General features: G+C 40.8%; 1 non-coding gene across 1 annotated transcript; it reads left to right on the top strand.

The window, feature by feature from the left end:
- Nucleotides 1–47,264: 47,264 nt before the first annotated feature.
- On the top strand, nucleotides 47,265–47,358 carry trnai-uau (transfer RNA isoleucine (anticodon UAU)). Its single transcript has 2 exons — nucleotides 47,265–47,302; nucleotides 47,323–47,358. It is a non-coding gene; the product is annotated as a tRNA-Ile (tRNA).
- Nucleotides 47,359–72,089: the final 24,731 nt, after the last annotated feature.

The following is a 72,089-nucleotide window of genomic DNA, read 5'->3' as shown; positions in this document are numbered from 1 at the left end:
AATAAATTCGGACCTGGAAAGTGCAATATATATTGACCTGGAGAGTACAATAAATACTGACCTGGAGAGTACAATAAAGACTGACCTGGAGAGCACAAAAAATACTGACCTTGGGAGTACAATAAATACTGATCTGGAGAGGGTAATAAATACTGACCTGGAGAGCACAATAAATACTGACCTGGAGAGTACAATAAATACTGACCTGGAGAGGGTAATAAATACTGACCTGGAGAGTACAATAAATACTGACCTGGAGCGTACAATAAATAGTGACCTGGAGAGTACAATAAATAATGTTTTGGAGAGTTCAATAAATACTGACCTGGAGAGGGTAATAAATACTGACCTGCAGAGTGCAATAAATACTGACCTGGAGAGTACAATAAATTCTGACCTGGAGTGTAGAATAAATAATGACATGGAGAGTACAAAAAATACTAATCTGTAAAGTACAATAAATACTGACCTGGAGAGGGCAATACATACTGACCTGGAGAGTATAATAAATACTGACCAGGAGAGTATAATAAATTCGGACCTGGAAAGTGCTATATATACTGACCTGGAGAGTACAATAAATACTGACCTGCAGAGTACAATAAATACTGACCCGGAGAGCACAATAAATGCTGACCTGGAGAGTACAATAAATACTGACCTGGAGAGGGTAATAAATACTGACCTGGAGAGTACAATAAATACTGACCTGGAGAGTACAATAAATACTGACCTAGAGAATACAATATATACTGACCTGGAGAGCACAATAAATACTGACCTAGAGAGTACAATATATACTGACCTGGAGAGCACAATAAATACTGACCTAGAGAGTACAATAAATACTGACCTAGAGAGGGTAATAAATACTGACCTGGAGAGTGCAATAAATACTGGCCTGGAGAGTACAATAAATACTGACCTGGAGAGGGTAATAAATACTGACCTGGAGAGTACAATAAATACTGACCTGGAGAGTGCAATAAATACTGAACTGGAGAGTGCAATAAATGCTGACCCGGAGACTGCAATAAATACTGACCTGGAGAGTACAATAAATACTGAGCTGACGAGTACAATAAATACTGACATGGAGAGAACAATAAAATGTGACCTGGAGAGGGTAATGAATACTTATCTGGAGAGGGCAATACATACTGACCTGGAAAGTACAATAAAGTCTGACCTGGAGAGTACAATAAATACTGACCTGGAGAGTACAATAAATACTGACCTGGAGACCACAATAAATACTGACCTGGAGTGTACAATAAATACTGACCTGGAGAGTACAAAAAATACTGACCTGGAGAGACAATAAATACTGACCTGACAGTACAATAAATACTGACCTGGAGAGGGTAATAAATATTGACCTGGAGAGGGTAATAAATACAGACATGGAGAGTACAATAAATACTGACCTGGAGAGGACAATAAATACTGACATGGACAGTACAATAAACACTGAGCTGGAGAGTATAATAAATACTGACCTGGAGAGTACAATAAATAATGACGTGGAGAGTACAATAAATACTGACCTGGAGTGTACAATAAATAATGACCTGGAGAGTACAATAAATACTAACCTGGAGAGTACAATAAATACTGACCTGTCGAGTAAAATAAATACAGACGTGGAGAGGGCAATAAATACTGACCTGGAGAGTAAAATATATAGGGACCTGGAGAGTACAATAAATACTGACCTCGAGAGTACAATAAATACTCACCTGGAGAGGGCAATAAATACTGACCTGGTGTGTACAATCAATACTGATCTGAAGAGTACAATAAATACTGACCTGGAGTGTAAAACAAATATTGACCTGGAGAGTACAATAAATACTGACCTGGAGAGGACAATAAATACAGACCTGGACAGTACAATAAATACTGACCTGGAGAGGATAATAAATACTGATCTGGAGAGGGTAATAAATACAGACCTGGAGAGTACAATTAATAATGACCTGGAGAGGACAAAAAATATGACCTGGACAGTACAATAAACACTGAGTTGGAGAGTATAATAAATACTGACCTGGAGAGTACAATAAATACTGACCTGGAGATTACAATAAATACTGACCTGGAGTGTACAATAAATAATGACCTTGAGAGTACAATAAATGCTAACCTGGAGAGTGCAATAAATACTGACCTGTAGAGTACAATAAATACAGACCTGGAGAGGGCAATAAATACTGACCTGGAGAGTTCAAAAAATACTGACCTGGAGAGTACAATAAATAATAACCTGGAGAGCATAATAAATAATGACCTGGAAAGTACAATAAATACTGACCTGGAGAGGGTAATACATACTGATCTGGAGAGTACAAAAAATACTGACCTGGAGTCTACAATAAATAGTGACCTCGAGAGTACAATAAATACTGACCGAGAGAGGGTAATAAATACTGACTTGGAGAGTACTATACATACTGATCTGGATAGTACAATAAATACTGCCCTGGAGAGTGCAATAAATGCTGACCTGGAGACTGCAATAAATACTGACCTGGAGAGTGCAATAAATAATGAACTGGAGAGGGTAATAAATACTGACCTGCAGAGAACAATAAATAGTGACCTGGACAGTATAATAAATACTTAACTAGAGAGGGCAATATATACTGACCTGGAAAGTACAATAAACTGTGACCTGGAGAGTATAATAAATACTGACCTGGAGATTACAATAAATACTAACATGGAGAGAGCAATAAATATTGACCTTGAGAGTGCGATATATACTGACCTGGAGAGTACAATAAAAACTGACCTGGAGAGGGTAATAAATACTGAACTGGAGAGGGTAATAAATACAGACCTGGAGAGTACAATAAATACTGACATGGAGAGGACAATAAATACTGACCTGAACTGTACAATAAACACTGAGCTGGAGAGTATAATAAATACTGACCTGGAGAGTACAATAAATACTTACCTGTAGAGTACATTAAATACTGACCTGGAGAGGGCCATAAATACTGACCTGGAGGGTATAATAAATACTGACCAGGAGAGTAAAATAAATTCGGACCTGGAAAGTACAATATATACTGACCTGTAGAGTACAATAAATACTGACCTGGAGAGTACAATAAAGACTGACCTGGAGAGCACAAAAAATACTGACCTGGAGAGTACAATAAATACTGACCTGGAGAGGGTAATAAATACTGACCTGGAGAGTACAATAAATACTGACCTGGAGCGTACAATAAATAGTGACCTGGAGAGTACAATAAATAGTGATTTGGAGAGTACAATAAATACTGACCTGGAGAGGGTAATAAATACTGACCTGGAGAGTACAATAAATACTGACCTGGAGAGCACAATAAATACTGACCTGGAGAGTACAATAAATACTGACCTGGAGAGGGTAATAGATATTGACCTGGAGAGTACAATAAATACTGACCTGGAGAGTGCAATAAACACTGACCTGGAGATTACAATAAATACTGACCTGACGAGTACAATAAATACTGACATGGAGAGTACAATAAACACTGACCTGGAGAGGGTAATAAATACTGACCTGTAGAGTACAATACATACTGACCTGGATAGTACAATAAATACTGCCCTGGATACAGCAATAAATGCTGACCTGGAAACTGCAATAAATACTGACCTGGAGTGTACAATAAATAGTGACCTGCAGAGAACAATAAATAGTGACCTGGAGAGGGTAATAAATACTTAACTGGAGAGGGCATTAAATACTGACCTGGAAAGTACAATAAACTCTGACCTGGAGAGTACAATAAAAACTGACCTGGAGATTACAATAAATACTTACCTGGAGAGGGCAATAAATACTGACCTGGAGAGTACAATAAATACTGACATGGAGAGGACAATAAATACTGACCTGGACTGTACAATAAACACTGAGCTGGAGAGTATAATAAATACTGACCTGGAGAGTACAATAAATACTGAGCTGGAGAGTACAATAAATACTGACCTGGAGTGTAGAATAAATAATGACCTGGAGAGTACAAAAAATTCTAATCAGTAAAGTACAATAAATACTGACCTGGAGAGGGCAATAAATACTGACCTGGAGAGTATAATAAATACTGACCAGGAGAGTATAATAAATACGGACCTGGAATGTGCAATATATACTGACCTGGTGAGTACAATAAATACTGACCTGCAGAGTACAATAAATACTGACCTGGAGAGCACAATAAATGCTGACCTGGAGAGTACAATAAATACTGACCTGGAGAGCACAATAAATGCTGACCTGGAGAGTACAATAAATACTGACCTGGAGAGGGTAATAAATACTGACCTGGAGAGTACAATAAATACTGACCTGGAGAGTACAATAAATACTGACCTGGAGAGTACAATAAATACTGACCTCGAGAATACAATATATACTGACCTGGAGAGCACAATAAATACTGACCTAGAGAGTACAATAAGTACTGACCTGGAGAGGGTAATAAATACTGGCCTGGAGAGTACAATAAATACTGACCTGGAGAGCACAATAAATACTGAACTGGAGAGCACAATAAATACTGACCTGGAGAGGGTCATAAATACTGACCTGGAGAGTACAATAAATACTGACCTGGAGAGTGCAATAAATATTGAACTGGAGGGTGCAATAAATGCTGACCAGGAAACTGCAATAAATACTGTCCTGGAGAGTACAATAAATACTGAGCTGACGAGTACAATAAATACTGACATGGAGAGAACAATAAAATGTGACCTGGAGAGGGTAATGAATACTTATCTGGAGAGGGCAATAAATACTGACCTGGAAAGTACAATAAAGTCTGACCTGGAGAGTACAATCAATATTGACCTGGAGTGTACAATAAATACTGACCTGGAGAGTACAAAAAATATTGACCTGGAGAGGACAATAAATACTGACCTGACAGTACAATAAATACTGACCTGGAGAGGGTAATAAATACTGACCTGGAGAGGGTAATAAATACAGACATGGAGAGGACAATAAATACTGACCTGGAGAGGACAATAAATACTGACATGGACAGTACAATAAACACTGAGCTGGAGAGTATAATAAATACTGACCTGGAGAGTACAATAAATACTGACCTGGAGAGGGCAATAAATACTGACCTGGAGAGTATAATAAATACTGACCAGGAGAGTATAATAAATACGGACCTGGAATGTGCAATATATACTGACCTGGTGAGTACAATAAATACTGACCTGCAGAGTACAATAAATACTGACCTGGAGAGCACAATAAATGCTGACCTGGAGAGTACAATAAATACTGACCTGGAGAGGGTAATAAATACTGTCCTGGAGAGTACAATAAATACTGACCTGGAGAGTACAATAAATACTGACCTGGAGAGTACAATAAATACTGACCTCGAGAATACAATATATACTGACCTGGAGAGCACAATAAATACTGACCTAGAGAGTACAATAAGTACTGACCTGGAGAGGGTAATAAATACTGGCCTGGAGAGTACAATAAATACTGACCTGGAGAGCACAATAAATACTGAACTGGAGAGCACAATAAATACTGACCTGGAGAGGGTCATAAATACTGACCTGGAGAGTACAATAAATACTGACCTGGAGAGTGCAATAAATACTGAACTGGAGGGTGCAATAAATGCTGACCAGGAAACTGCAATAAATACTGTCCTGCTGAGTACAATAAATACTGAGCTAACGAGTACAATAAATACTGACATGGAGAGAACAATAAAATGTGACCTGGAGAGGGTAATGAATACTTATCTGGAGAGGGCAATAAATACTGACCTGGAAAGTACAATAAAGTCTGACCTGGAGAGTACAATCAATATTGACCTGGAGTGTACAATAAATACTGACCTGGAGAGTACAAAAAATATTGACCTGGAGAGGACAATAAATACTGACCTGACAGTACAATAAATACTGACCTGGAGAGGGTAATAAATACTGACCTGGAGAGGGTAATAAATACAGACATGGAGAGGACAATAAATACTGACCTGGAGAGGACAATAAATACTGACATGGACAGTACAATAAACACTGAGCTGGAGAGTATAATAAATACTGACCTGGAGAGTACAATAAATACTGACCTGGAGAGTACAATAAATACTGACCTGGAGTGTACAATAAATAATGACCTGGAGAGTACAATAAATACTAACCTGGAGAGTACAATAAATACTGACCTGTCGAGTAAAATAAATACAGACCTGGAGAGGGCAATAAATACTGACCTGGAGAGTAAAATATATACGGACCTGGAGAGTACAATTAATACTGACCTCGAGAGTACAATAAAGACGGACCTGGAGGGTGCAATAAATACTGACCTGGAGAGTACAATAAATACTGACCTGAAGAGTACAATATATACTGACATGGAGAGAACAATAAAAAGTGACATGGAGAGGGTAATGAATACTTACCTGGAGAGGGTACTAAATACTGACCTGGAGAGTGCAATAAATACTGACCTGGAGAGTACAATATATACTGACCTGACGAGTACAATAAATACTGACATGGAGAGTACAATAAACACTGACCTGGAGAGTACAATACATACTGACCTGGATAGTACAATAAATACTGCCCTGGATAGAGCAATAAATGCTGACCTGGAAACTGCAATAAATACTGACCTGGAGTGTACAATAAATAGTGACCTGCAGAGAACAATAAATAGTGACCTGGAGAGGGTAATAAATACTTAACTGGAGAGGGCATTAAATACTGACCTGGAAAGTACAATAAACTCTGACCTGCAGAGTACAATAAAAACTGACCTGGAGATTACAATAAATACTTACCTGGAGAGGGCCATAAATACTGACCTGGAGAGTACAATAAATACTGACCTGGAGAGTAAAATATATACTGACCTGGAGAGTACAAAAAATACTGAACTGGAGAGGGTAATAAATACTGACCTGGAGAGGGTAATAAATACTGACATGGAGAGGAGAATAAATACTGACCTGGAGAGAGCAATAAATGCTGACCTGGAGACTGCAATAAATAGTGAACTGAAGAGTACAATAAATAGTGACCTGTAGAGGGTAATTAATACTGACCTGCAGAGAACAATAAATAGTGACCTGGAGAGGGTAATAAATACTTAACTGGAGAGGGCAATAAATACTGACCAGGAAAGTACAATAAACTCTGACCTGGAGAGTACAATAAAAACTCATCTGGAGATTACAATAAATACTTACCTGGAGAATGCAATAAATACTGACCTGGAGAGTACAATAAATACTAACCTGGAGAGGGCAATAAATACTGACCTGGAGAGGGCAATAAATATTGACCTTGAGAGTGCGATATATACTGACCTGGAGAGTACAATAAATACTGACCTTGAGAGTAAAATATATACTGACCTGGAGAGTACAATAAATACTGACCTGGAGAGGGTAATAAATACTGACCTGGAGAAGGTAACAAATACAGACCAGGAGAGTTCAATAAATACTGACATGGAGAGGACAATAAATACTGACCTGGACTGTACAATAAACACTGAGCTCGAGAGTATAATAAATACTGACCTGGAGAGTACAATAAATACTGAGCTGGAGAGTACAATAAATACTGACCTGGAGTGTAGAATAAATAATGACCTGGAGAGTACAAAAAATACTAATCTGTAAAGTATGATAAATACTGACCAGGAGAGTATAATAAATACGGACCTGGAAAGTGCAATATATACTGACCTGGAGAGCACAATAAATACTGACCTAGAGAGTACAATAAATACTGACATGGAGAGGGTAATAAATACAGACCTGGAGAGGGCAATAAAAACTGACCTGGAGAGTAAAATATATACGAACCTGGAGAGTACAATAAATACTGACCTGGAGAGTACAATAAAGATGGACCTGGAGGGTGCAATAAATACAGACCTGGAGAGTACAATAAATACTGACCTGAAGAGTACAATATATACTGACATGGAGAGAACAATAAAAAGTGACCTGGAGAAGGTAATGAATACTTACCTGGAGAGGGTACTAAATACTGACCTGGAGAGTGCAATAAATACTGACCTGGAGAGTACAATAAATACTGACCTGACGAGTACAATAAATACTGACATGGAGAGTACAATAAACACTGACCTGGAGAGGTTAATAAATACTGACCTGTAGAGTACAATACATACTGACCTGGATAGTACAATAAATACTGCCCTGGAGAGAGTAATAAATGCTGACCTGGAGACTGCAATAAATACTGACCTGGAGAGTACAATAAATAGTGAACTGAAGAGTACAATAAATAGTGACCTGGGGAGGGTAATAAATACTGACCTGCAGAGAACAATAAATAGTGACCTGGAGAGGGTAATAAATACTTAACTGGAGAGGGCAATAAATACTGACCTGGAAAGTACAATAAACTATGTCCTGGAGATTACAATAAATACTTACCTGGAGAATGCAATAAATACTGACCTGGAGAGTGTAATAAATACTGACCTTGAGAGTACGTTATATACTGACTTGGAGAGTACAATAAATACTGACCTTGAGAGTAAAATATATACTGACCTGGAGAGTACAATAAATACTGACCTGGAGAGGGTAATAAACACTGAGCTGGAGAGTATAATAAATACTGACCTGGAGAGTACAATAAATACTGAGCTGGAGAGTACAATAAATACTGACCTGGAGTGTAGAATAAATAATGACCTGGAGAGTGCAAAAAATACTAATCTGTAAAGTACAATATATACTGACCTGGAGAGTACAATAAATACTGACCTGGAGAGTACAATAAATACTGACCTGGAGAGGGTAATAAATACTGACCTGGAGAGTACAATAAATACTGACCTGGAGAGTACAATAATACTGACCTGGAGAATACAATATATACTGACCTGGAGAGCACAATAAATACTGACCGAGAGAGTACAATAAATACTGACATGGAGAGGGTAATAAATACTGACCTGGAGAGTACAATAAATACTGACCTGGAGCGTACAATAAATAATGACCTGGAGAGTACAATAAGTAGTGATTTGGAGAGCACAATAAATACTGACCTGGAGAGTGCACTAAATACTGGCCTGGAGATTACAATAAATACTGACCTGGAGAGCACAATAAATACTGACCTGGAGAGTACAATAAATACTGACCTGGAGAGTGTAATAAATACTGACCTGGAAGTACAATAAATACTGACCTGGAGAGTGCAATAAATACTGAACTGGAGAGTGCAATAAATGCTGACCCGGAGAATGCAATAAATACTGACCTGGAGAGTACAATAAATACTGACCTGACGAGTACAATAAATACTGACATGGAGAGAAAATTAAAATGTGACCTGGAGAGGGTAAAGAATACTTATCTGGAGAGGGCAATAAATACTCTCCTGGAAAGTACAATAAAGTCTGACCTGGAGAGTACAATAAATACTGACCTGGAGAGTACAATAAATACTGACCTGGAGAGCACAATACATACTGACCTTGCGTGTACAATAAATACTGACCTGGAAAGTACAATAAACTATATCCTGGAGATTACAATAAATACTTACCTGGAGAATGCAATAAATACTGACCTGGAGAGTGTAATAAATGCTGACCTTGAGAGTACGTTATATACTGACTTGGAGAGTACAATAAATACTGACCTTGAGAGTAAAATATATACTGACCTGGAGAGTACAATAAATACTGACCTGGAGAGGGTAATAAACACTGAGCTGGAGAGTATATTAAATACTGACCTGGAGAGTACAATAAATACTGAGCTGGAGAGTACAATAAATACTGACCTGGAGCGTAGAATAAATAATGACCTGGAGAGTGCAAAAAATACTAATCTGTAAAGTACAATATATAGTGACCTGGAGAGGGCAATAAATACTGACCTGGAGAGTACAATAAATACTGACCTGGAGAGGGTAATAAATACTGACCTGGAGAGTACAATAAATACTGACCTGGAGAGGGTAATACATACTGATCTGGAGAGTGCAAAAAATACTGACCTGGAGTCTACAATAAATAGTGAGCCCGAGAGTACAATAAATACTGACCTAGAGAGGGTAATAAATACTGACCTGGAGAGTACTATACATACTGATCTGGATAGTACAATAAATACTGCCCTGGAGAGTGCAATAAATGCTGACCTGGAGACTGCAATAAATACTGACCTGGAGAGTGCAATAAATAATGAACTGGAGAGGGTAATAAATACTGACCTGCAGAGAACAATAAATAGTGACCTGGACAGGATAATAAATACTGCCCTAGAGAGGGCAATAAATACTGACCTGGAAAGTACAATAAACTGTGACCTGGAGAGTACAATAAATACTGACCAGGAGATTACAACAACTACTTACCTGGAGAATACAATAAATACTGACCTGGAGAGTACAATAAATACTAACATGGAGAGGGCAATAAATATTGACCTTGAGAGTGCGATATATACTGACCTGGAGAGTACAATATATACTGACCTGTAGTGTAAAATAAATACTGACCTGGAGAGTACAATAAATACTGACCTGGAGAGTACAATAAATACTGACCTGGAGTGTACAATAAATAATGACCTTGAGAGTACAATAAATACTAACCTGGAGAGTACAATAAATACTGACCTGTGGAGTACAATAAATACTGACCTAGAGAGCACAATAAATAATGACCTGGAAAGTACAATAAATACTGACCTGCAGAGAACAATAAATAGTGACCTGGAGAGGGTAATAAATACTTAACTGGAGAGGGCAATAAATACTGACCTGGAAAGTACAATAAACTATGTCCTGGAGATTACAATAAATACTTACCTGGAGAATGCAATAAATACTGACCTGGAGAGTGTAATAAATACTGACCTTGAGAGTACGTTATATACTGACTTGGAGAGTACAATAAATACTGACCTTGAGAGTAAAATATATACTGACCTGGAGAGTACAATAAATACTGACCTGGAGAGGGTAATAAACACTGAGCTGGAGAGTATAATAAATACTGACCTGGAGAGTACAATAAATACTGAGCTGGAGAGTACAATAAATACTGACCTGGAGTGTAGAATAAATAATGACCTGGAGAGTGCAAAAAATACTAATCTGTAAAGTACAATATATACTGACCTGGAGAGTACAATAAATACTGACCTGGAGAGTACAATAAATACTGACCTGGAGAGGGTAATAAATACTGACCTGGAGAGTACAATAAATACTGACCTGGAGAGTACAATAATACTGACCTGGAGAATACAATATATACTGACCTGGAGAGCACAATAAATACTGACCGAGAGAGTACAATAAATACTGACATGGAGAGGGTAATAAATACTGACCTGGAGAGTACAATAAATACTGACCTGGAGCGTACAATAAATAATGACCTGGAGAGTACAATAAGTAGTGATTTGGAGAGCACAATAAATACTGACCTGGAGAGTGCACTAAATACTGGCCTGGAGATTACAATAAATACTGACCTGGAGAGCACAATAAATACTGACCTGGAGAGTACAATAAATACTGACCTGGAGAGTGTAATAAATACTGACCTGGAAGTACAATAAATACTGACCTGGAGAGTGCAATAAATACTGAACTGGAGAGTGCAATAAATGCTGACCCGGAGAATGCAATAAATACTGACCTGGAGAGTACAATAAATACTGACCTGACGAGTACAATAAATACTGACATGGAGAGAAAATTAAAATGTGACCTGGAGAGGGTAAAGAATACTTATCTGGAGAGGGCAATAAATACTCTCCTGGAAAGTACAATAAAGTCTGACCTGGAGAGTACAATAAATACTGACCTGGAGAGTACAATAAATACTGACCTGGAGAGCACAATACATACTGACCTTGCGTGTACAATAAATACTGACCTGGAAAGTACAATAAACTATATCCTGGAGATTACAATAAATACTTACCTGGAGAATGCAATAAATACTGACCTGGAGAGTGTAATAAATGCTGACCTTGAGAGTACGTTATATACTGACTTGGAGAGTACAATAAATACTGACCTTGAGAGTAAAATATATACTGACCTGGAGAGTACAATAAATACTGACCTGGAGAGGGTAATAAACACTGAGCTGGAGAGTATAATAAATACTGACCTGGAGAGTACAATAAATACTGAGCTGGAGAGTACAATAAATACTGACCTGGAGCGTAGAATAAATAATGACCTGGAGAGTGCAAAAAATACTAATCTGTAAAGTACAATATATAGTGACCTGGAGAGGGCAATAAATACTGACCTGGAGAGTACAATAAATACTGACCTGGAGAGGGTAATAAATACTGACCTGGAGAGTACAATAAATACTGACCTGGAGAGGGTAATACATGCTGATCTGGAGAGTGCAAAAAATACTGACCTGGAGTCTACAATAAATAGTGAGCCCGAGAGTACAATAAATACTGACCTAGAGAGGGTAATAAATACTGACCTGGAGAGTACTATACATACTGATCTGGATAGTACAATAAATACTGCCCTGGAGAGTGCAATAAATGCTGACCTGGAGACTGCAATAAATACTGACCTGGAGAGTGCAATAAATAATGAACTGGAGAGGGTAATAAATACTGACCTGCAGAGAACAATAAATAGTGACCTGGACAGTATAATAAATACTTAACTGAGAGGGCAATAAATACTGACCTGGAAAGTACAATAAACTGTGACCTGGAGAGTATAATAAATACTGACCTGGAGATTACAATAAATACTAACATGGAGAGAGCAATAAATATTGACCTTGAGAGTGCGATATATACTGACCTGGAGAGTACAATAAAAACTGACCTGGAGAGGGTAATAAATACTGACCTGGAGAGGGTAATAAATACAGACCTGGAGAGTACAATAAATACTGACATGGAGAGGACAATAAATACTGACCTGGACTGTACAATAAACACTGAGCTGGAGAGTATAATAAATACTGACCTGGAGAGTACAATAAATACTTACCTGTAGAGTACATTAAATACTGACCTGGAGAGGGCCATAAATACTGACCTGGAGGGTATAATAAATACTGACCAGGAGAGTAAAATAAATTCGGACCTGGAAAGGGCAATATATACTGACCTGGAGAGTACAATAAATACTGACCTGGAGAGTACAATAAAGACTGACCTGGAGAGCACAAAAAATACTGACCTGGAGAGTACAATAAATACTGATCTGGAGAGGGTAATAAACACTGACCTGGAGAGTACAATAAATACTGACCTGGAGAGTACAATAAATACTGACCTGGAGAGGGTAATAAATACTGACCTGGAGAGTACAATAAATACTGACCTGGAGAGCACAATAAATACTGACCTGGAGAGTACAATAAATACTGACCTGGAGAGGGTAATAAATATTGACCTGGAGAGTACAATAAATACTGACCTGGAGAGTGCAATAAATACTGACCTGGAGATTACAATAAATACTGACCTGACGAGTACAATAAATACTGACATGGAGAGTACAATAAACACTGACCTGGAGAGGGTAATAAATACTGACCTGTAGAGTACAATACATACTGACCTGGATAGTACAATAAATACTGCCCTGGATAGAGCAATAAATGCTGACCTGGAAACTGCAATAAATACTGACCTGGAGTGTACAATAAATAGTGACCTGCAGAGAACAATAAATAGTGACCTGGAGAGGGTAATAAATACTTAACTGGAGAGGGCATTAAATACTGACCTGGAAAGTACAATAAACTCTGACCTGGAGAGTACAATAAAAACTGACCTGGAGATTACAATAAATACTTACCTGGAGAGGGCCATAAATACTGACCTGGAGAGTACAATAAATACTGACCTGGAGAGTAAAATATATACTGACCTGGAGAGTACAAAAAATACTGAACTGGAGAGGGTAATAAATACTGACCTGGAGAGGGTAATAAATACAGACCTGGAGAGTACAATAAATACTGACATGGAGAGGAGAATAAATACTGACCTGGACTGTACAATAAACACTGAGCTGGAGAGTATAATAAATACTGACCTGGAGAGTACAATAAATACTGAGCTGGAGAGTACAATAAATACTGACCTGGAGTGTAGAATAAATAATGACCTGGAGAGTACAAAAAATACTAATCAGTAAAGTACAATAAATACTGACCTGGAGAGGGCAATAAATACTGACCTGGAGAGTATAATAAATACTGACCAGGAGAGTATAATAAATACGGACCTGGAATGTGCAATATATACTGACCTGGTGAGTACAATAAATACTGACCTGCAGATTACAATAAATACTGACCTGGAGAGCACAATAAATGCTGACCTGGAGAGTACAATAAATACTGACCTGGAGAGGGTAATAAATACTGACCTGGAGAGTACAATAAATACTGACCTGGAGAGTACAATAAATACTGACATCGAGAATACAATATATACTGACCTGGAGAGCACAATAAATACTGACCTAGAGAGTACAATAAGTACTGACCTGGAGAGGGTAATAAATACTGACCTGGAGAGTGCAATAAATACTGGCCTGGAAAGTACAATAAATACTGACCTGGAGAGCACAATAAATACTGAACTGGAGAGCACAATAAATACTGACCTGGAGAGGGTCATAAATACTGACCTGGAGAGTACAATAAATACTGACCTGGAGAGTGCAATAAATACTGAACTGGAGGGTGCAATAAATGCTGACCAGGAAACTGCAATAAATACTGTCCTGGAGAGTACAATAAATACTGAGCTGACGAGTACAATAAATACTGACATGGAGAGAACAATAAAATGTGACCTGGAGAGGGTAATGAATACTTATCTGGAGAGGGCAATAAATACTGACCTGGAAAGTACAATAAAGTCTGACCTGGAGAGTACAATCAATATTGACCTGGAGTGTACAATAAATACTGACCTGGAGAGTACAAAAAATACTGACCTGGAGAGGACAATAAATACTGACCTGACAGTACAATAAATACTGACCTGGAGAGGGTAATAAATACTGACCTGGAGAGGGTAATAAATACAGACATGGAGAGGACAATAAATACTGACCTGGAGAGGACAATAAATACTGACATGGACAGTACAATAAACACTGAGCTGGAGAGTATAATAAATACTGACCTGGAGAGTACAATAAATACTGACCTGGAGAGTACAATAAATACTGACCTGGAGTGTACAATAAATAATGACCTGGAGAGTACAATAAATACTAACCTGGAGAGTACAATAAATACTGACCTGTCGAGTAAAATAAATACAGACCTGGAGAGGGCAATAAATACTGACCTGGAGAGTAAAATATATACGGACCTGGAGAGTACAATTAATACTGACCTCGAGAGTACAATAAAGACGGACCTGGAGGGTGCAATAAATACTGACCTGGAGAGTACAATAAATACTGACCTGAAGAGTACAATATATACTGACATGGAGAGAACAATAAAAAGTGACATGGAGAGGGTAATGAATACTTACCTGGAGAGGGTACTAAATACTGACCTGGAGAGTGCAATAAATACTGACCTGGAGAGTACAATATATACTGACCTGACGAGTACAATAAATACTGACATGGAGAGTACAATAAACACTGACCTGGAGAGGGTAATAAATACTGACCTGTAGAGTACAATACATACTGACTTGGACAGTACAATAAATACTGCCCTGGAGAGAGCAATAAATGCTGACCTGGAGACTGCAATAAATACTGACCTGGAGAGTACAATAAATAGTGAACTGAAGAGTACAATAAATAGTGACCTGTAGAGGGTAATAAATACTGACCTGCAGAGAACAATAAATAGTGACCTGGAGAGGGTAATAAATACTTAACTGGAGAGGGCAATAAATACTGACCAGGAAAGTACAATAAACTCTGACCTGGAGAGTACAATAAAAACTGACCTGGAGATTACAATAAATACTTACCTGGAGAGGGCCATAAATACTGACCTGGAGAGTACAATAAATACTGACCTGGAGAGTAAAATATATACTGACCTGGAGAGTACAAAAAATACTGAACTGGAGAGGGTAATAAATACTGACCTGGAGAGGGTAATAAATACAGACCTGGAGAGTACAATAAATACTGACATGGAGAGGAGAATAAATACTGACCTGGACTGTACAATAAACACTGAGCTGGAGAGTATAATAAATACTGACCTGGAGAGTACAATAAATACTGAGCTGGAGAGTACAATAAATACTGACCTGGAGTGTAGAATAAATAATGACCTGGAGAGTACAAAAAATACTAATCAGTAAAGTACAATAAATACTGACCTGGAGAGGGCAATAAATACTGACCTGGAGAGTATAATAAATACTGACCAGGAGAGTATAATAAATACGGACCTGGAATGTGCAATATATACTGACCTGGTGAGTACAATAAATACTGACCTGCAGATTACAATAAATACTGACCTGGAGAGCACAATAAATGCTGACCTGGAGAGTACAATAAATACTGACCTGGAGAGGGTAATAAATACTGACCTGGAGAGTACAATAAATACTGACCTGGAGAGTACAATAAATACTGACATCGAGAATACAATATATACTGACCTGGAGAGCACAATAAATACTGACCTAGAGAGTACAATAAGTACTGACCTGGAGAGGGTAATAAATACTGACCTGGAGAGTGCAATAAATACTGGCCTGGAGAGTACAATAAATACTGACCTGGAGAGCACAATAAATACTGAACTGGAGAGCACAATAAATACTGACCTGGAGAGGGTCATAAATACTGACCTGGAGAGTACAATAAATACTGACCTGGAGAGTGCAATAAATACTGAACTGGAGGGTGCAATAAATGCTGACCAGGAAACTGCAATAAATACTGTCCTGGAGAGTACAATAAATACTGAGCTGACGAGTACAATAAATACTGACATGGAGAGAACAATAAAATGTGACGTGGAGAGGGTAATGAATACTTATCTGGAGAGGGCAATAAATACTGACCTGGAAAGTACAATAAAGTCTGACCTGGAGAGTACAATCAATATTGACCTGGAGTGTACAATAAATACTGACCTGGAGAGTACAAAAAATACTGACCTGGAGAGGACAATAAATACTGACCTGACAGTACAATAAATACTGACCTGGAGAGGGTAATAAATACTGACCTGGAGAGGGTAATAAATACAGACATGGAGAGGACAATAAATACTGACCTGGAGAGGACAATAAATACTGACATGGACAGTACAATAAACACTGAGCTGGAGAGTATAATAAATACTGACCTGGAGAGTACAATAAATACTGACCTGGAGAGTACAATAAATACTGACCTGGAGTGTACAATAAATAATGACCTGGAGAGTACAATAAATACTAACCTGGAGAGTACAATAAATACTGACCTGTCGAGTAAAATAAATACAGACCTGGAGAGGGCAATAAATAATGACCTGGAGAGTAAAATATATACGGACCTGGAGAGTACAATTAATACTGACCTCGAGAGTACAATAAAGACGGACCTGGAGGGTGCAATAAATACTGACCTGGAGAGTACAATAAATACTGACCTGAAGAGTACAATATATACTGACATGGAGAGAACAATAAAAAGTGACATGGAGAGGGTAATGAATACTTACCTGGAGAGGGTACTAAATACTGACCTGGAGAGTGCAATAAATACTGACCTGGAGAGTACAATATATACTGACCTGACGAGTACAATAAATACTGACATGGAGAGTACAATAAACACTGACCTGGAGAGGGTAATAAATACTGACCTGTAGAGTACAATACATACTGACTTGGACAGTACAATAAATACTGCCCTGGAGAGAGCAATAAATGCTGACCTGGAGACTGCAATAAATACTGACCTGGAGAGTACAATAAATAGTGAACTGAAGAGTACAATAAATAGTGACCTGTAGAGGGTAATAAATACTGACCTGCAGAGAACAATAAATAGTGACCTGGAGAGGGTAATAAATACTTAACTGGAGAGGGCAATAAATACTGACCAGGAAAGTACAATAAACTCTGACCTGGAGAGTACAATAAAAACTCATCTGGAGATTACAATAAATACTTACCTGGAGAATGCAATAAATACTGACCTGGAGAGTACAATAAATACTAACCTGGAGAGGGCAATAAATACTGACCTGGAGAGGGCAATAAATATTGACCTTGAGAGTGCGATATATACTGACCTGGAGAGTACAATAAATACTGACCTTGAGAGTAAAATATATACTGACCTGGAGAGTACAATAAATACTGACCTGGAGAGGGTAATAAATACTGACCTGGAGAAGGTAATAAATACAGACCAGGAGAGTTCAATAAATACTGACATGGAGAGGACAATAAATACTGACCTGGACTGTACAATAAACACTGAGCTCGAGAGTGTAATAAATACTGACCTGGAGAGTACAATAAATACTGAGCTGGAGAGTACAATAAATACTGACCTGGAGTGTAGAATAAATAATGACCTGGAGAGTACAAAAAATACTAATCTGTAAAGTATAATAAATACTGACCTGGAGCGTACAATAAATAATGACCTGGAGAGTACAATAAATACTAACCTGGAGAGTACAATAAATACTGACCTGTCGAGTAAAATAAATACAGACCTGGAGAGGGCAATAAAAACTGACCTGGAGAGTAAAATATATACGGACCTGGAGAGTACAATAAATACTGACCTGGAGAGTACAATAAAGACGGACCTGGAGGGTGCAATAAATACAGACCTGGAGAGTACAATAAATACTGACCTGAAGAGTACAATATATACTGACATGGAGAGAACAATAAAAAGTGACCTGGAGAAGGTAATGAATATTTAGCTGGAGAGGGTACTAAATACTGACCTGGAGAGTGCAATAAATACTGACCTGGAGAGTACAAGAAATACTGACCTGACGAGTACAATAAATACTGACATGGAGAGTACAATAAACACTGACCTGGAGAGGTTAATAAATGCTGACCTGGAGACTGCAATAAATACTGACCTGGAGAGTACAATAAATAGTGAACTGAAGAGTACAATAAATAGTGACCTGGGGAGGGTCATAAATACTGACCTGCAGAGAACAATAAATAGTGACCTGGAGAGGGTAATAAATACTTAACTGGAGAGGGCAATAAATACTGACCTGGAAAGTACAATAAACTATGTCCTGGAGATTTCAATAAATACTTACCTGGAGAATGCAATAAATACTGACCTGGAGAGTGTAATAAATACTGACCTTGAGAGTACGTTATATACTGACTTGGAGAGTACAATAAATACTGACCTTGAGAGTAAAATATATACTGACCTGGAGAGTACAATAAATACTGACCTGGAGAGGGTAATAAACACTGAGCTGGAGAGTATAATAAATACTGACCTGGAGAGTACAATAAATACTGAGCTGGAGAGTACAATAAATACTGACCTGGAGTGTAGAATAAATAATGACCTGGAGAGCGCAAAAAATAGTAATCTGTAAAGTACAATATATAGTGACCTGGAGAGTACAATAAATACTGACCTGGAGAGTACAATAAATACTGACCTGGAGAGGGTAATAAATACTGACCTGGAGAGTACAATAAATACTGACCTGGAGAGTACAATAAATACTGACCTGGAGAATACAATATATACTGACCTGGAGAGCACAATAAATACTGACCGAGAGAGTACAATAAATACTGACATGGAGAGGGTAATAAATACTGACCTGGAGAGTACAATAAATACTGACCTGGAGCGTACAATAAATAATGACCTGGAGAGTACAATAAGTAGTGATTTGGAGAGCACAATAAATACTGACCTGGAGAGTGCACTAAATACTGGCCTGGAGATTACAATAAATACTGACCTGGAGAGCACAATAAATACTGACCTGGAGAGTACAATAAATACTGACCTGGAGAGTGTAATAAATACTGACCTGGAAGTACAATAAATACTGACCTGGAGAGTGCAATAAATACTGAACTGGAGAGTGCAATAAATGGTGACCCGGAGACTGCAATAAATACTGACCTGGAGAGTACAATAAATACTGACCTGACGAGTACAATAAATACTGACATGGAGAGAAAATTAAAATGTGACCTGGAGAGGGTAAAGAATACTTATCTGGAGAGGGCAATAAATACTGACCTGGAAAGTACAATAAAGTCTGACCTGGAGAGTACAATAAATACTGACCTGGAGAGTACAATAAATACTGACCTGGAGAGCACAATACATACTGACCTTGCGTGTACAATAAATACTGACCTGGAGAGTACAATAAATACTGACCTGGACAGTACAATAAACACTGAGCTGGAGAGTATAATAAATACTGACCAGGAGAGTACAATAAACACTGACCTGGAGTGTACAATAAATAATGACCTGGAGAGTACAATAAATACTAACCTGGAGAGTACAATAAATACTGACCTGTCGAGTAAAATAAATGCTGACCTGGAGAGAGCAATAAATACTGACCTGGAGAGTAAAATATATACGGACCTGGAGAGTACAATAAATACTGACCTTGAGAGTACAATAAAGACGGACCTGGAGGGTGCAATGAATACTGACCTGGAGAGTACAATGAATACAGACCTGAAGAGTACAATAAATACTGACATGGAGAGAACAATAAAAAGTAACCTGGAGAGGGTAATGAATACTTACCTAGAGAGGGTAATAAATACTGACCTGGAGAGGGAAATAAATACAGTCATGGAGAGTACAATATATACTGACCTGGAGAGGACAATAAATACTCACCTGGAGAGCACAATAAATACTGACATGGAGAGAACAATAAAAAGTGACCTGGAGAGGGTAATGAATACTTACCTGGAGAGGGTAATAAATACTGACCTGGAGAGGGTAATAAATACAGTCATGGAGAGTACAATATATATTGACCTGGAGAGGACAATAAATACTCACCTGGAGAGTACAATAAATACTGACCTGGAGTGTACAATAAATAATGACCTGGAGAGTACAATAAATACAAACCTGGAGAGTACAATAAATACTGACCAGTCGAGTACAATAAATACTGACATGGAGAGGGCAATAAATACTGACCTGGAGGGTACAATATATACGGACCTGGAGAGTAAAATAAATACTGACCTGGAGAGTAAAATAAATACTGACCTAGAGAGGACAATCAATACTCACCTGGAGGGTATAATAAATACGGATCGGGAGATTATAATAAATACTGACCTGGAGAGTACAATAACTACTGACCTGGAGAGTACAGTAAATACTGACCTGGAGAGTACAGTAAATACTGACCTGGAGAGGGCAGTAAATACTGACCTGGAGAGTACAATAAATACTGATCTGGAGAGTACAATAAATAGTGACTTGGAGAGTACAGTAAATACTGACCTGGAGAGTACAATAAATACAGACCTGCAGTGTACAATAAATAATGACCTGGAGAGTATAATAAATACTGACCTCGAGAGAGCAATAAATACTGCTCTGTACACGGCAATAAATACTGACCTGGAGAGTACAATAAATACTGACCTGGAGAGTACAATATATACTGACCTGGTGAGTACAATAAATACTGACCTGGAGAGTACATTAAATACTGACCTGGAGAGTACAATAAATACTGACCTGGAGAGGGAATTAAAAAGTGCCCTGGAGAGACCAATAAATACTGACCTGGAGAGGGTAATAAATACTGGCCTGGACAGGATAATAAATACTGACCTGGAGAGTACAATAAATACTGACCAGAAGAATGCAATAAATACTGACCTGGAGATTACAATAATTACTGACCTGGAGAATAAAATAAATAGTGACCTGGAGTGTACAATGAATAATGACCTGGAGAGGGCAATAAATACTGATCTGGAGAGGTTAATAAATACTGACTTGGAGAGTGCAATAAATACTGACCTGGAGAGTACAATAAATACTGACTTGGAGGTCACAATAAATACTGACCTGGAGAGTACAATAAATACTGACCTGGAGAGGGTAATAAATACTGACCTGGAGAGTATAATAAGTACTGACCTGGAGAGTACAATAAATACTGACCTGGAGAGGGAAATAAAAACTGCCCTGGAGAGAGCAATAAATACTGACCTGGAGAGTACAGTAAATACTGACCTGGAGAGTACACTAATTACTGACCTGGTGAGTACAATAAATACTGCCCTGGGGAGTACAATAAATACTGACCTGGAGAGGGTAATAAATACTGGCCTGGACAGTATAATAAATACTGACCTGGAGAGTACAATAAATACTGACCTGGAGAGTGCAATATATACTGACCTGGAGAGTACAATAAATACTGACCTGGAGAGTACAATAAATACTGGCCTGGAGAGTATAATAAATACTGACCAAGTGAGGTTAATAAATACTGACCTGGAGAGGGTAATAAATACAGACCTGGAGAGTATAATAAATACTAACATGGAGAACACAATAAATACTGACCTGGAGCGTACAATAAATACTGAACTGGAGTGTACAATAAATAATGACCTGGAGAGTACAATAAATACTAATCTGGAGAGTACAATAAATACTGACCTGCAGAGTACAATAAATACTGACCTGGAGAGGGTGATAAATATTGACCTGGAGAGTACAATAAATACTGACCTGGAGAGTACAATAAATACTGACCTGGAGAGTACATTAAATACTGACCTGGAGAGTACAATAAATACTGACCTGGAGAGGGAATTAAAAACTGCCCTGGAGAGACCAATAAATACTGACCTGGAGAGTACAGTAAATACTGACCTGGAGAGTACACTAATTACTGAACTGGTGAGTACAATAAATACTGCCCTGGGGAGTACAATAAATACTGACCTGGTGAAGGTAATAAATACTGGCCTGGACTGTATAATAAATACTGACCTGGAGAGTACAATAAATAATGACCTGGAGAGTGCAATAAATACTGACCTGGAGATTACAATAAATACTGACCTGGAGAATAAAATAAATACTGACCTGGAGAGTACAATAAATACTGACCTGGAGAGGGCAATAAATACTGATCTGTTAAAAGCAATAAATTTTGACCTTGAGAGTGCAATATATACTGAACTGGAGAGTACAATAAATACTGACCTGGAGAGTAAAATAAATACTGACCTGGAGAGGGCAATAAATACTGATCTGGAAAAAGCAATAAATATTGACCTTGAGAGTGCAATATATACTGACCTGGAGAGTACAATAAATACTGACCTGGAGAGTACAATAAATACTGACCTGGAGAGTATAATAAATACTGACCAAGTGAGGGTAATAAATACTGACCTGGAGAGGTAAATAAATACAGACCTGGAGAGTATAATAAATACTGACATGGAGAGGACAATAAATACTGACCTGGAGCGTACAATAAATACTGAACTGGAGTGTACAATAAATAATGACCTGGAGAGTACAATAAATACTAATCTGGAGAGTACAATAAATACTGACCTGCAGAGTACAATAAATACTGACCTGGAGAGGGCGATAAATATTGACCTGGAGAGTACAATAAATACTGACCTTGAGAGTACATTAAATACTGACCTGGAGAGTACAATAAATACTGACCTGGAGAGGGAAATAAAAACTGCCCTGGAGAGTACAATAAATACTGACCTGGAGAGTACAGTAAATACTGACCTGGAGAGTACACTAATTACTGAACTGGTGAGTACAATAAATACTGCCCTGGGGAGTACAATAAATACTGACCTGGAGAGGGTAATAAATACTGGCCTGGACTGTATAATAAATACTGACCTGGAGAGTACAATAAATACTGACCTGGACAGTGCAATAAATACTGACCTGGAGATTACAATAAATACTGACCTGGAGAATAAAATAAATACTGACCTGGAGAGTACAATAAATACTGACCTGGAGAGGGCAATAAATACTGATCTGTTAAAAGCAATAAATATTGACCTTGAGAGTGCAATATATACTGAACTGGAGAGTACAATAAATACTGACCTGGAGAGTACAATAAATACTGACCTGGAGAGGATAATAAATACTGACCAAGTGAGGGTAATAAATACTGACCTGGAGAGGGTAATAAATACAGACCTGGAGAGTATAATAAATACTGACATGGAGAGGACAATAAATACTGACCTGGAGAGTACACTAAATACTGAACTGGAGTGTACAATAAATAATGACCTGGAGAGTACAATAAATACTAATCTGGAGAGTACAATAAATACTGACCTGCAGAGTACAATAAATACTGACCTGGAGAGGGCGATAAATATTGACCTGGAGAGTACAACAAATACTGACCACGACAGTACAATAAATACGGACCTGGAGAGTGCAATAAATACTGACCTGGAGAGTACAATGAATACTGACCTGGAGAGTACAATAAATACTGACCTGGAGAGCGCAATAAATACTGACCTGGAGAGTACAATAAATACTGACATGGAGAGGATAATAAATACTGACCTGGAGAGTACAATAAATACAGACCTGGATAGTGAAATAAATACTGACCTGGAGAGTACAATAAATACTGACCTGGAGAGCACAATAAACACTGACCTGGAGAGTACAATAAATACTGACCAGGAGAGGGTAATAAATACTGACCTGGAGAGTACACTAAATACTGACCTGCAGAGTGCAATAAATACTGCCCTGGAGAGTGAAATAAAAGCTTACCTGGAGACTGCAATAAATACTGACCTGGAGAGTACAATGAATTCTGACCTGAAGAGTACAATAAATACTGACCTGGAGATTACAATAAATACTGACCTGGAGAATACAATAAATACTGACCTGGAGAGTACAATAAATAGTGACCTGGAGAGGGCAATAAATACTGATCTGGAAAAAGCAATAGATATTGACCTTGAGAATGCAATATATACTGACCTGGAGAGTACAATAAGTACTGACCTGGAGAATACAATAAATACTGACCTGGAGAGTACAATAAAAACTGACCTGGAGAGGGTAATAAATACTGACTTGGAGAGGGTAATAAATACAGACCTGGAGAGTACAATAAATACTGACATGGAGAGGACAATAAATACTGACCTGGAGAGTACGATAAATACTGACCTGGAGAGTACAATAAATACTGACCTGGAGAGCACAATAAATACTGACCTGGAGAGTACAATAAATACTGACCTGGAGAGGCTAATAAATACTGACCTGGAGAGTACAATAAATACTGACCTGCAGAGTGCAATAAATACTGCCCTGGAGAGTGCAATAAAAGCTGACCTGGAGAGTGCAATAAATACTGACCTGGAGAGTACAATAAATACTGACCTGAAGAGTACAATAAATACTGACCTGGAGATTACAATAAATACTGACCTGGAGAGTACAATAAATACTGACCTGGAGAGCACAATAAATACTGACCTGGAGTGTACAATAAATACTGACCTGGAGAGTACAATAAATACTGACCTGGAGAGTACAATAAATACTGACCTGGAGAGGACAATAAATACTGACCTGGACAGTACAATAAATACTGACCTGGAGAGGGTAATAAATACTGACCTGGAGAGGGTAATGAATACAGACCTGGAGAGTACAATAAATACTGACCTGGAGAGGACAATAAAAACAATGGGCCTTCAAGGACAGCAATTGCCTTTCAAAAGAATAAAGTGGGATTTCTATCATTCCTGAAGGCAGTTGTTTTGTGCGTGAATGAGCGCGGGTCTCAGGACCACGCGGGGCTGGGACGGTTGTTGATGCCACAGGTCATAGACAGGCAGGAAGGAGGGAGGGAAGTAAAACCAACCCAGAAAAAAAGACAATTTAAAACATATGTATATTTATCATAATAAGAAAATAAATAAATTTACAATTTTATTGTAAAAAATTGTATTTTATTTGAGTTAAATAAATAAATAATTGTTTCTTAATCGATATATTTTTGATTGACCAAAGGCTGTGTGACTGCATGACATCCAATCGAAATCAGGGCATGCAGTCAGTAAATTCCCAAACACAGTGAGCTCATGGTGTAAGACAAGCCACGAGGGAAGATGTGGGCAACAAAGGCGATCTTTAAAAGTCGCGCGTGCCTTTCTGCAGGATCAAACTGCAGCTGCGTGTGCTGTGAAAGAGATGAAATGTTATAGAGCCAATGCAGGCAGAACAGAAAAAGCACTTTTATTGTGAAGGTTAAAAAGTACGGAATGTATTTAAATATACGCATATATAAATATGTATAAATATATTTATATAAATAAAGTCAAGTCAGTCAGTCATGTCTTGTCTTGTATTGATTTGATTTGTATTTGAAAATAAGGCGGAAGGAGCTCATCATGTCACACAGCCCATCCGCAAGCTCTCGCTAAAATCGCTATGTTTCTACCTTATATAATTTTCCTGCTTTCAGATGTGGAATAGCAAAATCCCACAGCAGATTCTTCTCCTGTCAGGCAGTGTTGAATCAAATCAGTGTGGCTTCAAGTTGCATGTAATGCATTTTTTCGCCCATGACATGAAATGCATAGTAATATCGCGCAGAACGTTTGCACGTTCTCCCTCGCTTACACAAACACACCAACAAACTAAAATTCCTGCACCCTCCAAAGGCAGTTTTTGAAATTTTAAATTTGAAATCCGGGACAGACAGCACATTTCTTTTAAACAGATACATAATGATCCGATACTGACAGCACACCATTTTGGAGAGACAGAGAATTACCCCGGGCAGACCAGCACAGCACCTTAAAAGGGATACAGAAACGCAATGAACAAAAATAAAGAATTCTGTAAAACTCAGCAGGTCGTGAACAATCTGTGGATGAAGAACCGGGCTCACGTTCAGTCAGATGACCATTCCGATATATTAAGTAAAATGTAACGTTTACAGATTTTTTTCCACGAAAATAGCGCTTGGAAATAAATAGGAGTGAGGAAGGACAAAAGGGAATGCCTGTGATACAGTGGAGCTTAGGAGTGATTGAATAATAAATGGCACAATGCGAAAAGGCAAAGTGGGTGGTTCGCGGACAATAAAGTAACAAAGGATGGACCAGAGGAAGTGTTAGTGGGAACAGCAGAACCATTCCCAGACAATGGGAGCGGTGCTTATGATCCGATACGTTGAATCGAATGTTGAGGCCAGAACACGATAACATTCCTGGAATGAAGGCTGTGAACGCGTTTTAATCAGACCAGGCAGCTTGGCCACCCCGGTTTGATTTCCTGTGCGGTTTAAATTCGGCAGCCAAGGGACTAAATCCAAAGCCAGCTTCTCACATCTTTTCAGCGCTAGAGAAACAGGACGCACTCATATTCAGGTCATAGTCTGTTTCACGTTGAAGTGGAGATTGACGCTGAATGTCTGCTGATCCCAAAGGAGGTGAGCTCATGCATGCAGAAAGGAAGATATACTGATCAAGTATTGGCCGGAATCAAACATGGGTTTAGGTTGTCCAATGAGACACAGAACCGAGTGCTTCTGAGATACATGAACTTTACTCAGTTCGGTGAGTTTCACTTTGCTGCTGGCAATCTCCAGGATTTTGAGACGATGTGGGGACAACGGAGCGCAATCACACGTTTTAATTTGAAACATGTCAGTTTGCTCACATGTAGACCGGCTGAGAACTGGTTTTTTGACTAAACGATGGCAGGGTTTATTCGGGGTTTGAACCACGGACCTCTCGCATTTCAATTATTAAAATTCCAAAGCCAGAATCATAACCCTAGACCAACGAGCCGCCGACAGTGATGGACGTAGCTCTCAGATTCTGACGTTAGTTTGCTATTCGGCCCATCGTGCCTGTGCTGATTCTCAGAGACCTATCTCATGGGTCCGCCTCTCCATAGTCCTGCTAATGTTTTCCCTTTGATGAATAGATTATTTTTTGAGGCATTACTTCACCAACGAGCTGCATCCTTGTCAGTAAAAGGTGAATTTGCAATGAGGTTCAATGTGTGACGAAAAAAAACGAGGGGAAAATGTTTCACACAATAACTACGAAGCTGCGGGCATACTGGATCAGCAGTCCATTGCCTGAACTACTCAGTCACCGTGTCTCCTATTTACTGCAACGTCAGACATCCATCCCGTACTTTTTGCATTCAAACAGAAATAACGTGCACGAAAGTCTACTTCACCGCTTTTTTGTGCCCGTGCAACCAGATGGATAGTGATGAAAATTTGCCATTAGCTTCAAAAAGCAAACAGCCTTCCTTTACTTTAGGTGAGTGACTGTACGAGATGGTTGGTTTTGAGGCAGAATCAAAACAAATAATATAAAATGTCAGGCTACGAGGTAGTTGACTGCGGTAGGACTCGAACCTGTAAAATTCTGATAACATCGTGGTTATAATTGAAGTCAGACGCTTTGTCCTTTAGGCCATTGGCACACATTTGTTGTGTTTTATATTGAGAGCAAATTTGGGAGAAGGGTTATTTCAAGGAATGGATGTAGGAAAACATGAGCATATTTCGAGCAATGAATCGATGCGCTGCGATTTGGATGCGCACGGGCACAGGCAACGTCAATGTAGCTTGAAACACAACAGTTTCACAATTCGGTCATCGCAGCTGAAATCACACACCTTTTAAAACTATACAGAATGATCCGGATTATGAGAAAATACGTCATAAAGGGGCAAATTATGAACCGGAACTGACAACCATCCCGTTTAAGCAGACACCGAAAGATCCTGAACATCAAGCACATCCCAATTACAAAGATGTAGAAAGACCCTTGACTGACACAGTACGCTTTTAAAAGAATAAAGTGGGATTTCTGTCATTCTTGAAAGCAATTGTGCTGAGCGTGAGTGAGCGTGGGGCTCAGGACCAGTCGGGGCTCGGACGGTTGTTGAAGACACAGGTGATCGACAGGCAGGAAGGAGGGAGGGAAGTAAACCAACCCAGACAAAAATACAATGTAAAACATATATATATTTATCATTGTAAGAAAATAATTAATTTTACAATTTTATTGCAAAAAATTGAATTTGATTTGATTTGAATAAATAAATAATTGTTTCATAATCTATATATTTTTTATTGAACGAAGACTGTGTGACTGCATGAATTCCCCTGGAAATCAGGTGGTGCAGTCAGTAAATACCCAAACTCAGTAAGCCCATGGTGGAAGACAAGCCACGATGGAAGATGTGGGCAACAAAGGTGATCTTTCATAATCGCGAGTGCCTTTTTGCTGGATCTGACAGCAGCTGCGTGTGCTGTGAAAGAGGTCAAATGTAATAGAGCCCAGTGCAGGCAGAACGGAAAATGTACATTTATAGTGAAAGTTAAAAAGTAGGGAATGTATATAAATATACGTATATATAAATATTTATATACATATACATAGAAACAAAGTCAGTCAGTCAGTCATGTCTTGTCTTGTCTTGATTTGATTTGTATTTGAAAATAAGGGGGAAGGAGGTCATCATGTCACACAGCCCATGCACGAGCTCTCGCTAAAATCGCTATGTTTCTAACTTATGACATTTGCCTGCTTTCAGATGTGGAAGAGCAAAATCCCATGCAAGATTCATCTCCTGTCAGGCAGTCCTCGAATGCGTGTTCAATCAAATCAGTGTGGCTTCACGTTGCATGTCATGCCTTTTTTCTCACGTGACATGAAATGCACAGTAAGATCGCGACGCACGTTTGCATGCATTCTCTCGCTTTCACAAACACACAAACAAACTAAGATTCCTGTACCCTCCAAAGGCAGTTTTTGAAATTTAAAATTTGAATTCCTGGACAGAGAGCACAGCCCTTTTAAACAGACACAGAACGAACCGGGACTGATCGCACACCATTTTGCAGAGCGACAGAGAATGACCCCGACTATGACCATAAAAGGGATACAGAACCAGAAGGAAAGAAAACAGAGAATTCTGTAAAACTCAGCAGGTCGTGCATATTCTGTGGATGAAGATCCCGGGTTTACGTTCAGTCAGATAATCATTCCGATATTTTGAGAAAAATGTAAAGTTTACAGATTTTTTCAACAAAAAAAGCGCCTGGAAAAAAATAGGCAGCGAGGAAGGAGAAAAGGGACTGTCTGTGCTACCGTCGAGTGTAGGAGTGATTGAATAATAAATGGCACAATGCGAAAAGGCAAAGTGGGTGGTAAGCGGGCAATAAAGTAACAAAGAATGGACCAGAGGAGGTATTAGTGGGAACAACAGCACCATTACCAGACAATGGGAGCGGTGCTTATGATCCGATACGCTGAACCTAATGTTGAGGCCAGAAAACTATAACATGCCTGAAATATAGGATGTGAACGCCTTTTAAACAGACCAGGCAGCTTGGCCACCCCGGATTGATTTCCTGTACAGTTTGAATTCGGAAGCCAAGGGTCTAATTCATAAGCCAGCTTCTCACATCTTTTCGGCATAAGAGAAACAGGGCGCACGCATATTCAGGGCAGAGTATGTTTCACTTTGAAGTGGAGTTGACGCCGAATGTATGCTTATCTCAATGGAGGTGTGCTCATGCATGGAGAAATGAAGATATACTGATCAAGTATTGGCTGGAAACAAACACAGGTTTAGGTTGTCCAATAAGACACAGAGCCGAGTGCATCTGAGAAACTTTATAACTTTACGAAGTTCGGTGAGTTTCACTTTGCTCGTGGGAAACTCCAGGATTTGGACGCTGTGGGTTCAATGTAGCGAAATAACACGTTTTAATTTGAAATATGTCCGCGTTTTCATTGTCGACCGGCTCAGAAGCGGCTCCTTGACCTGAAGTTGACAGGGCTCGTCCTGGTTTTGATCCAGGGTCTTCTCGCATTTCAATTTTGAAAATCCATAAGCCATCATCGTACCACTGGACCACCTCGCCGCCGACAACGAAGAGCGTAGCTCTCAGATTCTGATGGTAGTTTACTTTTCTGCCCATCGTGCATGTGCCGACTCTCAGAGACCTATCGAATGAGTCACCCTATCCATAGTCGTGCTAATGTTTTCCATTTGATGAATATATTATTAATTTGAGACATGACATCATCAAAGAGCTGCATCCTTTACAGTAAAAGGTGAATTTGGCAAATGAGGTTAAATGTGATTGAAAAGAAAAACTGAGGGATCACATTTTTAACACAATAACGACGAGGGTGGGAGCACAGTGGATTAGCAGTCCATCGCCTGACCCTTTCGGCCACCTCGTCTCCTATTTACAGCAACGTCAGACATCCACCCCCTACTTTTTCATCCAAACAGAAATAAAGTGCAAGGAAGTCTACATCACCGCCTGTTCTGCCCGTGCAACCAGATCGAGAGTGATGAAAATGTGCCATTAGCTTCTTAAAGCAAACAGCCTTCCTTCACATCAGGTGAGTGACTGGAAGAGATGGTTGATTTTGAGGCTAAATCAAAACAAAGAATATAACATTTCACGCAGCGAGTTAGTTGGCCGCGGTAGGACGCGAACATGTAATCTTCTGATAATATCGGGGTTACGACCGAAGTCAGATGCCTTATCCATTATGCCACGCAGCTGCTGCTAGCGGCACAAATTTTGTTGTTTTTTATATTGAGATCAAATTTGGGACAAGGGTTATTTCAAATAATTGATGTAGGAAAACATGAGCATAATTCGAGTAATGAATAGATTCGCTGCGATATGGATGCGCACGGGCAAAGGCAACGTCAATGTAGCTTGATCACAACAGTTTATTAATTCGGTCATCGCAGCTGAAATCACACTCCTTTAAAAACTATACAGAATGATCCGGATTTTGAGAAAATACGTCATAAATGGGCAAATTATGAACCAGAACTAACAACCATCCCGTTTAAGCAGACACCGAATGGTCCTGAACTGCAAACACATCCCTATTACAAAGATGTAGAATGACCCATGACTGACAGCAGTTCGCTTTTAAAAGAATAAAGTGGGAATTCTATCATTCTTGAAGGTAATTGTGCTGTGCCTGAGTGAGTGTGGGGCTCAGGACCAGTCGCGGCTGGGATGGTTGTTGAAGCCAAAGGTGATAGACAGGCAGGAAGGATGGAGGGAAGTAAAATCAACCCAGACAAAAAGACAATTTATAATATCTATATATTTATCATAATAAGAAAATAAATAAATTTGCAATTATATTGCAAAAAACTGAATTTGATTTGATTTGAATTAATAAATAATTGTTTCATAATCTATATATTTTTGATTGAACGAAGGCTGTGTGATTGGATAAATTCCACTAGAAATCTGGTGGTGCAGTCAGTAAATATCCATACACAGTAATCCCATAGTGGAATACAAGCCACGATGGAAGATGTGGGCAACAAAGGCGATGTTTTAAAGTCGTGAGTGCCTTTCTGCTGAATCTGACAGCAGCTGCGTGTGCTGTGAAAGAGGTCAAATGTAATAGAGCCAGGTGCAGGCATAACAGAAAAAGTACATTTATTGTAAAAGTTAAAAAGTAGGGAATGTATGTAAATATACGTATATATCAATATGTATATACATATATATATATGTACATATAAACAAAGTCAGTCAGTCAGTCATATCTTGATTTGATTTGTATTTGAAAATAATGGGGAAGGAGATCATCATGTCGCACAGCCCGTACGCAAGCTCTCACTAAAATCGCTATGTTTCTAACGTATGTCATTTGCCTTCTTTCAGATGTGGAAGAGCAAAACCCTACAGCAGATTCTTCTCCAGTCAGGCAGTCCTCGAATGCGTGTTCAATCAAATCAGTATGGCTTCAAGTTGCAAGTAATGCCTTTTTTCTCAGGTGACATGAAATACACAGTTAGAAAGCGAAGCACGTTGGCACGCACTCTCTCGCTTACACAAACACACAAACAAGCTAACATTCCTGCACCCTCCAAAGGCACTTTTTGAAATTTGAAATTTGAAATCCGGGACAGACAGCACATCCCTTTTAAACAGACACAGAACGAACCGGGACTGATAGCATACCATTTTAGAGAGACATAGAATGACCACGGCGATCAGCATATCACCTTAAAAGGGATACGGAAACAGAATGAACAATAACAGAGAATTCTGTAAAACTCAACAGTCTTGCACATTCTGTGGATGAAGATCCCACGTTCACGTTCAGTCAGATGATCATTCCGATATTTTAGGAAAAATGTAAAGTTTACAGATTTTATCAACAAAAATAGCGCCTTTTATAAAATAGGCAGGGAGGAAAGACAAAAGGGATTGTCTGTGATACAGTGGAGCTTAGGAATGATTGAATAATAAATGGCACAATGCGAAAAGGCAAAGTGCGCGGTAAGAGGGCAATAAAGTAACAAAGGATGGTCCAGAGGAGGAACAGTAGAACCATTACCAGACAATGGGAGTGGTGCTTATGATCCGATAAGTTGGACCAAATGTTGTGGCCAGAAGACTATAACATGCTTGAAATATCGGGTGTGAACGCCTTTTAATCTGACCAGACAGTTTGGCCACCCCGGACTGATTTCCTGTACGGTTTGAATTCGGCAGCCAAGGGACGAATTTAAAAGCCAGCTTCTCACATCTTTTCGGCGCGAGAGAAACAGGACGCACTCATCTTCAGGGCAGAGTATGCTTGACGATGAAGTGGAGATTGACGTTGAATCTATGCTTATCCCAATGGAGTTGAGCTCATGCATGGAGAAATGAAGATATACTGAACAAGTATTGGCCGGAACCAAACACGGGTTTAGGTTGTCCAATGAGACACAGAGCCGAGTACATCTGAGATACTTTACTCAGTTCGGTGAGTTTCACTTTGTTGCTGGGAAACTCCAGGATTTGTACGATGTGGGAACAACGGAACGAAATCACACGTTTCAATTTGAAATATGTCCGTTTTCTCACATGTGCACCGTTACAGAAGTGGTTCTTTGACTAAAAGTTGGCAGGGCTCGTCCGGGATTTGAAAACGGGACCTCTCGCATTTCAATTTTGCAAATCTCTAAGCGAGAATCATACCCATAGGCCAGCGAGGCTGAGACAGTAAGGCATATAGCTCTCAGATTCTGACGGTAGTTTACTATTCGGCCCATCGTGCCTCTGATGACTCTCAAAGACCTATCGAATAAGTCCCCCTCTCCATTGTTCTGCTAATGTTTTCCCTTTGATGAATATATTATTAAGTTGAGAAATTAATTTACCAAAGAGCTGCGTCCTTGTCAGTAAAGGGTGAATTTGGCAATGAGGTTAAATGTAATTGACAAAAAAACCAGAGGGGTCAAATGTGTAACACAATAACGACGAGGGTGGGAGCACACTGGATTAGCAGTCCATCGCATGAACCTCTCTGCCACCTCGTCTCCTATTTGCAGCAAGGTCAGACAACCATCCCCTACTTTTTGCTTCCAAACAGAAATAACGTGCAAGAAAGTCTACTTCACCGTCTGTTCTGCCCGTGCAACCAGATCGGCAGTGAGGAAAATATGCCATTAGCTTCTTAAAGCAAACAACCTTCCTTTACTTCAGGTAAGTAACTGTTCGAATTAGTTGGGCTTGAGGCAGAATCAAAATTACGAATATAAAATTTCACACGGCGAGTAAGTTGACCGCGGCAAGACTCGAAGCTGCAATCTTCTGATAACATCACATTTACAATCGAAGTCAGACGCCTTCGTTGACGCAACATTTGTTGTTTTTGAAATTGAGAGGAAATTTGGGACAAGGTTTTTTCAAGGAATGGATGTAACATCGTGGTTACAATTGAAGTCAGTCGCCTTGTCCTTTAGGCCATTGGCACACATTTGTTGTTTTTTATATTGAGAGCAAATTTGGGAAAAGGGTTATTGCAAGGATTGGATGTAGTAAAACATGAGCATATTCCGAGTAATGAATAGATGCGCTGCGATATGGATGCGCACAGGCACAGGAAATGTCAATGTAGTTTGAAACACAACAGTTTAACAATTCTGTCATCGCAGCTGAAATCACACTTCTTTTAAAACTATACAGCATGATCCGAATTATGATAAAATACATATAAAAGGGCAAATCAATGAGATATTAGATGATCAAAGAGCAGCATCCTTGTCAGTAAAAGGTGAATTTGGCAATGAGGTTAAATGTGATTGAATAAAAAATCAGAGGGGTCAAATGTTTAACACAATAACGACGAGGGTGGAAGCATACTGGATTAGCAGTCCATCGCCTGAACCTCTCCGCCACCTCGTCTCCGACTTACAGCAATGTCAGACATCCATCCCCTACTATTTGCATTCAAACAGAAATAATGTGCAAGAAAGTCTACTTCACCGCCTGTTCTGCCTTTGCAAACAGATCGGCAGTGATTAAAATGTGCCATTAGCTTCTTAAATCAAAGAGCCTTCCTTTACTTCAGGTGAGTGACTGTACGAGATGGTTGGTTTTGAGGCAGAATCAAAAATTCACGCGACGAGTAAGTTGACCGAGGCAAGACTCGAAATGCAATCTTCTGAAATCATTGCGGTTACAATCGAAGTCAGAGGCCTTATCCATTAGGGAAAGCGGCCGCTGCTGTTAACGCAACATTTGTTGTTTATTATATTGAGAGCAAATTTGGGACAAGGGTTATATCAAGGAATGGATTTAGAAAAACATGAGCATATTTCGAGTAATGAATCGATGCGCTGCGATATGGATGTGCACGGGCATAGGCAACGTCAATGTAGCTTGAAACACAACAGTTTCACAATTCGGTCATCGCAGCTGAAATCACACTTCTTTTAAAACTATACAGAATGATCCGGCATTCTGAGAAAAAACGTCTTAAAAGGGCAATTTATGAACTGGAACTGACAACCGCCCCGTTTAAACAGACAACAAATCCGGGACTGCAAGTACATCCCTCTTTCAGATGTAGAATGACACTTGACTGACAGCAGTTCCCTTTTAAAAGAATAAAGTGGGATCTCTGTCATTCCTGAAGGCAATTGTACTGTCCGTGAGTGAGCGTGGGGCTCAGGGGCACGCCTGGTTGGGTCAGTAGTTGAAGCCACAGATGATAGACAGGCAGGAAGGAGGGAGGGAAATAAAACCAACGCAGACAAAAAGCCAATTTTCACGTTTTCACTTTCAGTCGGGTAATCATTCCGATGTTTTGGGGAAAAGTTAAAGATTACTGATTTTTTTCAACAAAAACAGCACCTGGAGAATATAGGCAACGCGAAACGACAAAAGGGAGCGTCTGTGATACAGTGGATCGCAGGTATGATTAAATAATAAATGGCACAACGGGAAAGAGCAAAGTGGGTGGTTATCGGGGAATAAGGTAACAAAGGATCGTCCAGGAACGGTGTTAGTGGGAACAGCAGAACCATTATCAGACAATGGGAGCGGTCCTTATGATCCGACATGTTCCAGCTAATGTTGAGGCCAGAAGTCTATAAAATGCCTAAAATATAGGGAGTAAACTCCTTTTAATCAGACCAGGCAGCTTGGCCTCCCCAGATTGATTTCCTGTACGTTTGGAATTCAGCAGCCAAGGGACTAAATCCAAAGCCAGCTTCTCACATCTTTTCAGCGCTAGAGAAACAGGACGCACTCATATTCAGGGCAGAGTATGTTTCACCTTGAAGTTAAGATTGACGCTGAATGTATGCGTATCCCTGTGGAGGGGAGCTCATGCGAGCAGAAAGGAGGATCTACTGATCATGTATTGGCCTTAATTAAACACGGGTTTAGATTGTCCAATGAGACACAGAGCCGAGTATATCTGAGATACTTTAATTTTACTCAGTGAGTTAAATTCACTTTGCTCCTGGGAATCTCTGGGATTGGGACGCCGTGGGAACAGCTGCGCGAAATCACACGTTTTCATTCGAAATATTACTGTTTTCGTACATGTCGACCGGCTGTGAGAAGCGGATCTTTGACTAAAAGATGGCGGAGTTTGTCCGGGATTTGAATCTGAGACTTCTTGCATTTCAATTATCAAAAATCCAGAAGCAAGAATCCTCAACCGAGACCAACGAGCCACGTAGGTCTTAACCTCTGACGGTAGTTCACTATTCGGCCCATGCTGATGTGCTGTCTCTCAGAGACCTATCTAATTAGTCCCCATGACCATAGCCCTGCTTATGTTATCCCTTTGATCAATATATTATTAATTTGAAACATTACATGACCAAAGTGCAGCATCCTTGTCACTAAATGTTGAATTTAGTCATGAGATTAAATATGATTGAAAAAATAACCGAAGGGGTTAATAGTTTTACCTCATTACGACGAGGATGGGATTTGAACCCCGCATGCACAACGCACTGGATCAACAGATCATCGCCTGAAGTTCTCGGCCATCTCGTCTCCTATTAATAAGTACGTCAGCAATTATTTTTGCTGTTTTTTGCATCCAAACAGAAACAATGTTGAAGAAAGTCGACTTCACTGCTTGTTCTGCCCGTGCAACCAGATCGACAGTGAAAATGTGCCATTGGCTTTTTGAAGCATACAGTCTTTCTTTTCTTCAGGTGAGTGATTGTACGAGATGGCTGGTTTTGCGGCAGAACGACAACAAAGAATATCACATTGCACACAGTGATTTAATTTACGGCGGCAAGACACGAACCTGCAAATTTCTGAAAATGTTGCGGTTACAATCGAAGTCAGACGCCTTAACCATTACGCAACGCGGCTGCTGCCATAAGGAAAAAAATTGTTGTTGTTTATATTGGGAGCAATTTCGGGGCAAAAGCTGTGCCAAGGAGTGGGTTTTGGAAAAGGTGATCATATTTCAAGTAAATGAACAGATGCGCTGCGATCTGGTTGCGCACCTTAGCTGGGCTTGAAACTTGGAACACAAAGCTGAATAATTCGGTAATCACAGCTGAAATCACACTCCTTTTCAAAATATACATGGTGATCCGGGACTATGAGAAAATCTGTCTTAAAGGGAAATGTTATGAACCGGAACTGACAACCATCCCTTTTAAACAGACACAGAATAATCCGGGACTGCAAGCACATCCCTTTTTACACAGACGCAGAATGACGCTTGACTGACAGCAGTTCCCTTTTTATAAAGAATAAAGTGAGATTTCTATCATCCCTGAAGGCAGTTGTGCACTGAGTGAGCGTGGGGCTCAGGACCACGCGGGACTGGGACGGTGATTGAAGCCCCAGGTGATCGACAGACAGGATTAAGGGAGGGAAATAAAACCAACCCAGACAAAAAGCCAATTTAATAAAATTTATATACTTAATTTTGTAAGGAATGTATACATGTTAAATTTATTAAACAAAAATTGAATTTGATTTGTTTTCATTAAATATATCATCAATTAATAATGTATTTCTTTTTTGATTGAACGATGGGATAAGGGTGTGCATGCAGTAAATAACAACAGACACAGTCATCCCATGGTGGTAGACAAGCCAACGAGGGAAGATGTGGGATGTAATGGTGATCTTTTAAAGTGACGTGTGTCTGTCTGCTGTTTTTCAGATATGCAATGTCAGGATCCGACAGCAGCTGCTTGTGCTGTGAAAGTGGACAAAAGCAATAGAGCCCAGTGCAGGCAGATCAGAAAAAGCACATTTATTGTGAAAGTTAAAAAGCGGGGTGGTATACATTGGACATAAGTATACACTCACACACACACACATACACACACACGTATATACTTATAAATATATATGTAAATATATATATCTATATATAAACAAAGTCAGTCAGTCATGTCTTGACTTGTCTTGTCCTGTTTTGATTTGACTTGAATTTGAAAATAAGGTGGTTGAACTCATCATGTCACAAAGCCCACACGCAAATCCTGGCTGGAATCCGTATGTTTCTAACTTGTGTTTTTTGCATTTTTACAGATGTGGAATGGAAAATCCTTCAGCAGATTCTTCTCCCGTAAGATATTACGCGAAGGAGTGTTCAAGCTAATCGGCATGGCTTCAAATTCCATGTAATGCCTTTTTTCACACATGTTATGAAATGCCAAGCACGATCGCACAACACGTTTGCACTCTCTCCCTCTCTCTCTTACACAAACTCACAAACAAACTTAAATTCCTGCACCCTCCAAAGACAGTTTTTGAATTTTGAAATTTGAAATCTGGAATAGACAGCACATCCCTTTTAAACAGGCACAGAATGATCCGGGACTGAGAGCATATCCCTTTTAAACAGACACATAAATTTGCGGGACTGAATGCAAATCCCTGTGAAGCAGATATAGAATGTTCTTGAACTGAGAGATCTTTTATTTTAAACCGGCCCAGAATGACCCGGGACTGAAAGCAAATCCTTTGAAAACAGACACAGATTGCTCCTGGACTGACAGCAAATCGGTTTAGACAGACACAAACTGATCCGTGACCTCTCGCATTTCCACTGTGAAAATCACAAAGAGAGATTCATAGCACTCGACCAACGAGCAGTCGACAGTAAGTTGCGTAACCCTTTCTATATTAAAGCGGCATATTCTTACGGTAGTGAAGAAAGCTATTCGGCCCAACGTGGCTGTGCTGTGTCTCTGAGAGAGCGATCAGATTAGTCCCCCTCTCCATAGTCCTGCGAATAAGAATGTAATAATGTAAATTTTACATTTGATGAATATATTGGACCTGAAGTCATTGTGCTCGGCTTCCCCCAGACGCTCGGCTGCAAATAGTGACAACGTTCCACACCTACCTTTTGCTCCTGCACACTCTGCACCTGAGGCCTTCTCTCCGCGCGCTTCGCAGCGCATTCACGTCTTGTCGCTGCGGAGGGAGAAGCTGGATTCACGTGGCTCTGGATAGCCAATGAAGGTACATTATTATCATTCGTAATAATAGCATCTCCGTTTGTTGGGATTCTCAGTATTATGAATGAAAACGCCCCCATCACCCAAACACACATAAAATGTAAAAAAAAAAAAATAGTCACGTATTTAATATTAATTTAAATTAAAGTTAACAAATTTATAGAAAAAAAGATATTATTCGGATTTTTTCTAAAGTTTGATATTTAGGGTTTAAAATAAACTTTCCTGAGTGGACAGAGTTTTTAAACATAAAAATGTTGTTACGTTTTATTTCAATATGTTTTTTTTATATTTTTTACATGTTTTAAAACTCTTACGCTGAAAAAAGAAGGCTATGAACCTGCTTTTCCCAGGCCCAAGCAATTTAAGGACATTAGCTGGGCAATTGATGGAGGAATGGCACATAATCACGCGAATGTCCTTCTCCTGAAGAGGCGTTGGGTCTGTCAAGCAAGAATTTCACATTGGAAAACCTGTTTTTCAGTGCATGCGCCTCGCACCCAAAAAAAGGGCTTTTGTGGGTCATTGCCGCTTGCGTACGTACTCCGTACAGACCCAGTGAGGCCGTAATTACAAGCCCTATATTTATTTGAGACATGACATGAACATAGTACAGCATCCTTGAAAGTAAAAGGCAAATTTGGCCATGTGGTTTTATGTGATTGACAAAACAACAAGTGCCTTCAAACGTTTTATAAAATAAGGACGATTATGGGATTCGGAGCCACGCATGCAGATCACAATGGATTAGCACTTATTCGCCTTAAACTCTGGGCCAGCTCCTCTCCCGTTTGAAACAACGCTAGGCATTCAATTGCCTACTTTTTGCATTCAAACAGAAATATTCTGCAATAATGTCCAATTCACCGCTTGTCCTGCCTATGCAAGCAGATCGACAATGTTAAAAATGTGCCATCAGCTTCTTAAAGCAAATGGCTTTCATTACTTCAGGTGGTGTATACACACGTGGAATTAAATGCACCAGATACAGCAGAAGTAGGAGTTTCTGAAACAGCGGAGTTAGGATATTCATAAAAAGAATGATTTGGGATGGGGCAGCAGAAACAGTGGAACTAGGAGCTCCGGAAACAAGGAAATTAGGACCTCCAGAAACATCAGTATTGGTTGATCTCCAGAAACAACGGAATGAGAGTGCCCTAGAATGACAGGAAATAGGATCAAGAAACATTTGAATTAGGATCTCCAGAAACACGAATAAATAGGAATAACAGAAAAAGTGTAATTCGGACCTCCAAGTTCGGGGAAATTAGGAGACCGTAACAGAAACCTGAAAATTAGTAGAGAGCTCCATAAACAGAGAAATTACGATACAGCTACAGTTACAATGAAATTCTTAGATCCAAATACTGGGAAGTTAGGAGAGGGCATCATAATCAGGGAAAGTAGGAGCGTCATAAATAGGTTAATTAAGAATAGGAAAATTAAGAGCTCCAGCACTTTACCTTATAAAGCAGGGGAATTAGGAGCAGCAGAAAAGGAGAGTTAGCAGTTAAAGAAAGAGTTGAATTAGGATCAACTGATATAGGGGAATAATGAGCTCCAGTAACAGGGGCATTATTTACTCCAAAACATGGGACAAAGATACTACTGAAACATTAGAACAAGGAGCTACAGAAACAGTGTAATTTGAGCGCCAGAAAGAGGATAATCTGGATTTCCTGACACAGGGAAATGAGGAGCACCTTAAACTGGAGAATTAGAAGCTGCTGAAATAGAGAAATGAGGTGTACAAGAAAATGGAGAATTCGGAGCTCCAGAAACAGAGGGATAAGGAGCTCCTGAATCAGAGGGATAAGGAGCTCCAGAAACAGCTGAATTAGGAGCTCCAGAAACAGTGGGATAAGGAGCTCCTGAAACAGGGGAATCAGGAGTTCCTGAATCATAGGGATAAGGAGCTCCAGAAACAGGAATTTCGAGCTCCTGAAACAGAGGGATGAGGAGCTCCTGAAACAGAGGAATTAGGAGCTATTGAAACATGAGGAATTCAGAGCTCCAGGTACATGGAAATAAGGAGTTTCAGAAACAGGGGCATTTTGTGTTCAAAAGACAGGGAAATTATGATCACCAAAAACAGGGGGATTTGGAGAGATTTCAGTACTTGCACCGCTAAATATCATTCTCAGGCACAGTTTCTCAGTATAATATACTCTGATCCATCTTTCTTAGGTTCAATATGAAATAATTTGCACTTCGTCACTGGGACCTATATCTGCATAGTTATTTTCACAAGCACTTTATAAGCGTCTCTTTGCAACATTATGTTCGACGACACTATTTACAGTGCCAGTTACATTTCTATTCACTAAAATTGGACGAGACCGGGACTGAAAAGAGTCTCCCCGTTTGTTTTTATTTATCTTTCTCCTCATGTCTGTCTTTCTTTCTGTCTCCCCATCTGTTTCCAAAACTCTCTTGCCCAACCTATCATTCCGCGGTCTTTCTCGCCACTTGTGTAACCTCCGTCTGTCTTTCTCTGTGCCCCTCCCGCCTTTCTCTCCGTCTGACTCCCACTGTCTTTTACTTTCCTCTGCTGTTATCTCTATTTCTGTCTCCCCATCTGTGCCCATCAGTCTCTCCCCCTCCATCCCTCTGTCTCTGTCTCTCGAGTCTGTCCCTTGCACTTCTCGGTCCGTCTGGCCCCGCAGTCTGTCAACCGATCTCTCTCACTGTCTGTCTCTGTCGTTACCTCGCTGTCTCCCTCCTGTTTAACTCCTCCGTTTGTCACCCTCTCTGTCTCCCCTGTCTGGCTCTCTCTCTCCCTAACTTTTCTGTGTCTGTCTGATTCGTCTGTTCTATTTCTGTCTTCCTCGTTTCCATCAGGTGTATCTCTCTCCCCTTCTACATCCTCCCGTCTGTCTACCACCATCAGCCTCACCCACTCTGTCTCCTTCTTTTACATTTCCAGTCGGTTATCTCCACCACACGGTCTGTCGCTCTCTCTCTATCACCTCCTGTAGTTCACTCTCTCCCTCTGCCCCCACCCCCCGCCACCCCCACCGCCCCTCTCTATCTCCTTCCTATCTCTCACCTGTCTTTCTCTCGCTCTCTCTGCCGCCCCTCTGGCTCACCAGTTTTCCTGTTCCCGTCGAGCACCGTCTCAGCTTTTGTCTTTGTAATATATCAGCCTGTCGCAATGCACCATTCTTCCAGTCAATCTCTATCCCACCACACCCAATTTGTTGCTCCCTCTCTCTTTCTCTCGCTCCCCAAGCTCATTTTCTTTGTCTACCACGACGTTTTCTCCCAGTCTTTCCGGGTCTGTTTTCTGCCCATTTCTCTTCTGCGTCTGTCCCACTCTAACCCTCCGCACGTGTATTCACTTCTGTCTATCCACAGCTGTATCCCCATCTCTCATTCTCGCTGTCACCCCCAAATGTTTATCTATCTTTACTTCGCCGATCTGTCTATCTGACTCCGCCTTCTGGTTCTCTCCCTCTTTCTCTCCACGTCTGCCTCCCTGCTGTCTCTTCATCTCTCTCACTCTGTTTGACCAATCGATTACCCCGCCGTCTGCCTCTGTCTCTATTTTACTCTCTGTCGGCCTCTTTCCCTGTCACCCATGTTTTAAAAAAAATTAATTCAGAAATGTGGGCGTAGCTACCAAGGCCTTCCTTCCTTTATTGCCCTTCTGAAACTACGCCGGAGAAGGTGGTGCTGAGCTGAGTATTTGGAACCGCTGCAGTCCGTGTGGTGAAGAGACTCCCGCAGTGCCGACTTTGTCGCTGCAGTTTGCTTCAACTGAGTATCTCGCTGGGCCATTGTAGAGGGCATTGAATTGTCAACCACGTTGCTCTGCGTCTGAATCACGTATAGCCCAGACCAGGAAAGGAAGGCATATTTCATCCCCGAAAGGACATTAGTGAACCAGATGGATTATTAGGACAATCCAGTATTGTCATGGTCATTTCTGATACTAGCTCTTTAAATCCAGATTCATGTAATTAACTCAATTTAAATTCTTCAGCTGCCGTGGCAGGATTTGAACTTACATCTCGGCGATCTTTAGACCAGGTCTCTGGATGAGTAGTTCAGTAACATTCCCACTCTGCTACCGTATGATTTCTCTCTCTCTCTCTCTCGGTGTTTTCCCGGTCTGTCTCCTCCTTCTTTCTCCCCCACGTGCCTCTCTCTGTCTTGCCATCTGTCTTTTTCCACCGCCTTTTCCATCACTCTATCTCTCTCCCCACCCTCCTACCCGTCTCTGTCTCTCGGTCTGATCCGCCGTATATCTCTCTCATTCTGCCTCCTCGTATGTCTTTCTGTTCCTGTCTCTCCTGTATGCCTCTCTCTCTGTCTATATCTCCTCATCTGACTGCCGTTGCTGTCTGCCCCATCTGTATCTCTCGCCGTTTCGCCCTGTTTGCCCCGATTGTTTCACCACACTCTCTATTTATCTGTCTCTTACACGTCTGTCTCAGCCCCTCTCTCTCACTCTCATTGCCTCACCCCGCCTTTTGTCTTTCTCTCTTTATCTCTATCTCAGCCCAGTATGTTATCTTTCTGGCTAACCCCCGTCTGCCTCCCCTGTCTGTCAATTACTGTCCCCTTCCACCATTCAACCTTGTCTGCCCCTGTCTGTCGCTCTCTATCTGCCCTCCGTCAGTCTTCCCTTTCTGCCTCCCCTGTCTGTCACGCACTTCCCCCTTCCATCATTCTACACGGTCTGCCCTCTCCCTTCTGACTTCCACGTCTCCCTCTCTCTTTGTCACCCATCATATCTCCCACCCACCCAGTTTGTCTCTATCCGTTTCTCACCCTGTCAGTCGGTTTTGCCGCCCCTCCCCCCTCAGTATTGTCGCATTCTATAACCCCCACCATAATTAACTCAATCTGTCTCCCCTCCCCCTAGTCTGTCGCTCTCTCTCTCTCTCTCTTTCAAAATCTGTCTGTCTTGCTTTCTGTCTCTCCGGACTGTCTCCTCTCAATCACAACCCCCTGTCTGTCGCTCTCTTTCTGTGACATGCACATAACTGTCTTCTCCTGCCTATCTATCTCTCTGTCACCATTACCAGGCGTAAGATTTTGAAGGAGATCTTCTCGGCAAGAGTTGGGAAAATAGCGCAAATCTGCGACCGCAATGACCCTTCTCTCGGGGATGCGTTGGATCTGTCAAAAGCCATTTTGAATGTCCCAGTGCCAGTTTTCGGCGCATGCACATCGCGCTCTGAGAAGCGCACTTGAGGGGCTTCGACGGGTGCGTGCTGACATCATACTTGCTCTTATAGACCGCAATTGTTGGAAGTTTGGCAGGCTCTCTGTTGCCATGTATTTCCCTCAGTCTGAAACAGAACGTGACAAGTTGTCAATGGCGATAGCAATAATTATTCATCTTTCACAGAATGTTATGTAATTAATTTAACAAGCTTCATTTTAATTTAATAAATCCCGGAATATGCATCGAACCTGTGCCGACGAGGAGAGAGCGCTGCATCCTAACCACTAGGTGGCGGTCACAGGAATGAGTAAACGTTGATGTCGTGAACTCGTGAACCAGTCAGACGGCCTCTGTGAGAATATTTAAAGGGAGAATGTTCAAAGTAAACTAGTCGCAACAGCAATGAACTGCAATTAAAAAAAACAGTCAAAACCTGTCTTTTTCCCCGGCAGACATGGCGGAAATTAAACGGTGGAAGTTAACCGTTTTGAAGATTGAATGTCTTTTGGAACTGGCTCGTTTTATTAATTGTAAAACATATGATTTGTCTTAAAGACTTGGATATTTCATTGCAGTCCTCTGCTATTGCGACTTTACCAGAACAACAACAACAATTTAGCTCCCAGATTAATGCGTGCTAGCCGGATTGGTTTCAATACCCACAAACTGGCGCTTGGGGATTACAATATCGGAACGTATCTGGATTCCATTGTTGACGCCTCACGTCAATGACATTTAATCACAACTCCGTCATCAGAAATATTTCCAGAGATGCTGCCTGACTGGCTGAGTATATCCAACATTTCCTGATTTCATTTCAGGCTTACAGGATTCGCAGTACTTTGCTGTTGAAACTAAAAAGTAAGATAAGTTGACGTCATTGGCGATTCGAAAGTCAGTACCTTTCTGCAACGACAAACGTGAGTAATGCGTGGTGTGCATCCTCCCTTCTGCCAGGTAAAGAACATCACTGAGTGGTTGCAGAACATTTTGAGGGGCGAAGGGGAGCAGCATAAGCCGTGATCTATGTGCTAACCAATGACATAAGGAAACAAGGGGATGAGTTCCTTCAATCAGAGTTTCAGGTCCAATTGAGGAAATTAATGAGCAGGACCACAAAGGTATTCTATGGATTATTCCCAGTGCCCCGCGCTATTGAGTTTAGAAATAGCAACGTATGTCTGGATAAATGGTGCACGAGTTTGGGCTACAGAATCCGGGGCATTGGGACCAGTTCTGGCGCAGGAGGGACCTGTTACAGTAGATCGGGTAGTACATGAACAGAGCTTGGACCAATGTCCTCGCGGGAAGTCTAACAACTGGGGCGGGTGAGCCGTTGAATTAATTTGGCAGTGGATTTGTGTACCAGGATGAAACATCTGTAGATGTTGTAATTATGCCTTTATACACAAGTCCAGATGATTATTATATATCAACTATAGCAGTGAACGTGGCCTCAGACAGCGCATTTCACCCCATCCTTGGGAAACGATATACCACGGCACTGCCAAACCTTCTCAGACACAAAGCAGAAGCAGAGAAAACACAGGCACAGTAAAATTTGCTCAGGACCGTAGAGAGTAAAATGTTCTTTGATCAGTGATAGCTCTAAATATATTTTGGTGTCTCTGTGTTAAGTTGCAATATGTTCTGTGGGATACAAATATATTTTGTATATCTGTGTTCGTGTTTATGTATTTGAATGCAACAAAGTTATTTATAATATTATTGTGGAGCATCTATGTTTGTTATAAATATATTTTCTATGTATACCTTTGTATCTATGCTAATTGTAAACACCTCGCAAATAAACGTAAATACAATTATAAGCACAGAGATACTTAGAGATAAATTCATAACGGAAACAGACATAAACACAAATAGATTTATAATAACACATATATGAACACATATAATTTGATTATCAATGTTCCACACAATTTAATTTACAACTCACAGATAGATGCACAAATATATTTATAAAGTTCCCGCACAGCCATCCAAATTCATTACAAATAACAAAACATTACACAAATAATAAAACACGTCTATGGTGAAAATCTATGGAGACTCAATAACTGAAGGCTTCTTGCAGAGAGCCGGCATCAACACGATGGGATGAAAAGCTTCCTTCTGTGTTGAATGATTCGATGATTCATTGTCTTCCTCCTTGTTCGACAGGTGGAACAGTCAGCTGTATGATGGGAGCACAAAGACCACAGGACATGCAGCTCTAGTGGCGCAATCGGTTAGCACGCGGTACTTATGTGACAGTATAGGCTTGGGAAATGCCGAGGTTGTGAGTTCGAGCCTTACCTGGAGCAGCCGATGCTTTTGCATGTGATGTTTGCAGTTTTCAGAGTCTGAGGCCGTTTTCTGTTCATCCATCTCTCTTGTCGATTCCGCCATTTACCACGGTGCTGTCTGTCTCGCTGTCTCGCTGCGGTTATTCCTGTGTCAATCTGTGGGTTATTTCTTATTGAATACCCGTGCCTGTTCCCCACATGAAATAAATGAGGGTATTAAACAATTCCTCATCTGGCACTAGGGAGCAAATGAACCAAAATTTATAAGACGATATAGTTTATTGTAAATATAACATTCCCTATTGAGTGATATAGGTTCAATTCTGTACAAAACCAAGCTATGATCACAACGTGTTTCCAATGAGCCACCTTTGACTCTATTGTCGCAAGCGCTACCATTGTAGCTCAAGGAGATTCATAATTAATAAGCGTAGAAATCAAGCAATGAAACGGTAGAGATGGTTCTGAGAATGTGGAATGCCCTCGCCCAGACAAACATTTAAAACAAGGTTTAAAAACTGGCAGCGTGCAGGAGGAAGGGAAGAGAGGAAAGTGAGCCACAGAAAAGCCACGGGAGTTTCGGAAACTCAGGGCGTTTTTCTCTGACCACAGCATAGTTGCGCATGGCACGGATATTGTTGCTGTTAAATATGAATAAAATGCAACGTTTGTTTGCAGCTGTTTCTGTTTCTGTCCCTTTTAACTAATTCTTAATTTCATTTGCCTGCGATGATTCCATAAATCTTAGTATCCTTGCCGAACAGATATCGATCAATGTGAAACTTGAAAATGTTAAATTTCCCAAACCTCGATAGATTTTTAGGGGAGGAATTATAAGACAGGTGGAATAGGCAGCTGCAACAAAAAGGGTCACTGAATATAAAGGGGCTGCAGGAGGGGTCAAAACTAAAAATCATTGTTTAAAAACTAGGATTAAAACACTCTACCTAAATGCACGCAGCATTCAAAATAAAGTAAATTAGTTGACGGCACAAATCATTACAAATGGGTATGATTTGGTGGCCATTATGAAACGTGGTTGCAGGGTGGCCAAGACTTAGAATTAAACATACAGGGATATCTGACGATTTGGAAAGTTAGACAAGAATGGAAAGGAGGTCGGGGAGCTCTGTTAATAAAGGATGATGTCAGGTCAGATGTGAGAGACGATATTGGCTCTAATGAACAAAATGTTGAATCATTGTGGGTGGAGATTAGAGAAAATAATGGGAAAAAGTCACTGGTGGGCGAAGTTTATAGGCTCCCAAATAATAACTTCACGGTGGGGCGGGCAATAATCAATGGAATAATGGAGGCATGCGAAAAAGGAACGGCAGTAGTCATGGGCGATTTTAACCTACATATCGATTGGTCAACTCAAAACTCACGGGGTAGCCTGGAAAAGGAAGTCATAGAATGCATAAGGGATTGTTTCTTAGAACAATATGTAACATAAACTACAAGGGAAAAAGCTATCTTAGATCTGGTCCTGTGTAATGAGACAGGAAAAATAAACGATCTCCGAGTAAAAGATCATTTCGGAATGTGTGATCACAGTATGATTGAATTTGTAAAATAGATTGAGGGGGAGGAGGTTGTGTCAGAAACGAGTGCACTATGATTAAACAAAGGGGACTACAGTGGGATGAGGGCAGAGTTGGCTAAAGTAGATTGGAAACACAGACTAAACGGTGGCACAAATGAGGAACAGTGGAGGACTTTTAAGGAGCTCTTTCATAGTGCGCAACAAAAATATATTCCAGTGAAAAAGAAGGGCGGTAAGAGTAGGGATAACCAGCCGTGGATAACCAAGGAAATAAAGGAGAGTATCAAATCAAAGATTAATGCGTATAAGGTAGCCAAGGTTAGTGGGAAACTAGAGGATTGGGAACATTTTAAACAAAAGCAAAGAATGACTAAAAAAGCAATAAAGAAAGGAAAAATAGATTACGAAGGTAAACTTGCGCAAAACATAAAAACAGATAGTAAAAGCTTTTACAGATATATAAAACGGAAAAGAGTGACTAAAGTAAATGTTGGTCCCTTAGAAGATGAGAAGGGGGATTTAGTAATGGGTGATGAGGAAATGGCTGAGACCTTAAAATTATTTTGCTTCGGTCTTCACAGTGGAAGACGCAAAAACCATGCCAAAAATTGCTGGTCACAGGAATGTGGGAAGGGAGGACCTTGAGACAATCAGTATCACTAGGGGGGTAGTGCTGGACAGGCTAATGGGACTCAAGGTAGACAAGTCCCCTGGTCCTGATGAAATGCATCCCAGAGTATTAAAAGAGATGGCGGAAGTTATAGCAGATGCATTCGTTATAATCTACCAAAATTCTCTGGACTCTGGGAGGTACCAGCGGATAGGAAAGCATCTAATGTAACGCCTCTGTTTAACAAAGGGGGCAGACAAAAGGCAGGTAACTACAGGCCGGTTAGTTTAACATCTGTAGTGGGGAAAATGCTTGAAACTATCATTAAGGAAGAAATAGAGGGACATCTAGATGGGAATAGTGCACCCAAGCTGAAGCAGCATGGATTCATGAAAGGGAAATCATGTTTAACTAATTTACTGGAATTCTTTGAGGATATAACGAGCATGGTGGATAGAGGTGTACCGATGGATGTGGTGTATCTAGATTTACAAAAGGCATTCGATAAGGTGCCACATAAAAGATTACTGCAGAAGATAGAGGTACACGGAGTCAGAGGAAATGTATCAGCATGGATAGAGAATTGGCTGGCGAACAGAAAACAGAGAGTCGGGATAAATGGGTCCTTTTCGGGTTGGAAATCGGTGGTTAGCGGTGTGCCACAGGGATCAGTGCTGGGACCACAACTGTTTACAATATACATAGATGACCTGGAAGAGGGGACAGAGTGTAGTGTAACAAAATATGCAAATGCCACAAAGATTAATGGGAAAGCGGGTTGTGTAGAGGATACAGAGAGGCTGCAAGAAGATTTGGATAGGTTAAGCGAATGGGCTAAGGTTTGGCAGATGGAATACTATGTCAGAAAGTGTGAGGTCATCCACCTTGGGAAAAAAAACAGTAAAAGGGAATATTATTTGAATGGGGAGAAATTACAACATGCTGAGGTGCAGAGGGACCTGGGGGTCCTTGTGCATGAATCCCAAAAAGTTAGTTTGCATGTGCAGCAGGTAATCTGGAAGGCGAATGGAATGTTGGCCTTCATTGCGAGAGAGATGGAGTACAAAAGCTGGGAGGTCCTGCTGCAACTATATAGGGTATTGGTAAGGCCGCACATGGAGTACTGAGTACAGTTTTGGTCACCTTACTGAAAAAAGGATATACTGGCTTTGGAGGGAGTACAGAGACGTTTCACGAGGCTGATTCCGCAGATGAGGGGGTTACCATATGATGATAGATTGAGTAGACTGGGTCTTGACTCGTTGGAGTTCAGAAGGCTGAGTGGTGATCTTTTGGAAACATTTAAAATTATTAAAGGAATAGACAAGTAAGAGGCAGATACGTTGTTTCCACTAGGGGAGACTAGAACTAGGGGGCACAGCCTCAAAATACGGGGGAGCCAATTTAAAACCGAGTTGAGAAGGAATTTCTTCTCCCAGAGGGTTGCGAATTTGTGGAATTCTCTGCCCAAGGAAGCAGTTGAGGCTAGCTCATTGAATGTATTCAAGTCACAGATAGATAGATTTTTAACCAATAAGGGAATTCAGGGTTACGGGGAAAGGGCGGGTAAATGGATCTGAGTCCACGGCAGTCAGCCATGATCATATTGAATGGCGGAGCAGGCTCGACGGACTAGATGGCCTACTCCTGTTCCTAATACTTATGTTCTTATGTTCTTATGTATGATGGTAGCACTAATACCACACAGCATTCGCATCCAATTCCAGCGACGGAATCGGATAGACGCCGTACCTATATGACAGTGTAAGCACCCAGAAAGGCCGAGGTTGTGAGCTCGAGCCTCACCTAATACAGCTGATGGCTTTGCTTGTGACATTTCGACATTATTCAAATATACAATTGATGTACTCCCAAACGTTACCTATATATTCACGCTTTTATTCCAGCACACAATATTGCAATGGAGGATGAAAATTGTACGTACATGTGAGATGGAGTGGAGGCGTTTTGACATTTAATCAATAACTCTGATGTAAATAATAATGTACCGGAAACACACTCGATTTCAAAGAGAAGATATGTAAACACATTGGTTATCTGTACATAATTCCTGCACGACATTCAACAGAAACAAGAATTTTCCTGAACATTTCACTAAAACTGTTGTGCATTGGACTTCTAGCTGATTCTGTTCTCAAGAAAGATTCAAACTTGTCGATTCGAGTCCCATAAAAGTCCAATTGTAAATTAATAGAATGATTACCGCACAGCAGGAGGCCATTCGTCCCATCCAGAGCGTGCCAGCTCTCAGCTAGTCCCACTACCCCGCCATTTCCCCATAGCCGTGCAGGACAGGGTTGGCTGGTTCCGAGGCTGGAAATTAAAAGTTTGCAGCGAACCGCAACTGCCTGTGATAGCCGGAAGGGTTATTGTTTTGGGCCTGAAATCCACTCAGGTTTACCTGCTCGCTGCTACAATGTTTAAAGCTCCATTCAGTGCTTAAATAACTAGGAGCTGGAGCTGCCGGGCTGTCTTTATCTCTGTCAGAGCGTGAGCTCCGCCTGGGAGGGAGGCACGTTTAAACTGTCGCCCAATTATCTTTTATGGCTTTACAACATTTCAAGAAAGCAAAAGGCTTTCCCCTCAATCTGCAATGATCTTTTCTGTTATTGTCTTCGCATGCATCTTTCTAACTCTCCCGATCTCTGCCTCTTGTATTTCATTGGTTTTCGCTGATTGACTTCTCAGGTTTAAATGGACGGCCTGGGTTGATCTAACCTGCAACAAGGACAGCAATGGGCAAACTAATACGTGGACTATAGGACAGCAATGTTGTAAGTTCGGGGCAAATATCTTCATAGATATGTTCCTTCGCGCTCGCAGTGAAATAAAGCAGCACCGATTACAGTTGTCTTAAGGTAGAGTGTACCTTATGTGGATGCCGACACAGACGACAATATAGAGCTATTAATGCTGTAAAATCTTATTTGATAATACAAGTCACATATTCAAAACTAGTTATGTACCTACATTGTAATATTGATGACGTGGAATAGTCAGCAATGCTCGCACGGCAATTGGATGCCTCTGCCCAGTTGGAAAGCTGTCTGAGCAATGCAGAACAATGAATTTCTGCTGAGCAGACCATGAGCCTACTTCTTGAAAATGGTTCTCCTGTCCCGCTAAGAGGGGATTAAGTACCATGAGAGTTCGATAGGACTGTGCCCACTTGTGTAGCAGGACGTGTAGTGGGCATTTTCCCTTCCTTAAAGAACAGTAATGACTCAGTTGCAGAATTTGCTCGCACCACTCGCAATTCGGCCCAAGGATGAGCCGAGCCGATCACGTGGAGTTAATACAATTCCTCCAGTCAGTAAATTCAGTTGGGATATCAAGAAAATATAAGAAATCGCCGTGACGTACTCAGTGAGCGCGTAGCATAATGGATAAGATGGTTATTTACGGTATGTACCATAATGTTATCAGGAAATTGCAGTTTTGAGGAGATTTGGATTCAAAGCCTAATTTATGTAAGATTCAGTCAAATGCTTGGAAGGTTTATCAGCAACAAACGCTTAACAAAGAAAATGAGCACAATCTATTAGCAGTCCATCGCCTTAACCTCTCGTCTGCCAACTAGCACAACTCAGCTAATCCATTTCAGGCTTTTTGCATCAGTATAGAAATACGCTGCAAAAAGTCCCCATCACATCGTGTCCTGCCCGTGCAACCAGATCGACAATGTTGAAATTGTACAATCAGCTTCTGTAAGCAAACGGCCTTCAGTTGCTACAGGATGGCTGTGAAATGTCTACTCAAATGATGAGGTGCAGGCCCCTTTTAGATAGACCTGGCAGCCTGGCCACGCCGGTTTCAAACCCGACCAATGCAGAACTCTCTACAGTTACACCACTTTAGGCGTACTGTGTGCAATCCTGGTCGCTATACTATAAAATAAACTAGTGGGGCACTGGATAGGGTGCAGAGAAGTTAGTACTCTATCAGGAAAGAATCGACAGGCTCAATTTATTTTTTCGTCAAATGGGAAGTTTGAGGGATTACCTAATCGAGCTCTTTAATATCTTGAAAGATTATGATAGAGTTGATATAGTGTTTCCACTTCTGGAGAAAGTATTACTAGAGACCATCAATATAAGATAAATCAGCAACAAATCAAATTGGGAATGCAGAATAATCTTCTTTACGCACAGTGTGGTAAGGATGTAGAACTCACTACCACCAGAGAAGTTGAATCAAATATTATAGATGCATGTAAGGAGCGGTTAGATAAAAATATGAGGGAGAACTAAATGGAGGGCTATGCTGATAGTGCTGGATGCGGAAAGAGGGGAGGATGCTCCAGTGGACCACAAACGTCGATATTGACAGGTTGGGCCGAATAGCCTGTTTTTGCTTTGAATATCCCATGTAATCGTTTGATGTCGACACCATGGGTCCAATTCAAAAGCCAACTTCTCACAACTTTCAGACCTAGAGGAAATAACACTGATTAATATTCCTGGTTAGGGTGTTTCAAAAAGATGTCAAGATTGATGCTCCTTAAAGCCTACCTCGTTGACCAAGCTTTGGGGCATCTGTCGTAAATTCTCTTTTATGTGGTTCGGTGTCAGCGTTGTTTGATTTGTCTTAAGCTTTCGTGGAGCGCCCTGTGACGTCTTACTATGTTAAAGGCGCAACATAAATGAAAGTTGTTGTTGTTGTAATATTTACATTGTCTCCCTGTTTCAGGTTTCACAGAAAACGTGCTGGTTGAGAAGGCATTCGGCATACCTACCTTTATTAGCCAAGATATATAGTACAAGAGCAGTGAAGTTATGCTTGAGCTATATAAAACATTATTTGGGCCACAGCTAGATTACTGCGTACACATCATTAGAGGAAAGATGTAATTGCACTAGAGAGGGTGCAAAAGAGATTTACGAGGATGTTGCCTGGACTGGAGAATTTTGGATATGAGTAATGATTCGATAGGCTGGGATTTTTTTCATTGGAGCATAGGAAACTGAGGGGAAACAAAATTATGAGGGGCCTGGAGAGAGTGGATAGGAAGGGCCTATTTTTCTGAGCAGAATGGTAAACAACCAGGGGACATAGAATTAAAGTATTTGGTAGCAAGTTTAGAGGGGATTTGACGGGGAATGTTTTCACCCAGAGCAAGTTGGTAGTCTGGAACTCACTGCCTGAAAGGGTGGTGGAGGCAGAAACCCTCACCGCATTTAAAACACGCTTGGTTATGCACTTGAAGTGCAATAACCTACAGGGCTATGGACCAAAAGCTGGAACATGGGATTCCGCTGGATAGCTCTTTGTTGGCCGGCGTTGACCGGATGGGCCGAAATATCCTTCTTCCGTGCTGTTAATAACTATGATTCTATGATTCAGTTCTAAGCGAGTATCTAATTACAGATAAGCCGGAGGTGGAGACTTTATGGTAAAATTAAGAAATAGGAAAGGATTTAAGACAATAGTGGGAGTTGTGTATAGGCCCCCTAGTCACAGCTGTGAAGTACTAGAATATATAAATTTAGAGATTAGACAAGCGTGCAGTAAAGACAGTGTGGTTTTAATAGGGTATTTAAATGTTCATATATATTGGGATAATCGGACTAACACCTGTCAGAAAGATTGTGTATTTCTTGATGTGTCCGGGCTAGTTCTGCAACAATATGTTCAAGAACGAACAAGGGACATGCCAATTTACATTTAGTACTGAGTAACGAGCCGGGTTTATTCAACAGCCTAAGCGTAAGTGAACATGTATTTAATAGCGAACAAAACTTGATCGACTTCAACGTAACGTTTGAAAGGGAGAAACGAGAAAAAGCTACTACCATTCCAGATTTCTGTAAGACCGACTTCAAGGGGCTGAGACAGAGACTGACCACAACAAACTGGGAAAATCTGTGAATTGGTAAAACGATAGGAGGTATTAAAAATAATTAAATGTGATACAGCATCAGTGTATAACCCTGGGGGCCAAAAAAAACAGGCATGGGCGACTAAAGATGTAAGGGACCACGTTAAACTAAAATTAAAAGCGTACACAAATGCAAAAAATAGCACAGATCCTAGTGAATGGGAAAGTTACAAAGAAAAGCTAAGGGGCACAAAGCAGATAGTAATTGCTACAAAGAGGGAGTAAGAAAATAACCGACTGGTGAAATGAATAGACACATAGCAGATGTAAGTTAACGCAGAGAATTGTGAAGTGATACATTTTGGTAGGATGAGGAGAGGCAATATGAAATAATGATACTATTTTAACGGGGCCAGATTTATACATGAACATTTAAATCCCCTATTAAGCATCCGCCTCTGGAGATCAATGATCCTGAAACCGGTCAGAATGCTCTCCCTGTATTGTATAAACCAGCTCCAAATCGTACAATTTTAAAGAGGGGGCAGGATCTGGAAGACATGAGGACTTTTCCTTTGTTAATAGACGAATAAGGTATAAAAACAAGGAAATTATGCCAAACAATTATGAGGCTTTAGCAGCAATATTGCGTTCAGTTCGTGACAACACGCTTTAGGGAAGAAGTCAAGCCTTAGGCAGAATAGATTTACTAGAATACTGCCAGAGCTGGGGACCTCATTTATACGAAGAGACTGGTGAAGCTGGGATTTCTCTCCTTAGAATAGAAAATCGAACCCATGATCTTCGGTTTACGGGACCGACGCCTTACCACTTGGCCACCGCGCCTTGATAAGCTATGTGACTTGCGTTGAATTGCTACATAATCCCACATCATTTCAATTCCGTTGTCTAAGCACAGACGCATGTACAAAAAAATAAAGTGGGATAGTGGAACGGGCAAATGACCAGCGTCATTTATATGAAACTATCATAAAACATTTCATAAAATCATACATTACCAATGGAGAATACTTAGTCCATCGTACTCTTGAACGAGCTATCCAATTAGACCCAGCTCTTTCCACAACGCCCTGAAAAATGTGCTTCTTCAAGCATTTATCCAATTCCATTTTGAGGGTTACAATTGAATCGGCAGTGCTACGGGGAAATGACGGGGTAAGACTAGCCGAGCGTCAGCACGGGCTCGACGCGCTGAATTGTCTTCTTCCGTGCTGTAACAATTCTAAGAATCGATGACTCTATGATTCACCACCCTTTCAGGCAGTGCTTTACAGATCACGACAACTCACAGTTTCAAAACAAACAATTCTCCTCCAGTTCCATTTGTTTCCTCTGTTGTTGTGGATGTTCCCAGGACTGGTTAGTTTTGGTAATGGGGAAAGATTGGGGTTGTTTTCTTTCGAACAGATGAGGATAAGTGGTGACATAATTGATGTGTATAACATTATGCGGGGCCGAGATAGTGTGCAGAAGAAACACCTATACCCCTGAGCAGAGAGGTCAATAACCAAGGGGCATAGATTTAAAGTAATTGGTAAAAGGATTACACGAGAGTCGAGGAGAAATTTTTTCGCTCAGAATGAATTTGGGTCTGGAGCTCACTGACTGAAAATGTGGTGGAGACACAATCCCTCATCACATTTAAGCAGTACTTGTATATGGATTGAATGACCCTAATCTGCAACGCTACATATCAAGAGCTGGGAAGTACGATAGGCTTGATAGCTATTTCGATTGGCCGAGACAGGATGGGCCGAATGACCCCCTTCCCTGATGCAAACTTCTCCGATTCTATGATTTTATGAGGTGAGAAAATGCTATTTTGTTTCCTGCACATATCTGTATCGATGGGATCTTGCTGTGTGGTAATTGGCTGCCGTATTGCCCTACAGCACATCCAGTGACTACACTTCAAGAAGTACTTCATTTTCTGTAAAACACGTTTGAATAAAATATTAATTCAGTGGATGTGGGCGCAGCTAGGAAGGCTGACAATTATTGCCCAACCCTAATTGCGTTTAAGAAGGTAGTGATGTACAGACTTCGTGAACCACTGCCATACTTGGATATCCACTTAATGGCTATGGTCCAAGAGCTCGAAATTGGATTTGGCAGGATAATGCTTTGTCCACCAGCAAGGACGCGATGGGCTAAATGGTTTCCTTCTGTGCTGTCAATTTCTATGGCTCTGTGGTTCAGTCACTGAGATGATTGTACTGCCAATGTGCTGTTGTAGAAGGAGTTCCAAGATTTTCACCCCGCACAATAATGGAAAGGCGATATAATTCATGGTTCATTATCTGCGGAGTTGATACTCGAGTTGGAAAAATCAATCATTAGCGATCATGCCCACTTCTGACCTTATGATGGAGGGCAGGTCATTGATGAAGCAGGTGATGATGATATCCTGCAGCGATATCCTGGGCTGAGATGATTGGCGTCGTAAAACCACAACCACCTTCTTTTAGGCTAGGTATGTCTCCAGCAGTGAAGATGAAACACGCAATGACTTCAACGTTAGTAGCCTCCTTGATGTAACATTCGGCCAAATACTGCTTTGATGTCAAGGCCAATCACTCTCGCCTCATTTTAGAATTAATCACTTTTGGCATTATTTGGACCAAGGCTGTAATGATGTCTTGAGGCTGGTGGTACTGTCGAAACTCAAACTGAGCAACGATGGGCAATTCGGTCATTCTATGTTCGTGAAAGATGCTACGGAAATGCAAGCTCGTGCTGTTACTGTCTGAAAACAGCGCACAGTTGCATGATGTATATTTGTGGGATTAGATGGGTCATCGGCCTGAAATCTTACTCCTACCTTCCTCTTCCGACATACCCTACCAGGGCTTCAAAGCATGGCACGTTTTAAAATATCAGTGTTAAAAACATTGTTTCATTCTATATTTCTTAAAGATTAAGACACAACTGGCAGCGAGATATCCAGTTTGCCGATGATGCAAATATTGGTGATATAGTAATTAGTGCAGATGTTAGCGTATACTTTTAAAGATATATTGATAGATTAAATGAAAGGACGATTCAGTGGCAGATAGATTCCAAACAGCTAATTGTGTGGTCATCCATTTTAGTACACAAATATAAATCCGAGTACGAATTAAATGGAGCACAGCTTGGAGGGATGGAGTTCCAAAGCGGTTTGCAGTCCCAGAGCGCATACCACTAAAATGCAGTTGCAAGTTACAAATATATTCAAAACAACTAATGGCGTTTTAGGCTTCATAACTATGGGATAGACTATAAAGCCATGGAAGTTTTTCTTCAACTGTACAGAGATGTAGTTAGGCTATATCTGGAGTACTCTAAGTTATAGAATATAATAGATTCATAGACGTTTACAGCACGGAAGGAGTTAATTTCGGCCCATCCTGTCCGTGCCACGGTTATCCAGCCTAATCCCACTTTCCAGCTCTCGGTCCATAACTCTGCACGTTACGGCACTTCAGGTGCACATCCAAATACGTTTTAAATGTGCTAAAGTTTTCTGCCTCTACCAATCTTTCAGGCAGTGCGTTTTCGACAACCACAACTATCTGCGTGTGGAAATTTCCCATCACATCTCCTGTAAACCTTCTCTAATTACTATAAATTTATGCCCGCTTGTTGTTAAGCACTCTGCTAAGGGCAATAAGCCGTTTCTACCCATTATATCTAGTCGCCTTTGGGGCACGGCCCCTTGGAAACGATCGGCTGGATTGGAATGTGCACTGTTCATGCTCACCAGAATGTTACCAGGATGCAACGGGTTAAATTATGAGGAGAAATTACATAAACTAGGCCTGTACTCCCTGGAATATAGAAGGTTAAGTATCGATTTGATTGAGATTTTTAAGGTTTTGATACGAATTGATAAGATAGATAGAGATAAAACTTTTTTCACCGTTCGTGGGAGAGTTTTCGACAAGAGGACATAATGATACAATCAGAGGCAGGATATTCGACGGAGAAGTTAGGAAAATCTTCTTCATGTTAAGTGTAAAGGATTTATCTTCTACAAAAGACAGGATATACTAGCTCAATTAAAAATGTTAATTTTAGATTGATAGTTTTTGCTAGGCACTGGTAAAAATGATGTGGAGCCAATGTAGATGGATGGAGATAAGATAGAGCTCAGCCAAGAATTAACAGAATGGCGAATAGGCACTAGAAGCGGAATGGCCTAAACCTGTTCCTATGTTCAGTCAATTGGCAGAACACCTATTATAAATAAAGAAACGTTGTCTTCAAGGGTGAATTAAAGTATATTATTTGCAGAGATTATGGACCGCTTCCACGCTTTCATAACAAACAAGCATTAAGTCTAATTCTCAAACCAGTTGTTTGAATATTTACCAGGAGCAGAGACACATCTGTTGAATTTTAATTCCAACGCATTAACATCTCGACCATCCTGGTCATGGGCACGCTGCAGTGCAGTGCTTGGAAATTCGGCAAATCGCTTGCAGACTCAAAATGTAGTTTTCAGCGCAGTGCAACCTACACGTCTGCATACTCTGCAAACGTGGGAGGTTATATGCCTTGTTTTTAACTGTGGATGGTGAAAAGTTGAACCGCAAAAGCACAACAGTTAGGCAAATACCGCAATGAACTGACCGTCTGTAACTAGAAAAGAAGCCCCCTTGCTTTAACCCACAGAACATGTAATCTTCCCGTCAACACTGAACATCTTTGAATGAATAATGTTAAAATGCACGTCAACCACCCAGTATCAGCAAGCTCAGACTGAACCAGCACTTAAAGTGATAACGCATAAGGTATGGAGAAAACTGAAGTGGGGAGAGATGGAGAGAGTGACAGAGAGAAAGTCATATTTGGACAGATAAACAGATCCCCAATGAGAAAAGCGTACAGAAATTGACTGCAACTGAGATAGACAAAAAGCGAGACTGACACACGGAAATAAAGTTAGAGTCAGAGAGAAATAGAATAAATGATAGAGAGAGAAAAAGAGAAATAGCACATTAAATGTGAGAAAATACCTGACGGCAGGGCTGGGAATTAAATCCGTGAACTGAGGTTTACAGGTAAAAACAGAAGCTCACTGAGAGAGTGGATTGTAGCATCCCATGAGACACTTTCCCCAGAGCCCTGCAAACTGTTCGCCATCAACTATTTACCCAATTCCCTTTTAGAGGCGGTCAACCCGCTGCTTAAGAGGTAGAGAGGGAGTGGGTGATCAGCAGACAGAATAGGAGGACTAGGCAGGTAGTGCACGAGCCCCCGAGGCCATCTCGCTCGCCAACAGCGTGGAAACAGATCCAATTCCACGGCAACGAAGGTGGTTCAGCTGCACAGGGGAGGAGAGAGAAGAATGGAAGAGCTATAATGGTAGGGGTTTCAATAATCAGGGGAGCAGATAGGCGTTTCTGCAGCCGCAGACGTGACACCAGAATAATATGTTGCCTTCCTGGAGGCAAGGATGTCACCGAGCGACTGCAGGACATGCTGATGGAGGAGGGTGATCAGTCAACGTTCTTTGTCCATATGTTCCCAATGACATAGGTAGAAAGAGGGGTGAAGTCCTGCAGGCAGAGTTTGCGGAGCTATGAGAGAGGTTAAAAAACAGGAGCTGAAAGGTAGTAAACTCCGGAATACTCCAGGTGCCACGAACGAGTGAGTACAGAAATAGGAGGATAGAGCACGTGGATGCATGGCTGGAGAAATGGTGCAGGAGGGAGGGCTTTAGTTTCCTGAGACATTTGGACTGCTTTTGGCGGAGTTGGTACCTGTACAAGCCAGACGGGTTGCCCCTCAACAGAGCCGGGACCAATAACCTCGAGTGGCGACGGGCTGGGGGGAGGCGGTGGTTCCTCGAGCTGTTGGGGAGGGTTTAAACTAGTTGGCAGGGGGATGGGAACCTTAGAATAGATTCAATAGGGAGGGGAGTAGAGTTGCAATTAAAAAGCAAAAAGGTAGAAAGTTAGTTTGTAGGACAGAGGAAAGAAGTGTAAAAAACAAATTAAAAAAGCTTTTTGTGTAAATGCACGTAGCATTCGTAACAAGACAGATGAGTTGACGGAACAAATAAATACAAATGAGTACGATCTGATAGTAATTACAGAGACGTGGTTGCAAGGTGACCAGGACTGGAAACGAATTATTCAAGGGTATTTGACATTTCGGAAGGACCGACAAAAAGGGAAAGTAGGTGGGGTAACATTGTTAATAAAAGATGGAATTAGTGCGTTCGTGAGAAACGATATTGGCTCAGAGGGTCAAGGTTGAATAATTTTGGGTGGAGATAAGAAACAATAACGGGAAAAAGTCGCGGCTAGGCATAGTCTATAGGCCCCCAAACAGTGGTTACACGTTTGGACGGAGTATAAATCAAGAAATATTAGAGGCTTGGAAAAAAGGAACGGCAATAATGATATGGGATTTTAACCTTCATATTTACTGGATAAACCTAATTGGCCTGGCTAGATTTGAGGAGGCGTTCATGGAGTGTATCCTGGAGACTTTATTTCTACAGGGAGCAGGCTATCTTAGATCTAGTACTGTGGAATGAGACAGGATTAATAAAAGATCTCATAGTAAAAGATCGTATTGGATTGAGTGACCACAATATGGTTGAATTTCAAATTCATTTGGAGGAATAGAAATGTGTTTCTTCAACCAGTGTCCTAAGGTTAAATAAAGGAGACTACAAAGGTATGATGACAGAGGTGGATAAAATTGACTGGGAAAGTAACCTAAGGTGTGGGCGGTTGATGAGCAGTGGCAGACATTTAAGGAGATATTTTATAACACGGAACAAAAAATTACCCAATGAGAAGGAAAGGCTGTGAGAGAAGGGATAACCATCCGCATCTAACTAAGGAAATAACGGAGGGTATCATATTGAAATCAAAGGCATACAATGTGGCCAAGACTAGTGGGAGACGAGAGCAGCGCATTGGGATTGTTTTTAAGCCAGCAGAGAAAGATTAAAAACATTATTAAAGAGGGAAGATAGATTATGAAATTAAACTAGCACTAAATATAAAAACAGATAATAAGAGTTTCTACAAATACATAAAAGGGAAAAGAGTTGCTCATGTGAATGTTGGCCCCCTGGAGGATGACACTGTGGAATTAATAATGGAGAACAGGGAAATGGCAGAGACGTTGAACAAATATTTTGTATTGGTCTTTCAAGTAGATGACACTAATAAACAACCCAATAGTGGATAATAAAGCGGATATAGGCAGGGATGAATTAAAACTATCACTATCACGAACGAAGTAGTACTAGTAAAATAATTGCCCTAAAGGCAGACAAGTCCCCTGGACCTGATGGCTTACATCCTAGGGCCTTAAGAGAAGTGGTTGCAGAGGTAGTGGATGCATTCGTTATAATTTCTCAAAATTCCCTGCATTCTGGAGCGGTCACAGTGGATTGGAAAACCGAAAATGTAATGCCCCTTAAATACGAGTCAAGCAAAAAGCAGGAAACTATTGAACAGTTAGACTAACATCTGCCGTTGCGAAAATGCTGGAGTACATTATTAAGGAAGCAGTAGCGGGACATTTGGAAAAGCATGATTCAATCAAGCAGAATCAGCATGGTTTTATGAAAAGGAAATCATGTTTAACAAATCTGCTGGAGTCTTTGAGGATGTAGCGTGTGGATAAGCGGACACCAGTCGATATGGTGTATTTGGATTTCCAGAAGGCATTAGATAATGTGCCACATAAGAGGTTACTGCACAAGATAACAGCTCACGGGGTTGCGAGTAAAATATTAGCATGGAGAGAGGCTTTGCTAAATAACAGAAAACAGAGCGTCGGGATAAATGCGTAATTCTCCATTTGGCAAACAGTGACTAGTGGGGTGACTCAGGTATCGGTGCTGGTTCCACAACTATTTACAATCTATTTTAATGAATTGCATGAAATGACCGAGTGTAAAGGAGATAAGTTTGCTGATGATACAAAGCTGGGTAGGAAAGCAAATTCTGAGGAGGACACAAGAAATCAGCAAAGGGATATAGACAGGATAAGTGTGTGGGCAACAGTTTGGCTGTTGCAATATAATGTGTGAAAATGTGACGATACCAACTGTGGCAGAAAGAATAGAAAAGCAAATTATAACTTAAATGGAGAAAAGTTGCAAAGTGCTGAAGTAGTGGGACACGTGGGGGTACTTGTGCAAGAAACACAAAAATTAGTGTGCAGGTGCAGCACTTAATCAGGAAGGCAAATGGAATATGCGTTTATTGCAAGTGCGATGCTTTATAAAGGCAGATTAGACCTGCTACAATTTTACCGCGTATTAGTGAGGCCACACCTGGTGTAAGGCGTACAGTTTTAGTCTCCGTATTTAAGGAAGGATATACTTGGAGACTGTTCAGAGAGGGTTCACTAAGTTGAATTCGGAGATGGGGAGGTTTGACTTATGAAGATAGGTTAAGTAGCTTGGGACTATCCACACTGGAGTACAGAAGAATGAGAGGTAATCTTATCGAAACGTATAAGATAATGAGGACGCTCGACAAGGTGGATGCAGAGAGCATATTTGCACTCATACGGGAAACTAAAACTAGTGGACGTAGACTTGAATAAGGGACCGCCAATTTATAAGAACATTAGAACATGTTAAAAATGAGCAGCAATAAGCCATACGGCCCCTCGAGTCTGCACCACCATTTAATATGATAATTGCTGATCGGATCATGGACTCAGGTCCACTTTCCTGCCTGCTCACCATAACTCCGTAATCCCTTATTAGTTAAGAAACTGTCTCTGACTTAAATTTATTCAATGTCCCGGCTCCCACAGCGCTCTGAGGCAGCCAAATCCACAGAAGTATAACCCTCTGAAAGAGGAAATTCCTCCTCATCTCAGTTTTAAATGGGCGGCCGCTTTTTCTAAGATGTTGCCCCCGCGTTCTCGCCTCCCCTATCAATGGAAACCTCCTCTTTGCATCCACCTTGTCAAGCCCCCTCATAAACTTATACGTTTCGATGAGATCACCTCTCATTCTTCTGAATTCCAATGAGTAATGGCTGAACCTTCTCAATCTTTCATCATAGATCAACCCCTACTAAAAAACTGTTTTCTGGAACATTGATGAATTTATCTGTGCCATTTCCAGCTTTAGCAATGAACAAGACGTTTAGTCACCTTTGCTTTAAATTTCCAACCTTCCCTGCCCTTCACATGGCCCATCTCAGACTCTTCCCTTACCCTCCTGATTTCGCTACCTCCATTGCTGGGGAGAGTCGGCCGACCAATATCTTTTATAACCCCACTGATTCCCACATCTACCTAAATTCAACTTTATCCCTCTCGCTTTCTACAAGGACTCTATTCCATTCTCCCAGTTTCTCCATCTCCATCGTATGTGCCCTGACGATGCCAAAGTCAATACCAGTGCTACCGATATGTAGGTAAATGATTCTCCAGCAAGAAAAACCCTCCACACGAGTGCACATGACCCTCGACCTTGCCCGGCACATTTCCCGCATTTCTGCTCTCATCCCTTCTCCTCCCTTCGCATAACCACGATAGGGTTCCACTTGTGCTTAGCATTTACTCCACGAACCGTCACATTCAATGGATCATCCTCCCCCATTGCTGACACATCCATCGTGGTCCTACCATTAAATACTTCTTCCCCTCTCATCTCTTTTCAGCAGTACAAAGGGACCAGTCGATCCGGCATGACGTGGTACACTATCCAATCACCACCAACAACGCTTTCCTTCCCACAGCACCTTCCCGAGCAAGCGCAGGAGAAGCAACACGTGGCCATTTCCTCCTCCCTTCCCACAGTCCAGGCCAGTATAGGTGAAACGACGTACTTGTACTTCTTTCAACATAGTGTATTCTATCGACTGAAATCTCTTCTACATTGGGGCGACCAGGCACATACTAGATGAGCACTTTACCGAGCAGCTCATTCAATCCGCAACGAGAACCCCAAGCTTTCGGTCGCCTGTCTCGTCCTCCTATACTGTTCCTATGAAGCTCAACGTAAGATCGAGGAACAGCAGCTCATCTTTCCATTCGGCATTTTGCAACCTTCCGGGCTCAAAGTTGAATTCAACAATTTCAGATTCTAAGCACTGCTCCCATTTTCTCGGACAGTAGCTGTTCGTAATGATCTTGCTATTCCCTCTTACCCTTTCTCTAAACGCATATTTGTTTCTGGCAGTATCCCATTATCATGCACTTTTGCTTTTGTCATGAAATCTTTCCTGCTTTCCACCATGTCAAAGGCCTTCCTTTTCGTTCCTTCCTCCCCTCCACCTTGCCCTGCTTAAGTATCAGCTTAAAACCTGTTACACATCCAACTTCTGACAGTTTTGATGAAATATCATCGACGTGAAACATTATCTCTGTTTCTCACTTCACTAATGCTGCTTGTCCTGCTGAATATGTTCAGCAATTTCTGTTGCATTTCCAATTCCCAGCATCCATTGTAAGTTGCTTCAGAAAAAATAACATCAGTGCTATGGATGAGAAGGTTCGTTATCAAGTGCTGATGTCGCTGTCCTGTAAACCGGAAAATGTGGGTTCAACTCCCGTCCGCGCTTTCATACAAGCGCCCGGAGGATCTCCTGTTGTTCCAAACAGCCCATAATTATCTCAAATGTTAATAGTTCAGCAAGTCCACTGACCCGAGAGTTTGAAGAGCCATTGAATGTTTCTGAGTCCGTTAATGTTCCCAATCTTTTGCGAAATGTATTAATCTGAAGTCACGTGCAGAACATTATTATTCGTTTCCCACAGGACTAAACGAATCAAACCGAGGTAGGCGATGAGTATCCGAGAGTGCCAGAACTGAAGGAGACTTTTTGTCCCATCATGACTAAGCCGGCTTTGTGAAAATGCTATCCAATTAGACCCACTCCCTACACTTTCAACACAGCCCTGCAATTGATTCCTATCAAATGTTATCCAATTCACGTTTGATGGCAAGCATTTCAAGAAAATGTGATAATTCGCTACAATGTACATTCCTTGAAGGAATAATAACACTAAACTAAAAATGTTCCAACCGTGGCTATCAAGAGAAATTAAAGATAGTATTAGATTCAAGGAAGAGATTAATAATATTGCCAAAAAGAGTAGTAAGCCTGAACATAAGGGGCTTTTTTATAATTTAAAAAGCTGTATGCTTTCAGTCCCGGATCACGCTGTGTCTGTTTAAAAGGGATGTGCTCTCAGTGCCGGGTCATTCTGTGTCTGTTTAAAAGGGATATGTTTTAAGTCCTGGGCCATTTTGTGTCTGTTAAAAAGGGATGTGCTTTCAGTCCCTGATCATGCTGTGTCTGTTTAAAAGGGTTGTGCTCTCAGTCCCGGATCATTCTGTGTTTGTCGAAATGGGATGTGCTATCTATCCTGGATCTTTCTTTGCCTGTTTAAAATGGATATTTTCACTGTCCCGAGTCATTCTGTGCCTGTGTAAAAGGGAAGTGCTCTCAGTCCGGGATCATTCTGTGTGTATGTGAAAGGGATGGGCTACCAGTCCCGGATCATTCTGTGTGTGTGTAAAAGGATATTCACTCTGTCCCGGATCATTCTGTGCCTGTTTAAATGGGATGTGCTGTCTGTCCTGGATCTTTCTTTGCCTGTTTAAAAGTTTTATTTTCCCTGTCCCGGATCATTCTGTGAGTGTGTAAAAGTGATATTCTCTCAGTCCCGGATCATTCTGTGTATGTGTAAAACGGATGTGCTCTCTGTCCCAGATCATTCTGTGTATGTGTAAAAGGGATATTCTCTCTGTTCGGGATCATTCTGTGTGTGTGTAAAAGAGATATTGTCTCAGTGCTGGATCATTCTGTGTGTGTGTAAAAGAGAAATTCTCTCAGTCCTGGGTCATTCTGTGTTTGTGTAAAATTGATATGCTCTCAATCCGGCATCATTCGATGTTTATGTCTGTTTCAATGGAGCGCGATTACAGTTGTGATTACCGAATATTTAATGTGATGTAATCGAAAACGCATTTGGTTTACCTGCGTATGTTCGGACCCACTTTGCAATGCTTCTGTTCAGTAATTCAATATGTATTTATCTTTACGTGAAACATATTTTTATCATAATAGTGACCCTGAAAAAGTTCACAATTCTCTTCACACCAATGCATATCATCGAATCATTGCATTCCATAGTATGGAAGGAGGCCATTCCGGCCTATCGTGTCCACGTTTTCCGAACAAGAGCTATCGAGCCTCATCCCACTTTCCAGTACTTGTTCCGTACTCTTGTAGCTAACGACACTTTAAGTGCAAATCAAAGTACTTTTTTGCAACGTGGGCAGGGAATCTGCCTCGACCATCCTTTCAGCGGTGTGCTACAGAACCCTCTGGGTGAAAAATTGTCCCCACAAATCACCTCTAAGCCTCCTACCAATTACAATAAATTCATGCTTCCTCTTTGTTGACTGCTCTGCTAAGGGAAATAGGTCCGCCTTAACACCTCTACCTAGTCCACTTATAATTGTGTATGCCTGAATATCGTCTCTCCTCAGCCTTCTCTGTTCCAGAGAAAACTAACACAGCCTATCTAATCGTTCCTCATAGCTCAAGTTCTCTGTTCCAGGCAACATTCTCGTAAATCTCCTCTGTATTCTCTCCAATGCAATTACATCTTTCCTGTAATGTGCTGAAACAGTACTCTCGTGGTGGCCTAACTAGTGTTGTATGCAGTTCAAGCTTAACCCTCCTGCTCTTGAATACTATGCCTCCACTGGTAAAAGCAAGTATTCCATATGCTTTATCAACCACATTATCTACCTCGCCTGCAACGTTCAGGGACCTGTGGACCTGCACTCCAAGGTCCATTTGTTCCACTACACTTCTTAATTTTCTACAATTTATCTTGTATTTTCTTGCCTTATTTTCCCATTAAAGTATATATTAATAATTTGAGACATGTCATGAGCTGAGTGTAGCAAGCTAGGGAAAAAAGGTGAATTTGGATAAGAATTTTCAGGTGATTGACAAAAGAACCACATGCATCAAATATTTAACACACTACCCACGAGGATAGGACTGGACACACGTGTGCAGAATACAATGGATTCATAGTCCATCGCGTTATCAAGTCGGTCACCTCGTCTCGCAACACGATCAGCCATTCCGTTTATTTATTTTTGCATCCAAACAGAATTCCCCAGTGACAACGTGCCTTCACCGCTTGTCATGCCCGTGCACCCAAATCGACAATATTGAAAATCTACAATCAGCTTCTGTAAGCAAAGGGCCTTCCGTTACTTCAAGTGAGCGACTTTCAGAAATGGTCGGTTTTGAGACAGATTCAGAACAGAAAAAAGATGTTTCGCCCGGTGAGTTAAATGACCGTGACAAGACCTCTATAGCATTGAAGCAAATCACCTTCGTCATTCAGCCTCGCGCCAGTGCCATCACCAGACAAACTGTTGCGGGGAGAATTGTGAGCAAAGTAAAGGACTGCTATTGATTGTGGAAGGCAGAAAAAGCTGGGTGAAGAGGTGGGTTTGAAGGAGTAAATATGTGCCCACCACTAAAAATGTAATTGCTGTTTAATTTTGTAAGGATAGATGTTTGGCTGTGTTCTATCAGCAGGTGCTGTAGTGAATAAAATAAATAAAGCGAGATGTGCCATGACTCGGATTCGAACCGAGGTTGCTGCGGCCACAACACAGAGTACTAACCACTATTCGATCACGGCGCCACACACCAACTGTCACGATTTTCTTCTGATTGCAGCAAAGTTACACACGGCGCTGGTCAGAAAATATATCGTTTTTTGATGAGGCCAAATTAGACCCCGCCAGAAATTATAGCCACAATGGTAAGCGACCAAGGCCACGCACTGAATAGGGCCTTAATCCAGAATGGGAACTAGTGCAACCCCAGTTACGTTTAAAACGATTGCAGCTCTGTTCCATGGCAAGAAACTCTCCCTTTGTGAATCATGAAGATAGTAAGTGCCAGCCCCGCTGTGAGTCAAACCGAGCATCTTTTGTTTACTAGATAGGCGCTTTGACTAGTTAAGCCACAGATTCAGACCACGCCTTTGGTCTATCGCCTACACTCACTCATATCTATCAGCCACCTGTCACTTCCATTTAGAGTTTGAGTCCATTTTATATTTAAGCATCTCTCTTGTCTATTCCGCCATGTGTGCCAATGCTGCCTGTATCTCTCGCTGCATTTATCTCGATGTCAATCCGTGCGTTGATTATGAATGGATACCTATGTTTGTCCCGAACGTGAAATAAGTAAAGGACGCAGAGAATACCTCCTCTGCCACCAGGGAAATGAGGAGCCAACATTTATAACAACATATTGTTTATTGTGATCCAGAAAATACAATATTCCAACTTGAACGATTTAGATTCAGTTCTGTGCGAACAAGATTAAGACCCCAACGTGTTTCCAATAAGCCATATTTTAAATCGATGTCCGAAGCAGTCCCATTTCACCTCAACGAGATTCATAACAATAAACATAGAAGCAAGCAGTGAAACGATATTTGCAGAAAGAGTTGTGAGACTACAGAATGCACTGGCTCAGAGCAGCAGATTTAAAATAAGGTTTAAAAACATGCAGCGTGTGGGATGAAGGGGTGAGAGAGGCAAGAGTGCCACAGGAAAGTCGGGGGAGTTCTTCCCTGACGACAGCATCATTGCGCGTGGCATGGTTATTTTGCTTTTAAATATGAATAAATTGCAACGTGTGTTTGCAGCTGTTTCTGTTTCTGTCCTGTTACATTCATAGGAAAATAGAAACAGGAGGTGGCTATTCAGCCTCTCAAGCTTGCTCCGACATTTAATTAGATCAGAGCTGGTCTGTGCGATGATTCCATACACATTCATAACCTTGTCTAACAACAATCTATCAATCACGAGTTTGAAATTGTCAATCGACCCCCAACATCAACCGATTTTTAGGGGAGGAAGTTCCAGGATTTCCCTACCTTCTGTGAGCAAATCGATTCCTTTCATCATCCTTGGACAGGTTAGCTCTAATTTTACGTGTAGCTCCCTTTGAACTGGACCCTCCCACTACGGAAAATATTTCTCTCTATCTTTCACCTATTTGTTTGCAGCTCTGACCGAATTCCATACCCCACAACATTACCTGTTCCCGTGATGCTGTCCCTCTAATTTGTATTTTGAGATCATGCCACTTTCTCTGATGATTCTCTGCGCCCGATCTCTACAATTGTATTAGTTGTCGATCATTGGCAGCAGGCGGCAGAAGCGAGCGGAATATAGAACCTGACAGAGAATGCTGCTTCACATGGTTGCCTTATACCCCAGGAGAGCTTGTGGGGATTGGAAAACCTTCATGTGTCATAAAATTAGAATTAAGGAAGCGATGTCTCAAAGTGCCACTATGTCGAAGAAGCGTCTCATTGTGTGGGGGTATTTGAGACACAACAGGATTGTATCCGTCTGACTCCAGATTATAAGACTGTGTGATCGTATCACACCTGTGTCGCGGCGGCCTTTACTCCAGATGTCCGTCCGAATAAATCAAAACTCTTCACAGTAAATACTGTCATCTTTTCACGTTTAGAGAAGGTTTTTTCGGAGCAATTTGCTTGGTTCTCTCATTAATGCGTTGCTAAAAATACAGAGGTTAAATGATTTGCAGAGATACCTTCAAAACATATCAAATCTTACATTCACTAACATGAAGCACAAAGTCACTAATTCAGAAGCGTATTCTGTATTCGGCCCTGTGTTGCAATCTGTAGCACATTAGATTTCTAGGTAAACTTCAAACAATCATTCCAAGGTTGTGGGTTCGCGTTCCACCCGTGTTGTTACTCATTCAAGTTTCGGTGAGGAACTTTTGCAGCACACCTACAACCCATTCGTTACTGTGCGTCATTGAATTGGAATTGCCGGAATAGCGCAGTTGGCAGCGCGTTTTGCTGAAGACGTAAAGATTCCGGGCTTCGGAAGTTTTTAGTTATTTTGTGTCTCTTTCTTTGGTCCGATTCTCGAAATAGTGCGGACGGAATGAAGACAGATGAGGTTTTGCTCCACATGTTCACTTCCGGGGTCCTAAACACCAAACCCTGCCTAAAATTTGAGCCGATAACCTTTGAATGTGTCTGTATAATAGAATGATATAAATGGTCAATGCAATACCCATTGCGCCACAAAGCCGCTCCCGAGCCCTAACACCTCAACGGTTTTAATGTGTTTCTTGCAGCACCATTGCCAACATCTGCCTAATTGTTCAAATCAAAAAAACGCCGAAAATCCTATAAATGGCAGTGGTAGTCTGAGGAATAGGGTTGCTCCCAGCGAGCGGGGCGGTTTGTCCGCTCCCGTCAAACTTCATTTCCCACCTCTAAGTGATCGCTTGCAAACGTCGAACACATGTGATGATCTTTATCGAAATTCTCAACAAGCTGTTCAGCGGAATTCTTGCTTGTGTTGAATATTATGTCGGAAGCATATACAGATACTCCGTGTGTTTACACATATTCCACTATGTGCCAAAACCATTGTCAGAGCGTTGAATTAGAGTCTGTTTCTAGATCATTTTTCCTAACTTTGGAGTTAGTGATTTATGAATGGAAACGGCCCCGCTCCCTCCGATAAATCTGTAATACAAAAACGCTACTGTAAAACTCTCACCTGCACTTGCAACATTGCGGCCCAGAGGAACCTAACTGCTCACATGGAAACTCTAATAAGTAGATAAAGTTTGGGAACCGACCAAGTGTTCTTTCAACTCCGCTGCACATGTTACTAGCAAAACCATTGTCTGTTAGAGCTG

The sequence above is a fragment of the Pristiophorus japonicus genome, unplaced genomic scaffold (assembly GCF_044704955.1).
Source record: "Pristiophorus japonicus isolate sPriJap1 unplaced genomic scaffold, sPriJap1.hap1 HAP1_SCAFFOLD_66, whole genome shotgun sequence".
Lineage (NCBI taxonomy): Eukaryota > Metazoa > Chordata > Chondrichthyes > Pristiophoridae > Pristiophorus > Pristiophorus japonicus.
The sequence above is the reverse complement of the archived record's forward strand: the minus strand, read 5'-3'. Positions and strand labels throughout refer to the sequence as shown.